This window comes from Thunnus thynnus, chromosome 2, assembly GCF_963924715.1.
Source record: "Thunnus thynnus chromosome 2, fThuThy2.1, whole genome shotgun sequence".
Classification (NCBI taxonomy): Eukaryota; Metazoa; Chordata; class Actinopteri; order Scombriformes; family Scombridae; genus Thunnus; species Thunnus thynnus.
This window is the reverse complement of record NC_089518.1, coordinates 31,736,176-31,808,264: the sequence shown is the minus strand read 5'-3', so window position 1 is coordinate 31,808,264 and position 72,089 is coordinate 31,736,176. Positions and strand designations below refer to the sequence as shown.

At 39.5% G+C, this 72,089-nt stretch overlaps 1 protein-coding gene across 1 annotated transcript; it reads left to right on the top strand.

Moving 5' to 3' along the window:
• Positions 1 to 22,397: 22,397 nt before the first annotated feature.
• On the top strand, positions 22,398 to 64,351 carry rtn4r (reticulon 4 receptor). Its single transcript, XM_067570136.1, has 2 exons — positions 22,398 to 22,937; positions 62,286 to 64,351. Exons 1-2 carry the CDS (start codon positions 22,916 to 22,918, stop codon positions 63,665 to 63,667), a joined length of 1,404 nt encoding a protein of 467 aa, XP_067426237.1. The 5' UTR covers positions 22,398 to 22,915; the 3' UTR covers positions 63,668 to 64,351.
• Positions 64,352 to 72,089: the final 7,738 nt, after the last annotated feature.

Genomic DNA, 72,089 nt, shown 5'->3' with positions numbered 1-72,089 from the left:
TGCGGGGAAGAGTGACAACAGATCGATACCTGTGATTAATTAACTTCTAATGAGTTCATCTGAGCGTTGAGAGACCCAGAAAGTTGGACATGTCCCATCTTTCTCTCTGACCTATCCCGTCCCCCGCCCTTCCTCTCCTTCTCTCCTGCATCTATTGATCTGATTTGAAGGCAAATGATGGATCATCTTTTGTTTTTATTTGTGATGTCACTCTTTCTTCTTTTGGGGTCATTTTATTGAACTGTTAAATTATAACATTTGAAATTACTATAAGCAGTGCAATAACCTGAAATGGATAATTGGTTTCCAATTTGGGGTCGATAGCTGTCTCGGGTCACAGCACAATGCAGGTACCTCATTGTTAACCATTCCTATCATTGTGCATCAATAACACATAGCACAGTGAAGATCGAATGCTATTGAGCTGACCTGATTTCCTGTAGCCACTAAAGTTAGAGCTGTGTAAGTTGTGGTAAAGTCAGTGCAGTGATGGTAGGCACACCGGTTCCCACATGTGATTACCCGAGCAGTCATTATGATCCTTCAGAGAGTGAGAGTGAAAGCTAGGAGTGCAGAAGCAATGGAGATGAATGGTCATGTGAATAGGGAAGTGGATTGGGGAGCTGAGGCTCCCCGTGTAGCTTGGTCTGCCATTTTCTCTCTCTATTTCTCAGCTCTGAGGGCCGAGCACAGAGTTATTTGTCTCGCAGTGAAATTAGTAATCGCGCCGCCATCCATCATTGGCTGACCTGCTATTGATCGCCAGTGCACCCTCTCTTTTCAACTAAATTATATTACGAAAAAAGAATAACAAATGTCTGCACACTCTTGAGTGGTCCACACTTTTGCCCGCCTCAGCAAAAGACTCAGAGAAAGGGAAAAAAAAATGCAAAGACTTTTTTTTTTCTTTGTGTAACGTTAGTGAGACATGTCAGCAATGCTATTCGCAGAGATTAGAGTTGTTGTTCTGAAAGTGTGGAACACGTTTAAACCAACACAGACTTTTAAGCGAGGGGAATTTCGGTTAGCACGGCTTGTTATACACCAGTGACACCTCAGTGACAAATGTTGTATGCTGTTCCCTTGTCCTAAACAATATCCAGAGGAGAACATGCTGATACAAGCATCAACTTGTAAATGTTTCAGAGGTGAGGTACATGCCCTCTCCTGTAGAAAGATTTTGCACAACATTCTGTATCTAAATATAAACTTTCAATTCCAACTACAGCTAACAAAATGTGCTGCACTGCACCAAAATGAGGTCAAGAGCAACATTTTTTGTCTAGACTTTTTCCATTGCACAGTCAATAACAAAGACAGGCACTGCGCTCACGATTAGCTTGCTATTGATCACTGATGCCCCGTGACTACCAAAACACGGCACACAGAGGTCACTTGTCACTGCATATTCAGTTGTGTCCCTTACAATGTAGCATGGCCACAATAGGATTTGCTGCTATGAGTTAGATTATGAGCTTAGTGGCTTCCAGTCGGTACATGATATAAATACTGACATGATACAGACAGACCGTTAGAGGTTATGTGGGAGAGAACTACACACGGCACAAAATATAGTCTGGAAAATGTCACTGTGACAGAGAAGCACATTAAAGCAGTATCAATTACATTACAGCTTTCTAATTGCAGAAAGAGAAAGGGATTGTGGGAACATATTGGTGATGGCTGGTTGCAGCTTCCAAAACCTACACAGAGGCAGATTAGAGAAACTGAGATTACTGTCGGGGGAAAAGCACTGTTTATCATGAAAGGGGTTAAAACCTAGTGGTGCATAACACACAACCTGTGCATTAAACTGTGTGTGCGTGTGTGTGTGTGTGTGTGTGTGTGTGTGTTGGTGTGTGTAAAGTGAGAGATGGGATGGTAAGGTTCATGTATTAAATCCCCTTAGGAGCAGATCAACACCAGCGGAAAGCACTGAGGTGCGCGGCCTTCTACTCAGAGCCCACTGTTTCGCATCTGACCAACAAGGCTTCACTCACATTTTCCCATTTACAAATCCCTAATCCCTAACCCCAGAAGTGGGACACTTTAGCGGGTTCTACCATATAATTACAGTACAGCAAACTATAATCCCATAGGCTCCATGTTCTCTCAAGTGTGCTCTACATGTTGTCTAAAAAACGATGTTTGTCACACAGCACAACTCATAAACCCTGATGAAAAGACAGGCTCAGCCTTTTTTTTTTTCCTTGGCTCTTGAGCCCTCTTACTGTCTGCGCTCATACAGACACATGAACCCCCCCCCCCCCCCCACACCTCCTTATCTCCTTCTCTATCCTTATCACAGTCCTTCCATTCATCCTCACTATTCCAACCCCATATCCCCCCTGGATTCTTTCACACACATTAGATAGCCTCTCAGTCATCCAATGTTGCGTTGTCTTCAAATGTCTTTGCGCTGTGGACTTTGAACTGCAGATGCCCCTGGCACCCAGCAGAGACCTGAGAAGGCCTGCGGTTTGGCCTCCAATCTATCATATCTCCCCTGCAGCCATGAAGAGACAGTCTACCCTCCATCCAGCACAATGTTGGACTCACAGCACACTAGCACACATCATGCTGTAAGTATTGATCCCATCAACAGACCGTTGAAGCCCAGTTCTTCTCAGATTGCCGTCAGATTGAGTTTATGTGTGGAAAAAAAGATAACATGACACCACTTCAAAAAAGTGTGGTTTAGCCACATGGAAAATCTGAGGTGGCATCTATCAGTGCTGGAACTTAACCATGATGCTGCTCTAATTTCTGTGCAAAGTTTATGGAGTTCCTTGAATCAGTGGCAATAAGTTGAAATAATAATTTATTTTTGAAACTATAGATACTAATTTGAGTCAATTAAGTTGTATGCATTGTTGTGAAATTATTAAGTTTTATGGGCGCTGCATACTGACTAAGAGTGTGCCTGAATACAAATATGTTATTCGGCAAAGCATAAATAGTGGGGTTTTTTATGAATATTTGTTTCATACAAATATTTTTAAAATGATTTGTTTCGGGAAGAAAAAAAAACAAAACATGTCAAATACCAGCGCGCAGGTCAGTTACATCGCTATCTCAGTCTCTGTCCTCTGCTCCGCTGTCACGTCTATCAGCAGATCTCAACGAGGGGAGTCACATCCACCCGCTACATGACGCACATTTCCTTACGAGGACATCGCTCTCGGAGTTGGGGGTGTTCCCCAGAGATAAAGTTGAGCTACTGACACATGTGAAGTGCTCCCAAGGGACTCTCCATAACCTGTTGTTCCCCTTCTCCTTTCCACAAAGCTAGGTTGTAAAACATATGCAATAAATGAAAAATGCAAAGCAATAATCACCTTTGAAGTTCTTCTCTACACATTACACAGTGTGTTGTCTCTGTGTTATGGGTGTATAAATAGGTAGAGGTCTTTCTGCAATGAGGTTATGAGTAAAGTCTTAGTTCAGTAGTCAGCGTAGTCAAACGCAAATAATTTTGCTACCTCAACAAATACAAACACAAATACTGGGCCCTTTGCACATCCCTAATACTGACTCAGTGGGGAGAAAGGCAAGACAGAGACTGTTTCACCTCAGATGCTTGAGGCAATTCCAGGTATCCCCTCAAATACTGAGGTCCTACTCCTGCACCATCAAGAGCATCCTGATGGGGAACGTTACTGCCTGGTACGGAAACAACACTGAACAGGACCGCAAGGCCCTGCAAAGAGTGGTACATTCGGCTGAACATACAGTAGGTGCTGCTTTACCCTGCCTAAAGGATATTTACACAAGGTGCTGCAAACAGAAGGCTAGGAGTATCATTAAGGATCCCAACCACCCGGATAACAGCCCTTTCTCCCTGCTGCGTTTGGGAAGAAGGTACCGGATAAACCAGGCTACCACTGAGAGGCTCAGGATGAGCTTCTACCCTCAGGTCACGAGGATCCTAAATGAGGAGAATATTTATATGGGGGGTGGGGGGAGGGGACAAATAAAAGGAAATATTTGACAAATGAAAGGAAAGAACCTTTTTGTGATTGAATCATTTCTTTTTCAAAACTTCGGTGTTGGCAGTAACCCCATTCACCCAGAGGTATGCCTAATTGAGCACTTTGCTCTCAATTGTATTAAAATCTCTTTTTTGGGGTCTGAAAACAAGTCTTGCATATTCTCCAGCAGACTCCACCCTTCCCCCTTTCCCCCCTTGCCAGAGAATGGCTTATAAATGGTCGGAAGATCTCCATTAGTATCTGCATGTGTGATTTATTGAGCCCGGCGAGACTTCCGCTGAGGTCTAATGTAACAACTGTACAGTCAAGGCTGTATTTAGCCCCAATATAATGGATAACTACACAGAACAGCAGGCAAGAATGTGCTGAAAAGCCAGAGATTAAAATGCAAAAGAAGAAGACAATGTTCCCGAGGATAAAGAGTTCTTTCATGTCACGTTGTATACTCTGTGGTCCAAGATGTACAACTTTTTTCATTCCCAGCCAATAATTGATATTGTTATGTAAAACTGTAATTGCCATGTGAACAGTGTTTTTAGGTATAAAAGTGTCACCTTGACATTTTGTGCTCTAATCTATCACATGCTAATTAACATAATGCTTCAGATTTATGCCTCTGTGAAGGTTGGCCTGCCCTCATCACAAACTCCCAAAACTATGCACCACTCCTCTGATCATCCATTCTGGCAGCAGTGCTGGGCGTTTGAACATCAACTGCCCGTAAACCTTCCTGACAGGAGAATGAAGACATATTTCCCTCGTCTGTCCATGTATCCCTGGTGATTGTCTGGGAGGATGAGAACATCATCAATAACGTAACGTTAGGAAGTAGGTGGGTGGCTGTTGCAACACACACACACACACACACACACACAGATGTAATAGTTTAATATTTACAAAGACAAAAACAGAGTTCTGCTCCACCTGCTTGTTTCAGTGTCGGGTTGTGTGTCGCAAAATGACAGAAACCAATAAGCACCCTCCAATTTGTAAATGTATCAACACAAGAGGAGAGTCCATCTGTTTCCATTCTCCATACGTGGCCAAGTGTACGCTTACCTTTTGAAGGCATCCTCCAAGTCAATGCTGGCAAATTACAAAGAAAGAAAGAGGCAGCAATTGAAGGCTCAGACCATTAATTTCCCTGGAGAAAGTGTGCACTCTGCTTGGAGGGCCAGAGTGACCTTTTGCTGACAAGACTGCAGCGGCAGAGACAGGCGCAGTGGACAAATGAGATATTAGAATACAACAGCAAGTGAGGATGGAGAAGAATACAGACAACGAGGTATGGATATGTAATCAGTGTATGCAAAGCATGTTGTTGTGACTCAGATGTATCTGAGGAAAATTATGATATACAGTAATAGTGTTGTTTTTTGTGTTGTCATTATATCAATGCCTTTTTTAAATGTATTTTTATTCATAATATTGTAATTATTTCTGATTTAATCAGCGATACCCATCCTGTGTTTTAGTTTATATAGAAAGATGAAGTTCTGAGGAAATAAAAAGCTTGCAGGCAAATTGCCTTTGGTGCTTGTTTTTCACTCAAAAGCATTTGATTCAGAACAAAGAAATCTTTCTACAGTACCTCTCTAAATCAAATAACAATCTTTTTTTTTTTTTTTTTTTTTTTTTGGATTGCATCTTAGCACATATACAGTTTGTCAATCATGAATCCACTCAGGGCGCTCAGACTGCTTTACAGCTTTGAACAGAACACTTTAAAATAGCAGCAGATTGAGCATGTGCTTGCATTTTTTTTTCTTTTTTTTCTTTTTTTTTGCTATGTACTATTTTCTGGTGCTGAGAACAAGGTTTTGTGATACTCATTTAAAAATATAACCAGCAGTACTGTACAGCTTGTCACTCAGCATGATGCAGATGAAGTTGAATTTAAGTTGTCAACACAGGTCTTATTGAATTTATCAGCTTTAATAAAACTGTATTTATTATATATCTATTGAAAGAACACTCAGCAGTTCACACCAATCTGTAAAAAAGTTGGTGAGTCTTCTTGATTTTATTCTTTCCTTAAATTGATTGTTTTCTTTGTTTTAAATGTTAGATACTGACTTGACCAAACTAGACTTTATCAAATGTGCTTGAAATATTGTATTTCTCCCAGAGTCCTAGTAGAATTCAAGTAAATCATTTTTTTTATATTGAGCAGAATACTTTTTTTTTTTAACAGTATATAGTTGCATATACTTTTAAGTGCAAATATGGGAATCAAGCTTTTCTGTGGAAGGGAATCTGTATTTCAACTTTCACTTTTGAGGAAAGACACTGACTGAGATGACTGTCTAGTGCTCCCCAAGAAATCATGATTGTTTTGTCACAGTCCTGGTCAACTGTGGTTCCAAATCTGGTTCTATACCCAGCTCTCAAGTATGCTGAGAATTGAGAATTTATTCATGTGCACATGTGGAAAAAGATAAAACAGAAAGAAAAAAAAAGAACAGATTATGCAGAAGAGATTAAAAAGAACCCAAGGGGGTTATAAAAACTCCTCACCTCAAAATAAACAAAGACACACAAGTAAAAAAAATGCAAGATGATAAATAAGAATAAAACCAAAGTTGGACTGCAACACCTATATGGCTCAAGTTAGAAAATAATAAAAGTAAAGGGGGTAGAGCTATATGACTGAAACCCGAGCCCATAACTGTCTCTTGGACCAAGAGGCAATTTTATGACTGTGTAGCATGTGTCATTTTGATGGACAAGGTCACCCTAAACTGTATACGAGTCTGTTGCAAGCTTCCTTCAATTTTCTCATGTGAAGCTCTCCTGTGAAATTTATGTGTATTGTTTGCTTTGAGACCATACTTACCTGGCAGGGCTGATGCTATGAGAAGTAATAAAGGTAAGAAGCAAAGCATTGTGAAAGTTATAACCAACCTGTGTAGTGTACAGGCGAGGCTGTAGCTCTGGTGTCTGGTGTCATTCAAAGCCACTGCAGTGATGTTTAGGAAGCCTGATTTCAAGTGGACACTACTTGATCATTATAGGGTACAGGGTCCTAGTTTTGGTTTTAAAACTTAGGTCTCATTCTCATGGTTTTGGTCATCATTACTATTGGTACAGTAAAAATATTTCTTTTCTCAATGAGTCAAATGCTAATACATGTATCTGAGAATATCAAAAATATATCTGATGGGACAAGAAACACGAGCAGTCAGACAATCATACGGATTTTAAACAAATTTTAAGGTTAGCCGAGCTTGTTTGGAAAAGAAAACACTTTCAGTTTCACTTAAAGTGGTTTAGATCCCAAAATGAATCAGAGGGGTCCCAAGATAATAAAAGGGATAAGAATGTTTATTTATTCTGACTTCTCTCTAATGTTTGTTTTTTTCAAGAAACACTGGATACTTCACCTCTTCAGGCCTTTAAACTGACTGCAAATTAAACAATCTGAGTATAAAAAAGTCATACTTTGACTGAACACTCTAAGGCTATAACATATGATGAGGGGTCATAAGTTTGCACTGCTTTGTTTATAACCAAGCCAATCAGGTAAAAAGAAAAAGATTTAGGTAATGTTGGCTTCTTTACAACCTGTCTGATCATCTGACCTGATGGCTAAAACTATGAAAATACAATAAAAGCCACCTGCATATATCTACAGTACATTCATCTTGATTTTAAAAGCAAAACTTCACGTATTTTATTCCCTATTCTTTTATCAAACCATTTTATCTTATGAATCTTATTAGTTTCTTTATGATGGTGATATTTTATGTATCTGATGCTTTAGATACTTACATGCCTACATTAAATGGATGAATGGAGGCATGTATATCTCCCACTTTACTTCTCCTTCAATGTTTGGCTCTCAGTCGTGAATTTGAATTTGAAGACATTAAATCACTTTTAAATGCCTAAAGAAGGTCTGTCTTCCTATAATAGTAACAGTATACAGAAAGCCTACCTTCTTGATACATCAAATCACAAAACTTCAGGAGGCCCATCAGACAAAGAACAAGCACAATAAAGTACCTTTTTCAAGAGTACATTGGAGAGTTTGCATGGACTAAAACCAGCAAGCTTTCAGCCAACCTGCAGTCCTGCATTAATTATAACTGTGAGGATGTGAGGATCAGTGCAGTAATCTCATAATATACATCCCCTACCCACACAGAGAGAAAATCAACAGCAACCCCAGCAGTGACTAATGACTAACACCCACTTGCTTGGTCTAAAGAACACAGTAGCCACTTCAGTTCAATGGATATGGTGCACTAATGCACATCGCTGTGTTGTGTACTAGAAATATATGACAGGTATGGACACTGGAAAATATCTGAGAGGGCACTTAGGCCAGAATGTCTAAGGCTATATAATATAGAAATCAATTGGAAAGCAAAAACATAAGGGTGTCATAACCGGAGTGGGAAATTGTGTTTTTGGTCAAACAGGAATAGTGATTGGTGCCAGCTACTCATGTTCTAATCAGATCAATGCAATTTTAACACAATGGGAGCAATTTGAGGCTCAGTGTCAAGCTCAGTGACACTTCCTGAGCAGGGGATCGAACAACTACCCTGATTATGACCAGAGTTTTTTTATTTATTTATTTATTTTAAAGAAAATTTGTAGAATTGTGTCTTGTGTGAAAATATTTCTAATAACTTTCACAGAACATTCTGGCAGCATTCCAGTTAGGTTCATTAGTTAGGATTAGGATTCAAGATTTTGTCACATGCACAAGCAATATGTGCAGAGAAATGCCTTGTGGCATGCCTTAAGGCTTTGCTAAAAGACTAGCATGAAAAATAAGAATTAAAAAATATTATATACAGTACAAAAATGAATGGATAAAAAATCTAAATAAAAATATGCATATGTCACAGTTGCAATAAATTGTTTTTCACACATTTAGTGCAAATGTGCAGGACAGTGTGCATGATTCACAGAGGACAATTAAATTAAAGACTACGGTCAAGACCTGCTGTATATGAAAAGCACAATGAGATAACTTCTGTTGTGATTTGGCACTGTATAAATAAAATTGACTTGATTTTACTTGACTTGACTACGTAATACGCCGAAGATATATACCGAGTTCACCATCGTGATGACCTAAGGAAAGAAGTTTTCTTTTCAGTCTCTGTATGTTGGAGTTACAGCTACAGAGGTGTTTGCCTTTAATAGCCTATTGCTGGGGTGGTGAAGAGCCCTCATAATTCTGCAGGTTCTGCACCGTCTCTCTTCCTTTCTGCATGGTTTTAAAAATACCTCCACAAAAGTTTCCATTAGACTCCATGCAACTTCATACTACTACTACTACTACTACTACTACTACTACTACTAGTAATAATAATAATAAAATTTATTTATATAGCACTTTTCTTAACAATGTTACCAAGTGCTTTACAAAGAGAAAATAAAACCAGACAAGGTAGATAAAAAGAAAGTAGAGACAATAAAATGAATAGGAAATAAAAGCATATATCAAACATTTCTAAAAGCTTTTACAAAGAGAAAAATTTTAAGAAGAGATTTAAAAGAAGCTAGCGAACGAGTGTGTCCGAGTTCAGTAGGCAGAGTTGCATAGTGTGGGGGCTTTAATAGCAAATGCCCGATCACTCTTAGTCATCAACCATGACCTGGGAGTAACCACCAGGGCTCCATCCGCGAATCTTAATGGCCGAGAGGGCACATACCAGGTCAATAAGTCAGAAATGTATGTAGGTGCAAGGCCATTCAAGGCCTTAAAAGTGAGCAATACGATTTTAAAATCAATGTGAAATTTTACAGGGAGCTGATACCCGAGTGAAGTGCATTTCAATAATCAAGCCGAGAACAGATAAAAGCATTTACAACTTTTTATAAATCAGCAACTGATAAAAAACTTTAGAGAGTACTTGAGCTGGAAGAAACATGACTTGACAACATTTTTGACTTGACTGTCAAAACATAGGTTAGCATCAAATATCACCCCTAGATTCCTAGCTGCCTGCTTAATATTATTTGACAGATCATCAAGATTAGCACCAAAAGAGCTGATGAAATTTCATTGTATAGTCTGCAATGCTTGGAGAACAGCAACAGTTACCGTAAAGTTCTCAAACTTGTTTAAATCAAATTTCAAGTGATTGTAAGACTGGACACACACATATGCACTTACATACAGTACATATGTTAGTTGTATGAAATACGTCTGAGAAGGCAAATAAATTACACCATTGACTGTGTTCAGGAAGGAGCCTTTAATTGGACCTGAATGTATTGACCACTGGCTGCGTTGGCTACTGAGGGTAGCGGTCAAAGGCGAGAAACTGCCCTCCTGCCTACATCCTCAGTTTCATGTTTCTGCCCTCAGGTCACGGATGAGTCTGTGTATCATGAGCAAAATTAAGTAGTAAAATTGTTTATTTTGAAGTCAACCTCAGAAACCTTATATAATACTAATTCATAAATTAGCATTCATTAATTGCAATTAATTAAAAACAAGATAAAATGTTACAATTAAAGATTATATACTGTACCTAAATTAGCTCTTGCATGTTGTTTTACATAACTGCAATCAAAGGCATATGATTCAGAATTAATTCAATTTTCTGTGACACCCTGTACAAATAGTCAAGATGCTATAGACATACCTGTGAAAAATCTAGGCATGTGTTAATATACTTGCGTCTTTGATGTCGTGGAAGTGGATCATAAAGCTAAGACTGCTGTTTACTAGCCATAACAACTACATGGAAATGCGCTTCCTCCATGTGTTCAAAGGGGACATCAATTGCCATTTTGCATATATCACAGAAAAAAAAACATGATTTACATGAATATAAACACATTATTTTACATAAAGAATGTATGCAGTCATGGGATTTTCAGCATGGCAGCTAAAATGGACCAAAACATCTCTCCCATGGAAAGAGCTTCCATGTCCTGACTTGGTGTGAGTAGTATGTTTTTTTGTTTTTGTGCAAAAGATTGCCACTAAGACATGATAGTGTTGTGTCATTTTATGTATGGGCACATTTAAGCTGTACATTTCTTTGTTCAGCTGGTGTGAATCACGCCTGAAATAACCAGTTTCATTATCACAGCCTAATTGCAGTGAACAACATAGCATGATTAATCAAAGTGTTTTTCCGAACCTGCTGGAATTGCCTCTCTCTCATTTAGAGGAGCACATCCAATCATGACATCACAGGCACATCACAACAAATTAGATGGGGCGGTTTCCATCTAATGATGTTTATCGCTTGATGTGTTGATGTAGGGACTTAATCACATTTCCTTCACTTGGTGTGAAAGTGTTTATCCTTGAGCCGGGCTAACACATTTGTGTTTAGTGATGTTATAAGTGCATCATGACTGGAAAGTTATCTACAGAGGACTCTCAATTACATCTTGACAAGAAGGGAGGTTTTTCAAACTCTACGCAAATGCTTCTCTCCTTTAAGCCAATTAAGGGCTTTGGACGAAAACACTTCTTTCATTATTCATCATAAAGCGAGTCAAGTAGGACTGCTTTCACCCTGATCTAAGTGCTGTTAAACACAACACCACCGTGAATAGTGAAACGTGTCAGAAACACGGATACTGGCTCCGGGTGCTGCCGGTCTGTTTCCACCAGCCCCTGCCAAAGATTTAGTCCTGTGAAGATGGCCTGCCGAGCTGACGGTAATTAAACTCCACATTTCCATTGATCTCCTTCATCTCTTCCTACATCCTCCCTGCCTCCCTCCTCATTCCCATTCTCATTGTAAGGAGGGATCCTGAATAAATGATGCAGGTTTCCAAGTGCGGGTGTGTTAATTGGCCTGTCTTTATGAGCCCAGAGGGTTCCTGCTGACCTTTTGCGGAGATAGCCAGTAGCCCGGGGCCAGACGCCTGCAGAGAGACAAAGTGAGAGCTGTTAGCCATGGGATTGTATGGAAGCAGCTGCCCAGATCTTCTGCACTAGCAGGGATAAAGTCCAGGCTTTGAGCTCATCATGCCAGGTCTAATGCCACCTTAACTGTGATCATCCCATGATTACCATGATTACTCCAAGACTTATTCATGGCTATCTTTATCTAAACCTTTATTTTTCTAAGTAATTTCAATGAAGCAAACATCAAACAACAAATAAAGCTTTACTTTCGTGTATGCACTGCTGCACATTCACAACAGGGGGCCTCCCAGTACAAGCTTTTTGACCACTACCCAGCAATTAATGTGCAGCACTCCATACAGAATTGAAGCCCACCCATAATCAATCATCATGTTTTTTGATTAATGCAACAGATGATCAGTACTGTTATTTCAAGTATGTGCTTGGAGTACAGAAAGTAGCATCATTCAGGGTTGGGTTGCCTTGATTTAACTTTTAACTGAATTTTCTACATGATGAGGTCTTTCTTATTAACAAACTCAGTAGAAATTTAACTCCTATAGTGCTTGTTCTGGGCAGATCTGAGGGAAATCAACAGTTGCTAGCAGCTAGCCAGAGAATTAATCAAAGTCTGAGCTGGACTAGCAATGAGGTAAGTTGCCTTGATTAATATTTTGGCAAATAGGACATTCTTCATGCTTACAGTTTCACTTCCACCCCAGACACATCTGAGCAATGAGCGAGGCAAACATTTTCATGTGTCTTTTAGTGATGCATTTTGCTTTGCTTGATCTTTTTCTGTATGACAGGTAAGAGAACCAAGGGGTAGACACAACAAATTTACCATCTCATCCACTGATTCGGACCAGAGCAAACAAACTATAAGTTTGAAAACACTCTGCTGTGGAATAATATCTACTCTTATCTATTCTTTTCAGAGATGAGATGCTACCATAAATGCCCAACAGAGACACTAAAATGTTACCCAATGGTCCATCCCCGCGTGGTGCCTGGCTTTGCAGATGGCAGGTTCAAGAGTCAAATCTGTGACTGCAGGACTCGTGAAGTGTGTCACAAGCTGACATGTGAGCAATCAATCACTTATGATTTTTTCAAAGATGTTTTGGACACGGAGAGGTGGCAATGGACTACTAGCTGACCCTAGAATATTAGGATCATTTGTCATTGTTTTTGTTGTAAACTGGCACGTGTCATGAGTCTATCCATACATACTCCCCTGGCGCCTTTTATGGGTAATGTAATGGATCTCAATCCATTGTTCATTAATTTCTGCAAAGCACTGAGCTTATAAGCGACTCATGTTCACATGAAAGAACAACATGTTCTCCTTGAGAGATCATACTAGCAAGGGTAGTCGTCATTATTTCACTTAGAGTGGATTGTCATTGGTTTTAATGTAAATAGGGGCAGCTCTGTGCATCTTTGGATACATTTGAATGTATTGAATTTGAAAGACCTTGGATTTACCATCGTCCTCTTTCTTGGATAGATAGAGGATCCTCGAGCTACATCTCCTGTGATTTTCTATTAATTTCATAGGCAAAGCTGGTAAAGTGAAAAGATGCAGCCTGCCAGGCTCAGGGCTACTCGGTTTTCTCTCTCACTTCCTGCTCAGTGCTACTTTGAAACCTCCTGTGCATGGGCCAGTTCCTTAAATCAAATGGACTGCCTCATTTGTTATTCATTTGGGCAAAGTTCTCTTTCAGCACCTGTGAAATGGATAATGAAGATTTACACAGTATTTCTTGGAAAAAGATGTATATTCATATGTTCCACTAAGAGGCTTTTAGGGTTTTTTAGGCTTAAGAGGTTTTTAGCAGTCAGAGAAGATTTCTAAAGAAAATGAATAGTTGTGCAAGCCGGACTGGCAGATTAGTGACAATCAGAGAAATATAGCATGTTTTTTGTGGTTAATCGCCATGTAGGAGTCATCTTTTAGTGTCCATGGTGATGCAATCTTGATGTTCATGTCTTATCTTCTTTTGTAAGCTTAGAGAAAAAAAAGATTTAGATTCTATGTGAGATTGATTATGCATTTTCACAGAATCTCAATATCTCACAGGAAACTATATTATTCTGAAAGATTCAACAGCAGACTACATTTAAATTCTAACATGGACATGCCATCAGACTGTATCAATCTGCGTCTATAACTGTGCAATACATGTATACCACACATTATTGATGTCGTCGTATGATACCATCTGTATATCTAGGGAGTAAGAAGATCTCATTATATGATTTCACATCATAAACTCAGTAACTGTGGCCAGGGATTGCATTTAAATTTTAACACTGAACTCCAGTGGATTCAAAGATCTTCAACTGATAAAGCTCTCTGAAATAACTTTGTGCCGTATCATGTTACATTTACTGAAAAGGAATGACTTCAGACAGTAATTGTCTGGAGGAATACAACAAATCTGATTGTGCTGGGAAAAAGCACTGCATCATTGCACTCCTTGTGATGCTTTACCCAAGACTAATACAATGAGAGAACAGCAAAAAAAAATAGCCTAAGCTCATAATCCAGTCTGATTCAGAACTACAATGAGATCTGCCTTCACTCAGCTTGTGAACAACAGAAGCTCCAAAACAGCCTGGAATTCGGTGGTAAATCCTTGACTTCCTTAATAATTTGATAGGTGGAACTGAGACACCCTTTGTGCTTTCACCATTTCTTTTATACCAGCTGTAGTATGTAGAGAGTGTGAGAAAACTAGCTTCTGTGTCTCGACTACCATAATTTGGACACGACATCCTAAACATATTTTCAGGCTCTAAATTTAATAGTAAAGGAAAAGTCAAGTGAGGGAGCAGTTGAAGTGATGTTGGCAGTAGAGATTACACTGAATGAAGTGAGGCAAATTACCTAATTCCATTTTAGAAGCGGTGTATAATCGGCTTTATCTGCTATGGAGATGGTATTAGAGCCCTAAATAATCCGGAATGAGAAGGACTTAAGAAATAGGAAACTGAGAGACTACTGTCTCAGATGGTGCTTGTCAGCTCACCTTGTAGATTTTTAATCTGACCTGCATCGACCTAGAGTCCGAGGGAGCGCAACATGGCTACTTTATATAAGGGCAAGTTGGCACGAATTGTTCTGCTGTATGGCTGTTAGTAACATACACACAAAGCAGACTACATAAAAGACATGTGTTTGATCTTAAGGGGGGTTTTGCCCGCTTTAAAAATGCAATGACCACACACTGCTAAATAAGAACCAATAAATCCTTGTCTTTTATGAATAAATAATGTTGAATTTAAAAAAGACTTTCAAAAGACAACAGGCTCAAAGAATAGCAGGCGGAGATGTGTGCAAAATAGAATATTTAAGAGCTGTGGATATGGTCCTTACAAGATGTTTAATTATTGCTTTATGTCTGCCAGTCCGCCACTTTGGTCCAGACTGAATTATCTCAGCAAGCATTGACTGGATTGCCATTAAACTGTGCAGAGACATCCATGGTTCCCAGAAGATGAATCCTACAGACTTTGGTGGTCAACTGACCTTGTATCTGGTGCCACCAGCAGTTTAAGGTTCTCACATATATCTCAATATTTAATAGATTGATTCACACAACGTTTTGTACAGACATTTGTGGTTCCCAGACTACATATCCCAGTGACTTTGGTGATCCTCTGGACTTTTTTTGTCTTATGCCACCATAAGGTTGACATTCATGGTTTCCAGTGTGATGTCTAGACAACTATTGAATGGATTGCCATGATTTGGTACAGTCATTTATGTCCCCTTCAGGATTCATTGTAATAACTTTGGTGATCTCGTAACCTTTTTTCTAGTGCCACCATCAGGTCTACATTTAAATTTGTCCAATACGTTGGTTTATGATCAAATACATGCAAAAATAATATCAGATTTTCATAATATTTGTGTTTGACAAATGTTAGCATGCTAACACACTAAATTAAGATGGTTTATATGATAAACATTATAGCTGCTACACATTATCATTGTCATTGTGAGCTTGTTTGCATGCTAACATTAGCATTTATCTCAAAGCACCACTGTGCCTCACAGAGCTGCTATCATGGCAGTAGACTCTTAATCTTGTTCAATTACGCATACTGTATCTCGTAAACCAATACTATGCAATTTGCCAAGCACATTCATGCTCAATAGTAAGAATAATAATAAGAATAAATTCTGGTGTATTTAATGGCCATTCATCCTCTGGAACCCTCAAGAGGAACTTGATATTTTTTTAGCCCTAAGGCAAGGTAAAAATATCAAGATTAACAGTATGTTAATCCAACTTTCAAACATTTTTGCATCATGAGGTGTAAACAATATTGGGGCCTCTGGGAGCTGCTAGACCTTAAGCCTTTTTTATCTAATAAAAATGTGTGTAATAAAAGTGTGTGTACTTGCCAACAGTTTTTACTCAGGTTTCAAACAACTTTGTGAACTTGTTTCAAATTCATTTTAGAAACACAAATGTTCCTCATTAAGTACTGACATACCAACTAAGATACTAAAAGACAGCAAAATGTCTGCTAGCAGTGAACTATTCTCCAATACTAGAGACTAGAGACAACTTTTGTGTGACTTTAAATTTTACATTGCTATTCTCATTGAGAATTTGGAATTAGGGGTCTGTTTTGCTTAGATATGTGAAAATTATTGATTTAAATGCTCCTGGGAGCAAGGCCTTAATTTTTACAACAATGTACACACGTTTTTAAGAGTTATTGCTGACAGATAGACCAAAAAACTTTGGATAAAATCATGATCTTGCTTAAGGTAGTGAGTTGTCATCAAATATAAACCCATATTTCCCTAAATTCATGAATTGATTCTAAAGTGAGTAGGGAATTTTGGTTTACATAATTTAAAAAAAAAAATCCAATTCATTTAATGAAGTTAATTAAAGATTGTGTGTGTGTATATTACTGTGGACTGAAAAAGGCAGCAGGAAGAAGTCATGGCTGACATCCGCTACCTGTGCCCTATCACCCAGTAGACAAGACCAAATCAAATCCACATGAGACTGATGCACAAAGCCTGTGTTCATCCAAGCATCACTCTGTCTCACTGTCTCTCTATCTTTCTTTCTCTTTTTTTCTCTCTCTGGCTCTGACTTGAAAAAAAAAAAGAGAGAAAATCAAGGTCAGGCCACTGAACATGCGAAGTTGCAGGAGAATAAATTTCCACATACTTGTCCTTTGCGACCCACTGACAGTCTCAAGGAACGTAGCCTTGTCAAGTTAGGTAATATATGACTAGTGAAGACGTATGGCATGTTTGCACTGTCTACCTTCCCCTCCCTCGCCTTTTTCTCCCCTCTCACACGACACTCAAATCCATATAGGAAGTGATGGGTGGGTAGGTGCTTAATTCATGAGTCAAAGGCACGTCCACATTGTCAGTGTTTGAGTAGAGGAGAATCTAATTAAAGTGCCAAATGGAAAGAGAAGAGAGAGAGGTAGGAACTGAGTGAATCAGCATAATTACAGCTTAATGCAAACAACTCCACATTGTCTTTATTCCAATGAGTTAATGAGGTTACAGACTGGAAAAAACAATTCCATCACTGCTATTGTCTTCTGCAGGCCACCAAGGAAAATGAGCTGTCACCCGATCTTAATGGCGACAGAGTTTTCACCCAGGCCAGAATTAATATCTGACTCCCAGGCCTAATGAGCAAGAGCTGGGAGAGCAGAGTGAACTCTTTGTCCTGCAAGTTTGGAGAAGAAAGAGAAGGAAAAGCAAAAAAATAAGACAAGTAAGAAATAGAGAAATGGAGAATAAGAAATGGATGGCGCAGAGAGTAATGGCACTTGTGAGGGAATACATTGCTGTGATTGGATTCCGCTCCCCAAGGGCAATTTGAATTCAAAGATGCCTTATCAGTGTGACGATCGGAAAATTAACAATATTCTCAAAGTGTTTCACTTTACACTGCAAAATTATATATACAAGGACTTAATTAGGTGGTAGTAGTTGTAAAGCTTACTGTTTATGTCCACCACCTGCACCTACTATCCTAAAGTCAGGTATAATGTACACATATACATACTGATCCTAAATTCTCAGTAGTTACAGTATATGCATACATATTCATACACAGGAACGCAGTACACAGGGTTGCAGGGCTATAGCCGTCGCTGAGGACACTGAGGTTATGTATTTTTTTTCTTGGGAATTAGGGGATTTTAGCAACTTACAATACAAAATTTCCATATTGTAGACATTTTACATGCTGATTCCAATATTTTGAGACTAATTATATTCCAATTTTACTACTTTTAAGCCAACTAAAATAAGTAAAAAAAATGTATCTATTTTTTTATTCCTGGCTCCAGGCTTTGAAACAACATTTTTTTTTTTAGACTTTCATGTTACGGAAAGCATAATTGTACAGTTTACTGAATAAATGATAAAATATCTCAGACCTCAGTATTTCTAAAATCCTGCCTGTGGCTCCAGTAAAATACTAGTTCAAGTTCAAGTATGGTTTATTTGCATGAATGGGTAGCCACTGTTGCAAAAAGTATATGCACACATACACTGTAAATTGGCTTCAAAGTGTAGATAGACATTTTTGCTCCGATGGCAACTGAAGTCTGCAGATAATGTATTTGTGTTTTTTCTGTATTCTCACTCACTCGGGACACAGACCTAACCTTTCACAGCTAATTCATACAACTGTGCTATTTTGCCGACACTTTTGGGAAAAAATGCTGCTCATCTTCTATGTGTCCCAATTGAAATTGAAACATGTACTTTATATACCTACTGGCATGTGCTTATATCTCTGTTTATTTATCTTACTTTATCTTACATGTACCCATCAATATCAATATGTATGTATATATATATATGTGTGTGTGTGTGTGTGTGTGTGTATGTATATATGTATATATATGTATATATCTATCTATATATATATATATATATATATATATGTGTGTGTGTGTGTGTGTGTGTGTGTGTGTGTGTGTGTGTGTGTGTGTGTGTTTGCATAATGTGACCTACAGGAACAATCCACCAATTCCTTTATTATGTGCAGCTTTATGAGACCATTAAAATAAAAATAAAAAACTCTCATTCCGATGATTAGTGTAAAAAAATATAAAACAACTAATCCTGTGACTGGTTTTACTAATCATATTTGAAAAACACATACTGAGGAACTCAGCCAGCAAGGATTCCCTCCCCAAGGAGAGTTTGCATTTTCTCTTTTTTCCTTTACACAGGTTTTTAAATTTTTTTGGTTCCTTTTATTAAATTCAAGCATTTTTATCGTAGTCACCCCATGCTGCGGGTTTGGAGGGGAAGTTGTAAAAATAGTGGTATTGCCTAAAGTGACAAATGTACTATTCCGGCTCAGTTATGGACTAGCAACGGCCAAATGCAGCAGAGAATATGCTATGAAGGCAAAAGCCAGCATCCCTTATACCATTCTTGAATATTTGCATACGTTGGAGTACTTTTGAAGAGATGAGGAATGCTCAGTCAGGAGGAAAAATGAATATGCCACAGTAACGCTTGATTTGAGTGTATGATGGATTTATGGTTCCAAACATGTACTGTATGCCCCTCAGGAAACTCTATGACCTTTAATAGTAGCACTACAGTACACATAACATGTATGTGGTCACTTGAGTACCTACACTATGTTTTACCTTTACACTAATCTAGAAAGTGAGTAAAAAGCAGCTTACATTCATATAATTAACACTCTACTGTACCGTAGCTCCTGTGGCAGTGGGACACAACTAACTTTCCCATTAACAAAGGAAGTCATTTATGCCCCTGTTCTCCTTTTGATCCGTCAGACTTGTGATGAAAAGAATAGTAGAGCCTCAGCCTGGGGACCCACGGCCTTTGAGACTCAACAGCTTGACTCATTTCATTACTGTCATGAATTAAAGATCCCCAATCTCCTTTTTTCATTCGCATGGCAATGATCCACCCTTAGTTAATTTACAGTTGCTCGTTGTGCAAGGCCTCTAGCCTCAAAGCTCCCATGACAATTTACCTGTGTCCTTTTCACTTGCTGGTGCATATCATTGTGATATGATATAATGGAATGAGCCGAGGACTCAGGAGTGAGTGGGCATGTTGTATAATGAACTGGGGGAGGTATAGTAATCAGTTACAGTATACCGTTCACTTCCTGGCACAAGGAGACATCTTAACCATGTGAGCCAAGTGTTCTTCTAGCTGGGGATATATTTAGGAAGAGTTATACTCTGGGAATGTCTTGTTGTGGCCAATTTTTGTGATCATGTCAACACTGTACTCTGTGACTTCATTAAGATCCTGTTTTATATGCGACTTGTGTTCTTGTCCGTTTAATGATGTTTCTGTTTTGAGCTTAAGAGTTACTTACCACATGCAAAAAAGTTATTTCACAGCAAGTATACAAACATGTCTCCAGAACTGGGTTAGAAATCATTTTCGATGGGCTACAGTCCTGAACAGTCTGTTGCTCTTCGCAGTGTTAGTAGTGGTGGTAATTCTCATCATAATTATCTTTTCTCTTGTGAAAAGCCTAATAAAATTGAGTTCAATAAACTGTTATAGTACAGTACTCTTCAGGGCACACAAACACACGGCTCACAAATGCATGACACGATAATGCACATGCATGTATTTGCCCACATTAATGCATTCCGATAAAGCAGGAGAGACAGAGATAACTGTGAAAGGTGACAGCATTTCCTTTTCTCACGGGGTGACCTCGTTCTCAGCAGGTCACTGCGGTGGCTTTGGACTGTGTCTCTACTGGCCATCTGGCCCTGCCGGTCTCCACTGTGAGCAAATACCAGGCAAGTGGCTCACTGACATATTTCTGATGGTGTGATTCAATATTGGTGGTAGTTGTAAGCTTGGGATTAGCCTGCTGCACATACCTCTATTTCACTCGACTACACAAACCCACCTGGCTGTGGTTTCCATTCACCTGCTCCCTATGGTAATCACTAGATTTTTTTTCCCCGTCTCAGTGTGCTCACTATACTGTAATTAACGCAAGCATTTGATCTGCCAGTGTGCCTCATAATACACACAAGCTTGTATTGTGTGTATGTGTCACCATTTAATAACTAAGCTGCTATTCCAAGTGAGAGATTAAGCATTGAATGTGCAGTTTGGAAACTTTACCATATTTAATCTTCCATGCACATACCAGCAGATGGAAATATACCAGGTTGCCTTATAGTAAATGTATTAAATATATAAAACATAGCCTCCACAGTGGATTCAATAATTTATCTGCTACAGCTTGCACACATATATGATTCCTTGCTGTCTCACAGTGAAAGCAAGGAATCATTTTTCATAGATGAGGCGTTTCTGTCTCTGTCCATGGTGCTGAAAATCCATTTTCATGTTTGCCGGTAGGGGGCGTGTGGTACCTAAAGATAATATCCTGCTGCTGTGAATCCAATCCCCCTGGGTTTCAGCAAACCCAGCATAGCTGCAGACTAGAGCGACCGTGAATTGGTCTGTGGTCCAATCGGCATTGCCAGAATGTGTATGTGCTGTGCAATAATCTAGGCTTAATCACTTTGTAAAAGCAACCATTATCACATCAAATGCATGCAAATGCATGTATAATGTTGGATTCTGTTGCTATGCTTGCAGGCATTTGATTTTCCATATGTAGAAAATGCAGAGAAATAAAATGTCTGCCTAAGTTTAAAAATATGATCATAATAATATCAATAATGATATAAAATTGTATTTTTTAGACGATTTCAAAATATAAGCAGTAAACTATAAGGGGGGACTGAAGTGGATTTTTTTTTATCAATTGATGTAAAGCTTTACATTAAAATAAAGATCAAAAACTGTCTGGAGAACATTTAGCAGTAGCCTGTAGGTCTCATGTAAGTATAAAGATTTAAATGTTATCCTTTCTGTCCAGTAAACCAAGCAGAACTGAAATCTTTGTTTTTTTTTCCCTGCCGGTTTTTAACAACTCCGCCTACGACATCAGACCAGCCAAATTGTCCAGTCCCCGGGAGGAAGCGCGGGTCCCACCAGCAGGCCTGGCTCTTCGCCTGTCTTTTGGGGGTGTTTTCGTATGCATGTGCGTGCCTGGCTGTGTCCGATCCAAATAGATTCGCCTCACGTCACCTTCCTACCCACCCACCACCCCCTGCACATAAAACATTCATTAGAGCGCAGCCCTGCGCTGCAAGAAATGTCTGTCTGAATAAGTTATTAAGTCTCAGATTAACTCTTCAAATCTTCCATCAGTTATGTAAATTACTTGTTTTTTCCATTACTCGTCTTTTTGTGTGTGGGGTTTTCTATAAATAACTTCAGGTTTCGTGAAACCAGGCAGAAAATGCAGCAGAAAAAAATTAATAAATAAATAAAATCTCTTTGCCTCGGCTTGATTGATGTGGAAATTCCACTTTTAGATTTAAGAGGATTTTTTTGCAGCGTGATACAGACCCATAAAACATTCATCTCTGAATTCTTTCTCCCTCTTTCTCTCTCTTTCCGCCAAACGCACCTCACTGCCCCGCCCTCCCTTTCCACCTCCCCGTGGTAAACGCACACTGACGCGCATCAGTGCGACCGACATCCGTGCGCATCCACTCACTTTTCTCCGTGTACTTGGGAAATATACACCGGGGCAAGTGATCGGACTGGATATGTGCTGCGATTTCAAAACATGGATCCAATACTGATTTTTCGCCTGTGTCGTTGATTCTCCACTTGTGCGTTAACACTTTGAGCTCTTCTCCGGAGCTGTTTGCGCGCCCTATATTTTGGGGAGGTGTCGACTGGTGTGTCTACTGATCCCAATTTGGATGTTTATCGCTGACTATTTTTTAATCCCTCGTCCAAATGACTGAGCTCGGGTGCAGCCGGAGACGTGGCTCCCCACTCGGGAAGACCTACGGCTAAAGTTTGAAGGGTGCAGGGGTGCTTTAGGCTGTCCGTCTCCCACCGTGCACTGGATTTGCAATTACCCATAAATTGCAATAAACAGCGGATATCCTATCTGTCTCCACACGCGCTGGGATACATTCGACTTGGATTTATACAGCTTCTATTTTCACCCCCATCTAAATCATGAAGACCGTTATTATTGATGGTGAGTAGGCTACACATTAGACAATAGGGCGTCTGTAAAGTTTTCACACAAGGCAGACAGGGAGATACTGATGGGTTACTGCGCACTGATAAAATCCACATCGGGCAATGTCACTGATCTGAAGAGAACAGGCACAACCAGTGATAAATCAGATGTCCTAATTGGAGTTTACTCTGCTGGCTCCTTCGGGGTTTGGTTAAAACGGTACATGACTGACATTATGCGCATAAACACCTCGAATTTGTACAATCACCTAATTATCGGTTTATTTTTGGAGCAGACTAACGAGCAGCGTCTCTATCAGTTATGGATATTGCGACTGTAAACGACCTTGACTCAGTGGCTCTTAATTGAGCCATAATTCAGAGCCGATTTTGTGCGCGCCCCTTCTCTTTCTCTCTTTGTGTGCGTGTTTTATTAGTGCGCGAGCAAGAGAGAGCGCGCGTGAGAGAGTGAGAGGCCATGTAGTGTTTGTGGCGGTCAATATGCTCTGCGTGATATCGCAACTTAACCCGGGCATCCGCTTCATCCCGTCTGGACGCTGTGGGCTGAGCTTTTGATGAAGTCTGCAGATGGTCCGCTTGGCGGCCCAATAATACCGCTTTACTCTCCAGCTCCTTTGGCTTATATTTGGTGTTTTAGTGGCATCGTCCCACTCGGGGTGCCGCCAAAGTGGCAGGAAATTAGGCCTTGTAGCTTTCACCGACTGGACTTGGAGCTATTCTAATGAGGGCAAGACATGCTCTCCCATTCCCGCTGGAAATAGCTAAGAATTTCATTTCTTGGCAGTAGCATGCTGTAGGCTTTGAGTGTGCGCGCGCGTGCACAGATAGGTGGAGGGGGGCAGGTGCCTGTTCTCTGTAAATATGTGTAATGCAGCGCAGTGAGGATAACACTGACATGGCGTGTGATGTTTGATATGCAGCACCACGATGAGATAAGTGCATGTATGTAACATTCAATTTGTTCCATCAAGAGCTTGTGGAAAACCCTTATCTCCACCCTGCCCCACCCCTGCACACACTGCCTTAGCACACACACATTCAAACACACACACACAAACACACACACACACACACAGACACACACAGAGTGCTTATGCAACATGCTGTACACTCCCTCTCCCTCACGTTGTTCATTACTTGGCTAAAACTGCAGGATTATGGCAAGAAAGCTGCAGATTATTGTGGGCCTACAGAGTAACTTTGCATTTCACAACTAGCAAAATCAAAGAGGCACATCTACTTGTGCATTCTCTTTGATATGTCACAGGGTGATGCAAATTCAAGTGCACACCCCTTCATTGGCACAGAATGGCTCTGGGTCCCACAGACCCTACAGCCAGGTTTTCATCATCCAACTGCTGGTGTGATTTAGCACCAGGCTCCTGACACACACCTATGTCTGATTTTTTTTTTTTTTTTTTTTTTTCCCTGCTGCAATTATAATTGGTATCCATCTCTCAGCTTCCTGATTTGGTGGAGAAAATATGGCCTGTCATGTCTTGTGTTTAAAGTGTCAGAGTGAGGAGGGACTTTAATTTACACTCTTTTTCACCCAGTCAGCATATGATCAAATGCCTCTGTGGGAAAGCTGTTGCTCGGGGGTGCTGTTGCTCCCTGTCTACTGCCAAGCAAAGCCAATAAAGCCCAAATGAATGGATAAAACCATTATGGTGGAACTGAAAGCTTTCTCTTCAGGAGTTTTAAACCACTACACAATGAGGGCATTTTTTTTCAATTAGTTAACTTTGTTATTGTTTTAGTAGTGCTTTGCCAAAAACTCTGCCCTATTTTCAAAAAATAGGCCACAAGATGCAGCATCTGAGGTGGCGAGATAATTGTTTGGAACACATCAAGCTGTAAAAAAAAGATGGCACTCACACACACACAAAAAAAAAGAATAACAATACCTCATTTGCATAGCGGCATTAGGTGGGATCAAACATCATGCCATAAACTGACAATGAGACACGGCATCTTCCGCACCCTGAAAGGGAATGTGAAATTGATCCATCTTTGTGTTTGTATGGGTGTGTATATGAGCACAGAAGGAGGGCTGGGAGGGATAATGTGTGTGGGTGTAGTGTTTATGAGTGTATGGGGAGGTCTGAGGAGAGTCTGTGAGTAAGTAAATGAAGAAAGAATGCGTGTGAAACCGAAGGTTATGTGACCTATCGTGCCTGCCGTTTTTTTCTGACTCACCTTCTATGCGTTCTTTCAGTTAAAGCGTCTTTCATCACGCGTCAGTATGTCAACTGCATGGATGCTGGGGCGAAGTGAGAGAGAAAATCATTTGTAGCTCTGCATTTTTCTTTAACAACGTCTCCATCAATAAGGAGCAGTGTTTAGATTCTTGTGAGTTCTAGCTGAGACTTTGTTTTCCCTTTTAATTGGCCAAGGTCAGCAATGAGACCAAGAAAAGCATAACTCTTCCCCTGAGGTATTAAAGGGGAAATATGTAGGATTTTTGCAACCCATAAAAGAAAATGACTGTGATTTATCTGTATCTGGGAAGGTTGTTGATCAATACAACTGACTCATTGATTACTCTGCCAGGTGCTGAGATTTCTGGCTCTCATTTCTAGCTTTTCAGCCTGAATTTCAAGTCCCTCCCAGTCTCCCCGTTCTCATTTATTCACTTTTTCCAACTCTTTAACAATTGAGGATGGTGCTATGAGCAAGACCTTTTATCTATGAAGTCTAATACACATACAAATCCATTAACTGACATGCGCCTCCTTACCTACAGGAACTGATCATACCACAAACCTCCACCCGCACCCTCAGAACTGCCGGCAGCTTGCTCCTCCGGGCCCTTAGTACTAAGCTCCAGAGGATCTGGGGATTGAGCCTTCTGCTCTGCTGCACCACGCTTGTGGAACAGCCTTCCTAACCATTTGAAGCAGCAAGACCTTAGTCTCTTTTAAAAAAGGCCGAAAAACCTTTCTATTTGGGAAGGCTTTTTCATCTTATTACTATTTTCTTTTTGTTGGGTGTTCTATGTTATTAATACTGTAGCACTTTGAGTTTCACTATGAATGAAAACTGTTGGACAAATGAAATGTATTACTATTATTATTAATAAGCCTCATTACCTGTGCTTGAGACTTGTGCAGCTCCAAGAGGAGGAGATAATAAGTCCTGTTACTGTTGTTGCAATTCCTTCTGGTCACCAATAGAGGTCGATAAAGGTCACAGAGTGGTTATTGCCCCTTTGTCATGAAGTTTTAGGGGTCAATAGGAGTCAACACAGCTCTGCTGAGTGCAACATGTGGTTTGGCTGCAACCCAAGACCAAATTACATCAAAGGAGGGAAACAATAGGTTTACCTCGGCAATTCAGTTGTTTACTGCTACAAAACAAATCCGCATTGTCTTCGGGGTCCCCATTGGACAATGAGGGTAAATACAGAAAGTAATTCAAGGGTAATTGGCTCCAAACAATGCAGACATCCAGTCATGCCTCTACTTGTCTTATCTGCACAACACTGCATTTTTTGTTCCATCACAACAGAATTTCTTTGCCTCTCCTTGACATTGACATGATATTCCCATCCAATTACTCAATTACCTGGTCATCCAGATTCATAACTAAAGTTTCTTAGCAACAGGCAGTGTAATAACAGTTTATAAATGATAAAGTTTTAATCCCTCTAAATATGCCCAAAACATAATTGTTCTCTTCATGTAATGCACTACTGAATAACATAATCATGTCTTTGGAGAGATGTTGATGAATTAGAATGAAAAGAGACACTATTTACACTTCATAATGAGAATTGTATGTAATACATGACAGCTTGTGCAGCAATATACTAATGACCCATTTAGTTGGCATTTTATTGCAATTAGTTAGTTTTTGACATTACAAGATTATAATTGTTTTATTAATGTTAATTCGTATGATTGTTTCAAATTTGATGTTTTAGTGATGATTTTATATCATATTAGGACTATTATTAATACTAATTTACCAGTATTATATAATTAATATTAAATTACTAATATTTGCATTTCAAGACACACCATACACACACAGTGCAGTAAGATACAAGTATTTGTGCAGAATTAGTGAATCATATATCAACATGTCTTGGATTCCTTATACATTTCTGATGATGTCAGCTATTGTATTCATATTTCTTATTGATTACAGACAGTCTAAAGGATGGAGATGTCAACATTTTGTGCTACAGAGCCTTGGTGGTATTAATGCCTTAGTTACAGTGACAGACTGCAGCAGGCTATCTGAGAGTGGATCTGCTAGTATGTTCACTGCATCCTGATGAGCATGTTCCTTCAGGGGCTTCTTTTAATTGGCCGCGCCTTCAAGTAGCACTGCATTTGTTTATACAGTACATGCACACACACACACACACACAGATTCCCACTGATACACACAAACACACACACATGCAGAGGCATGCTGGCCTCAGATATCCTTGGAACCATCCGCTCTAGGTTATCCCAGTCTCCCAGCCCTTCACTGCTAATCAGCAAGACAGAGAAACTAAGTGGATAAACGAGTAAAATTCTATTTGTTTATACAGAGGAAGCTAAGGGGCGAAAATATACAAAAAGCAGTAGAAATGGAATACACTATCCCCTCAGATTACCAGTCCTTAATCCTCTCTGTGCAGAAAATGCACTGTAAATGCTAACCCCCATCTCCCTACATTTCCCTTCTAAAATAAAAAGATTAAAAAAAAAAAAAGTAAGTGTTGGCTCTTGTCTTGAGGAGGGTGTGGGAGAGGAGGGGAGGACCAGATGAACAAGCGTTATGCAACTTTAGGGTGGTGGGGCGGGTGGAGTCTTTATAGGGGATTTATTTATGTCTTTTTCCAAAAATCCACTCTGACACTGTATCATAATCCTTTAAAGGTGCCTACGCATGACAGAGCAGATCAAACCTCCCAACGTGCCTAAGCCCAACCCTTTAAAAAAAAAAAAAAGACAAGTGAAATTTTCACACAGTATGTAGTTGCATCAGAACTGTGTTCACACCAGAGTCGTGATATATATCCACCAGCTGAGCCAGCGAACAAAACAAAAGCCCCCCATCCCTCAGGGGAGCAAATATGCATCTGTTGATTCCTTTGACACGTCAGTACCATATAGCTGCAGCTCCTAGCGTGCACAAACATGAGCTGGCTAATTTGTTGAACACGTTGCCCATCTCACTCCACTGCAGTGTCATCTTTCAATCTGGGATTTCATACTTGTTCTCGCTGTGTCCTTGGAACTCACTGTGCCCACTTTTCTGTCCGTGTATCCATGAAAGTTGCATGGTTGTTCTAATCCACTTGCAGATGTGAAAGTGCGCCGAGCTGCCTGAACGTCAGTGACGCTGATTATACCACAATAGGGAGGCTGACTGATGGCCTAGTAAATTGTTAATTAGACAGAGCAGAAGCCGCTCTTAAATTAGACGCATGAATGGAGCCGTTGTCAGCCTTATAAGTCAACCCTGCTCCATGCCTCTCCTTGCAGGCTGCAGTGCCACTCAGATAGATAAAGTGGCTTGCTGATCCAAGTACAATGTCATTGATCACACTGTTAGGAGGAGGTTTAGCAGAACTGATTAACACCAGATAGATAGATAGATAGATAGATAGATAGATAGATAGATAGATAGATAGATAGATAGATAGATAGATAGATAGATAGATTGATTGATTGATTGATTGAATTTGTTGGATATAAACTATACAGTATGTGTATATAAAACATCTTCTCTCATAGATCTACAGCAGAGAGCTTGATGGTGGCAAAGAGGCAGGTCCATCAATACTTGGCTTCAGTAAACTCAGAGGATATTTTGATATAATTAGCCACATTTTGCTGACATATGACCTAATCTGAAGTCAGCACTCAGTTAGTATTGGCAGAACAGTCAAATATTCAATCAGGATATCCTGAGGAAGGACCTTTTTTTTCCCCTCCATGAGCAGATAAATATTCTCGGGTATTTTTAGCTGTGTTGATCTCATTAGCGCTAGTGACGCAAAATGGACTCCCTACCAGTCCTTCTGATCATCCTGTGTGACTCTGCCTGTTTAGTGATTAGTGATTAGTTTGCAAACTCGACAGATGGGAGTTGGGTTTTTTGATGCTGTGTCTTACTCAATCCCTGGCACCACGTTGTTGAGGCGCATAAACCGAGGTGTCACCTTTCTGTATCTCATGCATTGTTGGAATCCTATTCTTCTCTTATTTATCCTTATTCAAGGCAGAGTTCTACAGGACCAGCTCAGGAAGACTCTGACTTGTGTAAAGAGTTATGTATATGGGGGTTTTTTTATGTGAAGGAGAAATTGCTGATTTCAGAGACTGCATGTTTTAGCAAGCTTTAGCAAAAGGTGATTCTATAGCATGGGGGAGAGAGGCTTAGATAGATAGATAGATAGATAGATAGATAGATAGATAGATAGATAGATATATAGATAGATAGATAGATATAATGCTGAATTTTACATTGCACCATAGTTCCATTAAAGTCTGAGTTAGAACAAAACCTTTCAGAAACTCAGACTGTGCTTTCGTACAGCCACACTGCAACACATTCACGACTGTCATGTGTCTCCCTGTGATCTTGGTAGGTAGTTCACAGCTGAAATATGTATGGGGAGCCCTTCAAAGGAAATAGGTCATCACTCCATGGCTCAGGAGAAATTGATCTGTTATAGAAGTGAAAGCCCATTCTGTAGGTGCTAAACATATATAATATATACCTGTTCTGGTGGCTTTATACAAGAATTCCACAAATTTCCGATGGCAGATATAACTTTCTTTCATACACAAATCAATGTCCTCAATGGCAGGTGGGAGTGAAAGGATTTGTCGAGCAGGAAATGCATAATCCCGCAAGTGCTGCAGGAGCACAGTAAGACTTTCTAAACATACTCAGGCATAAAAGTGGAATCAATGAGGATCCCACTCATCTGCTACAATAAGTGTGCCCTATAACCTTTGCTTTCAGAGAACAACACTATTGTTTATCTACATGTAATTGGACAGGCTTGCCCTCGCAGAGCAAAGTACAGTATGAGGGAAAGGCACCTCCCTCCAAGCTAAGGTGTAACATCTGTGTTCAGGGACGTCCGTGTGAATCCGGTTTTGCTCTTTGTCATCTCAGGGGCCCAAAGTAGGTTATTCTTATTAAAATGCAAATCTGACCAGTACGCTTCATCAGTACTCTCCTTTTGTCCCTGCGGATTGTGTGCCGAACACATATTCCTTCCGATTCTTTACAATCTTTCCCTCACTCTCGCTTTCTCTTACTCCTCTTACATTGTGATGGTCATTCTTCTCTCTCTAATTCTATTACCGTCTCACTCACATACACACTGTCGCTCATCTTTCTGTCTTCACTCTCAGGTGTAAATGCTGATTATCTTGTGTAGATATCAGGCCACGGCAAATTAAATGTGACCGCAGCTAGCCTGCCAGGACGTCCATTATAATGATATCTGTAATCTGCTGGGCTCAGGGGAAGCAGTGGGGAGGGCAGGGAAGATAGAGGGATGATGATGGAGGGGGATTCAGTGTGGATCTGGTGGCTGGCAGGAGAGAAGCGGACATGGATTTTCCTCCACTGATGAGGTTTGCGTGGACATCAGGACCATATGTCATCCGTGGGTTTAAGTCCCACAAACCCGAGTCTCATCCAAAGCTTAAACAGCATCCAGTGCTGAGGTCATGACCTATGTTTATGTTGAGCTGGTGGAAAGCTGTTTCTTTCCCCTTTTATTTTAGCCTTTTTATCTTTTTTTGGCTACATCTGTGCTATGCATTCCTTGTAGCTGTGTCCATAAATGGTGGTTTGACAACGTAATCCTTGTATTTTCTCATTTAAGTGTGTGTTGGTTTTTGTCTGTTCAACCATATGGTGGCAATCAGCGATTACCCGACATTATGTATTAAGAACAGTAAATATAGATGTCTTTTTCTTCCCGATGTGTTTCAGTCAGAGTCTCAAAATGGAAATTTATCCATCTGAAAGTATTGAGGATGATTACATCAGGACACCGTGCAGGATCGAAACAACAGCGTTTAGATCCTGCAGAGCAGCATTTTGACACGTCTCTAAACGCATTAGAGAGGGAGGTAGACCTGTGTAAAAAAATTCCCATGGAATCCCTTTGACATTCGGTATGAGAGAGCACAAAAGAAGAATTGATCTGATGAGAGAAAAGATTGTACTGGGGATATGACGATTTTGCGGGCACGTCAGCTTGGCTCAGTTTCCACAACCTCTAATCAGAAATGGTGCTTGTTTTCTCATGCCTGTACGTGTTCCCAGCAAAGCCTATCATCACAGCAATTATTCCAATGAGGGAGATGAGCACTGCCAACACTCCATCTACGAGCTGTAAACAAATTATGCGGAGGGGTCTTGATGATGTCTGTGTGAGAAACGAAATAGTTTGAAACCATTTCTGATGGTCCCGCTGTGCCATTGTGGGTCCTCAGCCAGCAGATACCCATGAGGGTTCACAAGTGAAACTGTGCCACCACTGGAAGGAAGCTGGCTGTTACAGCGGTGCCTTCCAGATGTACAGTGTATGTGTAATGTATTGTTTTTTGTCTTCGCAAGCTGCATCTATGTATTCTGCATCTCTAAACAAAAGTGCAGACCCCACTCTGCTTGTTTGGCTAATGAGTTTTGACAGATCAGCCTTTTTCTCTGTTTGCATAAATCAAAGCCCCAAATTTCCACCTGGCACTTTCAAGTAGCAATTGATCAAGATACAATTGCCATATGCTTCCTTAAATGTAATGTAATTCAACTTGATGCCATTAAGTCAGAGGAGGTTAATTTTATTGACGTGATTTTGTAATTAGTCAAACAACCGGTGGCTTATGTTTTGATATATCACATGTTTAAACTCTTTTGTCTTGTGGAAATTTCAGGTGGTTTTCAATAAATCTTTCAGTGGTTTTGCTGTGGGTAATTGACAGGTTATGTTTTCTCCCCCTCCATCGCTCCCTTGGAAGGCATTAGCATATTGAGTTTCGTGCTTGACTGTGAAGCGATTCCCACCATGCCTTTAAAAGGCATCGCATGAATAGGCGGTACATTATACCGCAGAGAAATATGAGACAGGAGAGAGGGCACACTCTTCCTCCACTTTACTCTCGGCTCATACACACTTCAGCGGGATGAGCTCGACATACGTGCATGCACACGCACACACTGGCTGCTAGAGCACCCCGCTGCTTGCTGACTCACACAAGGTTTAGGGGGCGGGCCGTATTTTCAGGAGGGGTGAGGGGTACATGTTACATTCCCATCTCCCACAGTTAACTCCAGAGAACCAGCCATGAAATAGGTACACCCTCCTCTTCAAGTCAAAGACACCTGAGACTCCCCACGTTTTTTCCTTGTTTATTTTTGCCTACTCTACCGTTTCACTGAAATTAGGGCTGGAAACTTACAGCATCTGATCGACAGAACTGCTGGACTACTGATAACCTGGTGATCAGCGTGGATGATGCTGGGTTCTTTTCCATGAAGTCTCAGAGTACTTTCAAGACCGCAAATTAAAAGTACTGGAATGGTTTTCTGTCAAGTCAAATACCAGAGTTTAGATCTACTGTCAACAGCTCAATGTACCATCAAATACATCTCTAAGACAGCTAATAAATTATCTGTAATCTCGGACAGTGTTTATTACATTAATAACATTGATTTGCAAGATTTTGACTCACATAAATTAACACCAAAATGAACAAGAGAGCTGTACTCTTACCTCCAAATGTCTTCCCTGAAAATATCTTCATCAACATAAAACCAAACTTCTTTTGAGTTATATAGGCTACTGTATAGAAAAAGACCTCCATCCTCTGACATCCATTTCTAAATTATCATTATTCTAAGGACCAGCAAATAACAAGAAAGTATAAAACATATAGATGCACATACTTTTAAATATATGTCTACAAGAGAATACAGAGAAAACATCAATTCCATGTATAAAAGTTAAGTGGTTAAAAAGCAAAAAGTGTTATAAATTGCCTTTAATAAAGATATATTACTACATGACTGTAGATACAAAGATATTTGAATGCACGCATTTAAACAGAAGTGAATTTAAATGTCAAGTGAGACTGCACACTTCATGCAGTGTCAAGATTGAGATATCTGCTGCTGAGATTTTTTTTTTTTTGGTGCTTAAAGAATCTAACAATTATCTCTCAAAAGCAAAACGTCCTTCCAGAAATAATGTCCTGGTTACTCAGGATGATCCAAAGACCTCCTGTTAACAGTTTTCATTCAGAAAACATTCAGTCAGTTGTTGGTGTTTTTGCCTTCTTCTGAAGGTAGAAAACACCAACGACTGAAACGTAGTTTACATTTTTTAATTGTTCTACATATTTGGATAATTTTGAATTGTACAACAGAATGATTTGTTGTTTTTTTTTCAATTTCATTTTTGTTTGTTTATTTCTATTTTTGTCTTTGTGGAAAACTTCTGATCTAAAGTTCGTAGGCCCTTTGCCTAAATTTTGATAGAATACCTATTAAATTACAGTTGACTTTGACTATCGGGAGCTGTTTTTTGGTGGAAAATGACTTTCATCTTTTAATAGAGTATTCTAGGGGCTTTATATAGAGGTCTGTGTATGTGTATAGATGATCAATAACACCAGTTACCAGCCATTAAGCTGTGCCTTGAAAGTTTGCCTACTTCATGAGCTCCTTCTGAAGGTAGCCAAATGTCATACAGAGGTACTCTTCCATTAAAAGCGGTTCGTTAAATAGCTCAAGACATACATTCAGAAATTCTAGGAGGTCACTTGTGGTATTACAGTATTTCCCGTCAATGGATTCTATCTGCGCATAACCCCGTAATAGAGACCTGTTATTTCAAAAGCTATAGCATCATGCATTAGAAACCATAAACAGCCATTAGCTTCATCCAGTGTGAGAGCACTGCACCTCACCACCGGCCGGGCAAAGCATTACTCAGCAAATGGAGACACTGGAGACTGGAAACTTCATCGCAGATGAGCGGATGAAAGCAAATATGGTTTACTGACATGGACTTTATGGGTCTCTCTTCCTCAAAGTAGCCCCATTTACTGAATCTGTAAGGTTTTATTGGGGAAGCATTTATCGGGCAAACATTGTCAACTACAGCTGAATTAAGGTTGATGTGTTTGGATTGGCGGTATCATTTTAGACACCTGTCAGTTCTGAAAGACGAAAAAAGGGCTTGTATTGTTATTTTTTCCCAGTTGTGATGTACCCATGTTCTTTGTCTTTCCACTCATCCCGAGGACATGTTTACTTTATCTGACAGAAAGATAACTCCCTTTTCCCTATGTTGTATAGGCCCTACTGATGTTTCATTTGCTCCAGTGGAAACTTTTTATATATTATGTAACTGACATTGAAACAGCCCCTCCATAAGGATTTCTCTGTCAATACAGCAGCAGCACTCTAATTATGTTCTTCTCATATCAGAACAGTGAGTGAGTGCTGTCTGATATGCTGTGGAGTATGTGATACCTTCTTTATTACTGAATGGGTTTATCCAGCCCGCCCTCAAACTATTCTCCTGTGCACCACCTTCCCAACTAGATAGAGTTGGACCTGTGCGTATTGGGACTGTATTACAGTATCGACTCCTCATCCACTTAACAGGAGAATCAGCTCCGTTTACGACTAATTAAAGCCATTAAAGAGGGCACACGCTAATGCATTTTTGCACAGATAACAGAAACATGGGCGGCAGTGGCAGCCTGGCTCATTTTACCGGCAGGTCAAGATGAGAGTAATTAACTGGGTATTAAAGTTGTAGCATGACGTGTTCGCCAGCTCTTAGACAAGACAAGATGGAGGTTCGGGTGCAGAGTGCTGATATGGGTGTCATCAAAACTCTGGCGGATTGCTTCTCATACTTCACACTTTTTAGTTCAAAAGCTCTGCTCGAGGATCCTCTGTTCCCTCAGCTGCTCTCAGAATCAACAGTGATGAAACAAGGAAGCACATAAAATGTTTTGCTACTGAGAGTATTAGATAAGTAGAACTCATGCACCTGCATTTATTCTATCTATCTATCTTTGAACGCCATTTACAGGATAGTGATTAAAAGAATATGTTAAGATAAAAATACAAAACTTGCAGCAGGTAAAGGTTGGGGAGGTGGGTGGTTGAGGAAATGATGAAAAAGCTGTTTCCAAAGTTATTATAGCTACAGATGTAGCTTTTACTGGTTTGTATTGCAGTATTTGCTGAAACTCTGTCTCACTGTGGAGCAATTCTCAAGAGTAACTCTTGGGAAAAATTATAGGTTACATCATCAGAATTTACATAAAATTGTCTGGCGATTAACTGAGTTTTGCACTGCGGTGTACCAAGTTATGTCTACTTTATAACATTTTCATTATCTGCAATTCTAATAGAGAATTATTCAGGTTAAATGCATGAAGGACTTGCATAATGGCTGCGACCGCACACATGTACAGTCTGTGCAGCCATTATTCAGCACTATGACAGCAACCTGCAGCCTATAAGCAGAGATAGTTTTGCTTCCACCTCCTTGATGTACAGCTATATCACATCCATTGCACATTCCCGTCATACAAATCGCAATGATAGTCGATCTATACTTATGAAAATCCAGCCAGACAGGTGCAGTCAGTGTCTCTCTGCAGGGAAGGGTGTATGTATAAGCAGAAATTACATAGATAAATATTTAGTGTCCAGATGTAGATTAAAAAGACAAAACAAAGCCTGGTTTCTGCCACAAGGAGCAAGATGAAAGCAGAGGGCTTTAAGAGTTCCTCCACCCAAGGTAAGCTGTTGCTAAGCTGAGTCTACAGTATCTCTTATCCACTGTGCTGAATACAGGAAGAGGGGAAAGGGAAGGGAAAATAAGGGCTAAGCATTCTGTTGCCAGATTGACTCCATCTTCAAAGAGATATTAACATAGTGCCAGTTTCCCTTTTATCTTCCTTTAATTTCAAGGATGCCAGCCCAAATTAAAATGCAATGTGACTGAAATAAACCTAAAATATCAGACACAAAAGAAGGAGAGAGGGAAGGAAAATAAAAAAGCCAGGTTGGAAACATTGATGTGAAAGAAAGAGAACAACATTTTTCATTAACTGGGGCATCTCAGGGCATATTTTTCTATTAGTCCATTCCTGTATTGACTGCACTTTATTGCAACAGACCAAATCATGTGTGCTGATGTTCCCCTAATAAATATATTAGGGGAACATAAATAAATAAATATCAGATATTAATGGACTGTTGTAAATCCTTACTGATTACAGAGAAAAGTACAGATATTTTCAAACCATGCAAGCCAGTCGCAGGTGTAACATTTCACTTACAGAACTGTCAAACTCATTAACATTCAGCTAGAAAAAGATCAGCTTTGCATGAAATTTCAACAATGCCAAATGGGACACTTTGAGCTTAAAGAAATTATTATTTGGTGATGGCATCATAACACTCTAATAACACTGAATTTCAATATTTACCAGGGCAAGCTGGTTTGTGTTTTCACAGGATTCCCAGGTGACAGTGCGATTCCACTGGTACGCAAAATGGGCTCCACAAACACTCCAAGTAACTGCTTTAATGACTGCTTTCCGTGTCGGCAACAAAAACTCCAGACTTGCAGCTGTTCCCCACTCAGTTTGTTAAAAAAAATTAGCTTCTGAATGCTGCCTTCCAAATGTGGTGTGGAAATTAAAACGAATGAAGCTGAGTGCAACTTGCTCTGAATACCAAAACAGAGGTTTCAAATAAAGTCCACATGAGCTAGCAAAGGTTGCCTACTGTATAGGTTGTTCAGATCAGCAGGGAAATGGAAATAGCTTATTCTGTATCGACTGGCAACACAATACAAAACACACATCTAGCAGTGTGACTGCAAGACAAAACCCCCTCTCTCTGTCACCCCATCTCCATATATATTTCACTGGCCTTGCATTTCTTTGAAAGTTTCTTTGCCTTCTGTGTTTGTATCTCAAAACTTGTAGTAAATTTTAACCATGTCCCCTCGGCAGGAGTTTACATCCTTCTTACTTCTCTGCGGAGCCGGCAGCTGGCAGCATAATGTTAGAGATTGAGTGTCACAACAGTTTCTTTAGCTTCTCAAAAGAAGATTTCAGCTTCTCTTTCCCCATGCGACATCGCTGTCACAGACATAGCATGTTTAAGATAAAACAGGGAATAAAAGATCTTGGAAGATGATGTAGCAGGGCTGGTGATGGCACAGAAGATCAGCCTGCAGTAGAGAACCATGGGAAGTGAGAAAGACAGAGAAGGAGAGGGAATCCATGCATACTAATGCCACCCTCTGCATTCTTGTCTCTCTTTCATTACTTTACATAGGGGTCTTTATTTCAGCTTTAAAATTAACTATCTTCATATAATGATGCCTCCTATACAATATTCCTGTTTCCATATAACTTATTCACTGGAGCACTCGTGAATCACCAAGCTGGGGATGTTTCTATTCTATGCCATCAATCTGTCATCCTGATTTCCATCCAACTGCTTTTACCTACATGTCAACCTGATAGTGGTGTCTGCACTGCATAGAAGTAATTTGCCTATGGTATAATGTGGGTAATAACCGACACAGCATATTGACTTGGCTAATTGACTTGGAAATGGTGGTGATAAGAAGATAAATGGTGGGGTGTCCGTAGTATATTTGTGTCATTAGCTGCACACTGTACCACAGTGAATACCTGAGGAGGTGCTCAGATGGGTTATCTGTCTGAGGAGAGGCGATGAAAACAGATTGAAGTGATTCATGCTGGTGTCCTCACAGCATGGAGGAGAGGCAGAAATATAAGGTGTATGTTTCAAAGACACATATGGTAATACATGACCCTGGTCATTTGTTGAGATACTCTTTAAAGGGACATTTCGGTTTCATGCCAACTAGATTTTATTTTTGTTTCCTCGGTCATCATTTCTGTCCTTAATTATAACATCGTGCTCTTCAAGTTAATTGCTGAGACCTTGGAACATGGCGGCATGGCTATAAGATGTCCAATGGGGAAGAAACACAGTCAGACGATCATACAGGATTTAAATAAACCCCCAATAAAATTAGCAACCAAACTGTCTGTCATGAACATCCATCCCAGTTTACAGACAAGCCTCTTTGTTCAGCTTTGACCTACAGTACTAACTGTTACTGTATGCATGTGCACATTTTTCCTGTGCAACGTGGAATTATTATGGACATTTTCGGTGCACACACTTAGGTTTTACCTCCAAATAAATTTATGGTTTGTTTACAACCTGTCTGATCTTGTGTTTCTTTCCCTGTCAAGCTTTATTGTATCAATTTGCTATGTTCCCTGATCTCAGCAATTGCTTTGATGTTATGGTTTTTTTTGTTGTTGAGTACATTCTGTAAATTGTTTCTTTTACTTTGCTGAATTTGTTATCATAACCAATAGAATTGACAGACAAAACTAGGAACTAAGACTGAATTACAAACTGTAATTTTCCTTTAAAGGGTTGCACCAGTAATTTACTTTCATTCATATACTTTTACTTTCACTTGCACACAATTGGTGAAATCATAAGAGACAGATTTAAAAATAAATAAATAATCAAAGCAACAGGGGCTGAGATATCCTGTCTTTTAGTCCCTAGCATGAATCAAGCTCCAAAAACACTGGATCCTACACTTCCCATAATGCAACCTGATGACAACTTTCACTAGACCCTTCCTACCTGGGAAATACCCATTTTTCAAACTTCACACCAACAGCTTGCATCACAGCTTTTTGTTATGAATTTGTACTCTAAGACCAAACCAAGACAACCCAGATGACATCACTATGACATCATTAGGGTTATTTTTTTTTAGACTATGGAGTGGACCCTTCAGAGCCACAAAAGACATTATACAACTGTTTTCACAGGCTTAATAGTACTCCTCATTACAAGTCAGTTCAAAGTGATGGAAAATTGGTGGAGTGCACCTTTAGATCTAGAAAGACTTTATTTTCTAAGACGGAATTTCTGTATCAACTTTTAGTTCACCTCAAAATCCTTTGGCTTTTTCAAGCTTGGAGGAATGCAGCATGCCACAGCGGGGTGGTATTTTTAAAGTAAATGTGCAATGTGAAAAGATTTGACTTGACTTGTGTGAAATACCAAATGGCAATGTTTAACTGCAGGGTTTGATGTTGGACAGAAAATGTCAAAATACGGTTCTGAAAGCAAAAGTAGGTCAGAAGTCGGCATGGGACTTCTGTGTAAATACATTCACACCACCAACACAATGCCTTCAAACGAGTAAAGGGTTCCCAGCAATATAAAAGCAGTGTGCTCCTAAGTAGCTCACAGACACATGTTCAAATTTCGGGTGACATCCGTAGTCAACAGGTGCCAGAACACAACAGCTGCTGCTGCTGTGACTCGCCTGCTCTGAAGTTGCCTTGGGGAGCCTGGTGCCAGAGCTGGTTTGGGTTCATCACGCATCTCTGTTTTGAATTTCTGCAAAGTTTGTTATGGCAGGAATGAGACGTGACAATGAAAAGGCTGAGGGGAAGTAGAAGTTCTAGTATGGAGGGGGGTGGACTTGTCTTTTAATATCTTCCATTTTATTAAGGAATAATGTGCATGGCATTAGATTTCCTGACTCTATGGGCAGATCATGTTCAAAGCAACCACTTCAGAAAAATCAGCAGGTCATAAAAAACAGAGAGAGAACTCTTTTTGGAATTCAGAAAGTGATTGGTTCTCAATCAAAACAGTATAATGACCCCTTGACCTATCTCCAAATAAGAGAGATGGAGAAGGTCTCCAGTTGGCTCCTTTGGTGCCTATTTAAAGAGCCGCCAGTCTGCGCTCCCTATTTTATCTGAGCCACAGAGCGGCTATTGGAGTCCACATGATTGATGTGGTCTCATCTCTCAGGCTGTCACGCTCTCCTGATGAGCAGATACTTTATCGACTCAGTTTTGGGAGTGTGTCTAGTCTCACCGCTCACAAGAAAGTATAAGCTCTTTTAGGGAATAGACTCCAAATGGTGACCTAAGCCCAGATCTTCAAAGTGTCGATTCAAGTGTAAGGTCCCATCAGATAAGTTCTCCTGGTAGGATAATAGTCTCGAGGAGAGGGAAGAAACCAACAGTCTGTTAGTGCTCTGCGCCAGACCCTATTGACAGAACACAAAATACTGGAGTTTGAATAATGGCATTAGCTAAGGTGACAACAGTCCATTGATGTCTGCTTTTGATCTTGAGTCTTCTTTTACAGTGAATATTGGCTCCTTTCTATAGTCAATAATGTCTAGCTGGTCAGCTTGAAGCGCACATCAATCCTGCCAGCTTTTTGAAGAATGGAAGTATGGAAATGCCAAACAAGACACTATTTTAAACACAAACCTATTAGTACATTTAAATGTACAAGCAGATTTCCTGCTGTTGTTTGCTTATCCCTGCTTTGTGTTGTGATGTTCAGTTCTGGGGGAAAAATATTAAAAGACTGTAATCCACAAAGTCTCTCTTTCCTACCAATAAGGTGATGGCTTTGCATTTTCACTCCTAAGCTCTGCCGGCTGTATCAGAGGGCAGCCTTCACAGAGGAGATTGTACAACCCCATGTAATAGGCTACTTCAGTTCTAAAAGGGCAGCTGCTTATCTTGTCCATATAGGATCCTTTGGTCAGACTGATCTGGTGTAGAGACATTAGGTCGTAACCTTCATGTCCAGTTCTGTGTCAACTGACCATCTCTAGTGGCGGAACAAGCTCTCAAGAGAAAAACCAGAAGAAATACTTTGAGAAAACCCATTCAATGAGAAGCTGTCTTTTGTGTGAAACTTGCTTTTCTTCCCATGCCCTTTCCCCCTTTTGTATCTTGCACTGTGTAAGGGAGTCGTGCTTAAGACAACCAATTTGTTCCACTAAGGGAAGCAGAAATGCTTAGATAATAGGTCTAAGTATCAGGGGGTTGTCAACGTTGTTTTTCTATGCCCTGTTAAATCATTATGAAAAGACAAGACAAGAGATGAGGCTTAAATTAAGAATAGTGAGGTGGAAATCAGTTAGCAACTTCTGATTAGGATTTACTAAGTCGTGACCTGCTGTTGCATAATGCTACTGCACCAAGACTGTGTGTTTCATAAGATTACAATGGTCATCTACCACAACCTGTCTGGCTTTTACGCCAGTGTTATGTGGACATTAAAAATGTCTTTCACTCCGGTATTTAGCCTACCAAAACTTTAAATAGTAGAATTTTTATTGTGAAATCATACAGCCAAAACAAACAACCTCTGTTTCAAATGGTGAATGGATTGCACTTACATAGCACTTTTCTAGTCTCCCGACCACTCAAAACACTTCACACAGCATGTCAACATTCACCTATTCATGCAAACATTCATACACTGATGGCAGAGGCTGCCATACAAGGTGCCAACCTGCTCATCAGGAGATCTAATGTAATATTCATTCACACACACTCATACACTCATGGCACAGCCTTCGGGAGCCATTTGGGGTTCAGTATCTTGCCCAAGGACACTTCAACATGCGGACTGGAGGACCCGGGTATTGAAGCACCGATCTTCCGATTAGTGGACGACCCGCTCTACCTCCTGAGCCACAGTCAGTCTCAACACCGGGCTCTTGTTGCATGTAGGCGTTTCCTGCCCTAACCAAGAATTGGCCTTCAACAAGCGAGAGTTTTGACTGAGAGCCAGCATCATAGACAGTCAGGATTTCCAGTGTTATGATTCCCAGACTACAAAGCCAGGGAAAAAGTGTAGTAACAGAGATAGAATCAGGCCTGAATGCACCTGGGTGTGTTTGTGTTTGCTGTCCATCATATGAGGTCTGAATTTGAATTTGTGGTGCACGTTGGTCTAGTACTGAAACAATTAGTTGATTAATTGATTAGAACTATTGAACTTTTTTGATTGTTAGTAGAATGTTTTTAATCATTTATTAAAGCAAAAATACAGATCATTCTCTGATTTCATCTCTGGTTTCATATTGTGTATGTGAATTGTATATTAAAGGGTTTTTTAGGGAGTTTTTCCTTATTCGAGGATGTTGTATTGCTGTTTAGACTGTAAAGCCCCCTAAGGCAAATTTGAAATTTGTGATATTGGGATATAGAAATAAAATTGACTTGACTTCGCCATATTGAATTTTATGGGTTTTGTACTGTACCAACAATATTTTGAAGAAATCACCTTGATCTATGGGAACTTGTGATTTTGGCATTTGGCATTTTTCACTATTTTCTGGCATTTTCTAGACTAAAACATGTATATTTGTTGATTTGCAACTATAACATTTGTTTATTATTATTACTTTATGGTTAGACTTTGGTTCAGACACCAGAAATATTTGCAATATTTCAGTGCATCCTTGACATACAGTTCACTACATTCATGCAAGATGTGAGACCTGACATTTGAAAAATGAATTTTAAAAAATCAAGTCATCGCTGAGCTTATGGCTTGGCTTGCTCTTTGTTTTTTGTTTGTTTACAAATGGAGTATTGATCAGATTGTGTCCTCTTGTCTGCTAAAATGATTACCTAACCGGAGGATAAATCCCCTCTTGACAAGATGTTGATTATAGGAATTTACCTTGATTAGGGCTATTGACACTTTTCTCTGACATTTTTAAAAACACCATTGATAACCATGTTAAGCTGATGGCAGCTAATCTGCTACAGTCACTTCACTGGGATTTGCCTTTTATACCACTGGCTACTGGGATTTGAGCTGTCAAATTGCAAAGCTTAGCTCTAAAACAAAGAAATGGAAGAGAAAAAAAACAGTTTAGCACATCCCTCCGGAGTACAGCATGGACACAAGGGCAACATTTCTCATGAATCTCCATTCTCACATACAGTATACAGACAGACATTGCATGGGTCACTGGAAAAGGTTAACATAAATGGGAATTAACTGAATGAAGACAAAGAGCACTGCAGATGTTTCTCTCCACCACTGATGATCACAGTTTATTTCGATATGTTGTATGACACTAGTTTTTGTTTGATTGAGCTTTGGTACTTTCTAATTTATTGTTGGGCTATTGCTCATGAACTTTATATTTATGGTATTGAGTCATGTTAATCTTCCAGTGTCTCCTATTAATTTCATTTTCATTAAATACATTTATGTCATTTTCTTAGTCCAAGCATGTTGACTGTAAGTGGTTTTGTGTGTTTTCTTCATTTGACTTGCCTGGTGCTGGCATTTCAGTGTTGAATCATCGCACATTATTAAATCAAATCTGCTGCTGGCAATACAAAATGGAGAATTTCCAGAGCCGAGTGGAAGAAGGTCTAGTTAATGGATTGCATTCTTTTTTATCTTTCAAATAATGAATCTTTCTATTAATGTAGCACTGACTTTGATGTTGATCCACAGGCGTATACACCATTAGTCATGAAGCTGTCTACTTTTCACTGTATTTTGTCTTTTTTTTTTCCTCCACTGTAGCACATATTTTTTCATGGCCTTTGATGCCAGACTTCTTTATTATTCATCAACATACTTGTAAACCCAGTTATGGATATTCATAAAACATATTCTTAATCTAGATTACCATTTCCACATCTATCTATCTATCTATCTATCTATCTATCTATCTATCTATCTATCTATCTATCTATCTATCTATCTATCTATCTATTTATCTATCTATCTATCTATCTATCTATCTATCTATCTATCTATCTATCTATATATCTATATATCTATATATCTTTCTATCTATTCCACCAAAAGAGTTAAAATATTAATAAAAATATTATTAGCACTGATGTCTGTAAAAAAAGATCCTTAACTATTAAATTAAGCCCAAACAAACGTTAACCCCCACTGAATAGTTCTGAGAAAAAATGAATCCTCATGACTGATTTTGAATCAAACTCTTCCTGAAGACAAGTTCTGGTCAGATGTTTCCACTTGCTCCCAATGCAGCTTTCTTTCTTTAAAGAAATTTCTTAAAATCAGCATAATTATCTTTAAAAAAGACTGGGAAAAAGCAGCTTCAATAGAATCAAGGAAATGACACTATAAAGAAAGAGTCTTGAAACATTATGATTTTTTTTTTAACATCATGTTTTTTTTGTGTGTCTGTGTTGAAAACAGGTCAAATATTAATACCACCTGACTTGCTTTTGCTTGATTTAAGACAGTAAGATTTTAGGACATAATAATAGACATAATGCTTTGTTAAGAGGTAGATTTCATCTGTTGTTTTGATGCCATCAGGGACTGGGATGAACACTAGGGGGCAAGCTTAAGCCTCTCTCACATATCCATAGCATATTTAGACAATTAGATACCTTCTCTCCTCTTCCATCCTTTAAGACTTTAGCTTGATGTGTGTATTTGCTTCACAGCGGTATACGCCTGTGACAGACTGAGAACTCATACGTTTGTTCGTATTTGTTTGGGTGTGGGCATGTGTGTGGTGAGCCACCCACATTAATCTTAATCCATAAATAACATTCATGGGGCTATTTAGCATTCTGATTGAGGCAAATAGTTTGGACTTCTGGCATCTCGGTTTTAAAAATGGATTGCATCCCCAAATCTTTCCCTCCCTTTCTTTCTTCCCCTCCCTCACTCGTTCTCTCTCTCTCTGCACACCTTACACAGACTGTCAAGTCTCTGTTGTTGGTGGCTGTCTCTTTCAATACACTAGCGTTTCCCTATTCTCTCCTGCTTTTATACTATGTGTTAATTCTCTCTCATTGTATGGTCGCCTCATTCTCTTTCTTTCTCTCTCCTCCGTCTCTTGCCCCATCCCGTTGTCTCTCTTTCTTCTGCTCCCTCGCTATCGAGAGTCTCTCTCATTGCGTGGCGGCTCCTTTGCAGTGTCTGCTTCAATTTGCATCATTCCTCAGTGTGCGGTGTCGGCTCAGGCCTCCTGATCAAATCCTTGCAGCTGATGACTGCTTTCATCCCACATTTAGCAGCCCTGCATCCATGTAGCTGCCTCCCTGTTTCCCACAATTCTTTGCTGGTGCGGGAGTGCTGCCCGCCTGTGTCTGCTGGTCTGTCTGCTGCGTTGGTCTGTCTGTTGTTTGTTGCTGGGGATCGGGGAACAGATGGTGCGCTACGTTTCCCCCTGCAGAGAGTCAGTGCTACAAAGTGCAGCATCATGCAAGATGGGTTTTACTGCAGAAACAACTACCTCAGTGGATCTCTTATACGTTATGTACTCTTTCAGTACAGATAAATACTAATATATCATGTGCTATACATAGAGTTCCCATCTCATCTCCATACTTACCTGCACACAGCAGCATTCCCTCTTGTTCTTTAAGAGGTTTATCCTTGTATGACTTTTTTTTTTGCTAAATATTTAACCAAGGATTCTCATCATGCCTTGCTAAAAGTTTTCACACCAAATTAAAGCTGTAATATTGAAAGGATTGTCCTTGACTGTTTTCAATAGATAACTGGTGAATTATTAAGGGCTTCGTTAGGGGACCTCTTTGTATAATACTCTAGTACTCTGAGATCTAAAGTAGTTTGACAGTTCTAGAGTTTGGTGGAGATTATGGACTTCAGCAAAACTCCCTGGGCAATGCTGCTGTAGCTAGAAATATATTTGTAGGAAACTAGCATCGGTTCAAGCATGTAGGCAGGACAACCCCTCGGGAGGATGAGTGGGCTTAGTGTGGATGATAACTCTCAAGAGGCCCCTCTTGCTAAAATATTAACAAGGTGGATGAATTCATTTCACTTAAAAGGCTTAATTTAATTTCCTGCCAATGAGTGTTGCCACTGATCTTGCCAAAGCACATGAATGGCAGAGATTGGTAGAGACTGGGTGACATAAACATCCATTCAGCCACCATCTTGCAGTGCTGAACTGTGCCACGGCAGAGGTGCGTTTTTAACTGCTTGTGAATCGGTTGTGTTTGGTCCATTGCCAGGCACTCAGAAGAGAAGATTAAAACTCTACACTTCCTAATCATAACAAAAGCCATTGGATTAGTCATTGGAAATAGAGTCAAGGTCCTTGCCCACACAGCTAATTGAGCTCTTATCTTGGCCCAGCCGGTAATACCATTAATCATAAATGGCATGTCATGTTCATGAAGAAGTGTGGAAGCTCCATAAGCTCCTGATGATGTCTGAAAGTGCATAGAGCTTTGTTTTCAGAAGTCCACGCAAAGTCTTGTATGATTGTATGATGATCGGCCTATCGGGGTGTTTTGTTAGTTAACTTGAAGTCATACAGAAAGGTAATACAAACATGCTGTGATTTGTTGCTCTTCTTTATGACAAAATTTGCGGCAAAAGCCACAGTCTTGCTTTTTCCTGGCTGGTGAGACTAATGATAATCTATTGGAGGATTGTTGCTGAGAGCAGACACAGAGCCTCTATTTTCTTGTTTACTCTACTTTACCGGAGGCGGTTTAACATAGATATAGCCAACAAAAGTGGAAGAGCAAACATAATTTATTGTTAACCACTGCAGTTGCTGCACAGCTGCTATTTCTAGATGCCCTGTAGAAATGCATTGGTACCTGTGAAGCTACATGTAGCTCTCCTCGCTTTCTGTATTATCTGCCTCTGAGCTATTTTCCTCCTTGGGAAACGTGTGTGTAACCACATACTGTTGTCTTATGACCTTTGATTAAACAGATTTTCCCCAGGAGAAGGCAAAATTATTTTCTTTCATGCTCCTGTTTCAAATCATGCTTAACTTTAATTGCCAGCCCATGATAGGATCTATGACAAAGCTCTGAAACATGAGTGCTCACATCAGTGTGCACTACTAAATTAGCATGACAGTGGCGGGTGGCTGCATTGGTAGTAAGGGAGAGGCAGTGGCGGAGACGAGGTTATGAGCTCAGCAGAATGATTGAAATCCCTGCTGTCAGGTGATGGCTGCTCAGGTGATGTGGCAGAACGTTTGCGCCTCTCTAAGCAGAATGCAGACAGAGAGAGAAGACTTTAGAGGTTTTAATATGAGAGAGGATCAAGGGGGATTAGCTGTCTGTTTCTCTTTTTTTTTTTTGTCAGGGCAGCGTGTCACATGCAGCCTACGAACATATGTATATAATGTGAAGAGGCATACAAACCGCCAGTTAATACAAATGCATGGCACAGACAAAAAGAGTATATATCATGCCAAATACGTTAACAAAAACAATCAATCAAAGGATGTTAAATTGAAAAGAGGATTAGCTTGAAAGACTTTATGGCTTCTTACAATCAGCTCCTTGGATGTGTCCATGCCAAGTAAGCAATAGACCAGGATTTGTGGACTGAGACCAAAAAGCTTTAATATTGTTGAAATTGATCGTGAGACCAGAAGAAAGACTAGAAAGGTTTCTTTTCAAACATGTTCTGATTCTGTTTAGGATCAAAGTCATTTTGCATTTTTTTGTACTAATCATATGATCAATTTATGTGATGATGGGGTGCAGATTTAAAATCGAGAATGCAAAAGCTGTTCCAACACTTTGTTAGTGTGGCAATTTGTCAGGGATTAATGATATTTTTTATGCATGAAAAAGAAAATATTACAAGAAAATATTACAAATCAGAACACTAGCAGGTTCGAATTAATGAAATAAATCAGGTCATCATTATTTTCCTTACAGCATTTATTGCAGCCACAATCTTGACATTTAGGTACATCTCAGGCCGTATTAAACACAGGAATCTAATAATAATGCAATGCATAATAATCCATTACACACTCAAACAAGAGGTTCTCTCAAAGAGGTTTATGTAATTTTCTGGGATTATATCACAGCGCCAGTGGAAGACCTATGCATGGACATAAAACTTTTATAATGTGGTATTGCTACTTATAGTTAACTAAAGGATCTGAATACTTCTTCTACCAATGTCATTATGTCAAGTTCTGATTTCAGTCACTGGCTACATTTAAAGAGCCAAGTGCCAAGAATTTTTTTTGGATTTTACGGGTCACATTTACTGTTTAAAATGTTGACGGGCTGTGTGATTTAGTGACAGATTTGCTCACATTTATTCCCTGAAGTGATACTCACATGCTTGTCCTGTACTTGTTTAGCTCTTGAAATCCGCAGTAGTCACTTGTATGGATGAAAATCATGCTTTCTCACACATGAGTCAAACTAATATTATTCCCTTCTTTTTTTTACAATTCCAAACACTTCAGTGCTGTTATCTAAAAACACATTAATAGTACCAGCTACTGGTTCATTTTTGAACTCACACATATATGGTATTTTGTTACATTGTGCAGAGCATTAAGTCTTAATCAGCGGGGCATGGATGGACCAGGAGTACCATTAAAAGCACTGTAATACATTTGTATTATTCAGACATATCAGGCCTATTAGTACAACCACTAGAAATTGCATTCGTATTACAAGCCACCAAGAGCTTACAAGCTGGAGCTCCAGGGAAAAAGGAACAGCTGAAGGATGCAGTTTAAAAATACCAGATTGTTTTTCTCCAGGGCTGGAATGACTCATTACCCAGGCAGCAAAGCAGGAAGTCTTGTCAGTCGGGTCGTCCCACAGTACAGTGACACGCAAATTACGCCAGCGCATCACTTACAGTGCTACAGTCGTTTTGGGACTGTGACAACAACAGCGATGCACACATACACATCTTTGCACAAACACACACACACCTGTGTTGGAGTCCAGGGAAGTGATTTTTGTTTTTTTGGGAGGTAGGGTAAAGTCTCAAGTTGCTGCCATATGCTGACGTGTTTATCCCCTCTTCTCATCTTGTGGTTCTCTTGTTCAGAAGGGAGGGGTGTTTGGAGATAGCCTGACCAACCCATTGCTCAGATAATGTGGTGGCACTGTGACGACTTGCCACTACAGGATCTTTACTCTGGTCTTATCTGATGCTTGCTCTGCTGTGAGGTGTTGTGAAACCAGTGCTCACACGTCACCAGCTCTCCTTCTATCTCTCTGGATGCAGCCCAAGGAGGTGTGAGGGGGATGTTGAAGGGGTTAGAGGGCATATTGGGGGCAGACTGGCATGACATTCAGCCTTGGATCATCCCTCACCTGGGAGATAAAGAGCAGGAATGATGACTCCCCAGCATGAACTGAGCTTGGGGCCAGTGCTCGACCTTTCCAGTAAAAAAGGTGACTGATCCGTGGAGGCCTCTGATGTAAAGAACTGCCCTTATCAGGCCAACAGGGAGGAAGAGGAGGAGATAGCAGACAGACTGGTGCATGGAAATTGAACTGATTCCGGGACTGGCTGGGTGGGGATGTTCCTGTCTCTCTTTCTTCATCCCCTCCTTTCTGTTTTCTATCTTTTCCTCCCTCTATCCTTCTTATCTGAGCTCCTCTGCAGAAAAATCCATTTTCCTGCAGTAGGCCGCATTGTCTGCACAGGGTGCGGCGGTACTGAGGCGGGTGGTAAATAATGCACAAGTCTTTCTCCTTTAATTCTTCCAAAGGAGGGAGCGCTCACTATTACACCCTCTCTGAAGTAGGCTTATTAAACCAACCAGAACGCAGCCATTTCTTTCCCTTTTTGGGGGATGAGGTGGGGAGAATGTCCCTAAAAAATATCCACTGCAAGGGCCCATTATCCCACTGCCTTAACCCTTAGGCATCAAAACTAAAAGAAGAATCCAAATGGGAGACGCATAGAGTTCCCAAAGTCACTAAGTGTGCCTTAGTTGTGGTGCACTGCAGAGATTCTGCAGTCAGGTTGTGCCTGATCCCTTGCTGAAAGATAAATTGGCTGACTTGCTTGCTCAGACAACTCAGACTTTGCCTTGTAAATTTTGGTTTATGACATTAAAAACAAGAAATATGAAAAAAGATGACCAGATGGCCATTGTCTTCTGGACAAAATTCAAAACTAAACATTGATTGGATTCAAGTTTGGAAAACTTGCTCACCTTGTCTTCCAAGCAGCTCTATAACCTTGACATGAAAGTGCTGAGACTTATTCAGGCATTTCACCTTTGTGTTATTTTTATTATTGGCTTATTTTATCTTTGATCTGCTGTTTTTGTTATTCACCTTCTATGTTCACCCTATTCTGTATTAACTCCAGTGGTGTTTCATTTTCAGTTAAGATACCGCAATGGTTGTCATTTCTCTTTAAAGCACAGCAGAGAATAGAGACCTTCTAGTGTTCTTCAAGGTCTCTATTCTCTGCTATGCTTTAATATATACAGTAAATACTGTTTGAGTCAACAGAGGCCGGCCAAATTCAGTTTCAAAGCTGCAGTTTTCACACGCTTTGGGTTTAAGTGGAAGGTCTAGAATAGAGAATGAATCAGATGTATGCGGAGGCAGGGAAGATATGAGATCCTATGCCTCACTAATGTCAAAAATCCACCTACATACACGCAGAGAGGAGTATTGCAGCCTCCACAAATATTTACCGGATTTTCAATAGTTTTCATTGCGCAACAAATCCCAATGTATCCCTTTGACAACACTATTTTGGAAAAGAGGCCTGTAAAAAAAACATTGTGATGGGAGCAAAACACTGTTGAGAACACTTTTCTTGTTACAGGGCAAAAACAGAAGAAGTAGGCCTCATGTTATCGGCCCTAATTTGCTTGCAGGAACTGACTCAAAAGATGAAAGGAAGGGAGAGGTTTGTCTTTTTCAGGTCAACATGCCTCCAGGGCTGCCTACACATCCAAAATAGATGGATCTACAGGAATGCTGGCCAGAATTAGTTAATGCTTGCACAGTGATCTACCTAATTTATTTATTTTCATTCTTTTCAGTTTCTGCTCATCGCAGGCTATCTTTCTTCCTCTGGCAATCTCTCACAGATGCTCGTGGGCACGTTGTGTCTCTGTATTCCTTCCACTGTATGTCTTAAGAATCATGTGCAGGGATCTAGAAGGAATTAAACATTGCTCAATCATTGTTAGAGATCATGGGTAACTAATGGCTACCTTGACATGGTGCTTGAGCGCATATGTGTTATATAAGATGCAGTAATTGGATATGCGGTAAATGTGAGTCGAGTGATTAAACATGCTGACATTCTGATGTGATAAAAACAGACCATGTAAATACCACCCACACAACAACAATCCGGTCAGTCACCATGAACTGCAAACTGGATGCCACTTGCCCACATCGTCCCACTTATCTGTCCCATTCATCTTCTTCCTCTTGAGATCTCATTGACTTTCCTTTCTTAGACAGCAATTCAGTCGCTTTCTGTCATTCACACGTCATTAAAATGTCCCGGTCTTTCAGAAGGCACAGGCCATATATCCCACGTGATTCCCTTTTCATCTCCTTCAAAGGAATACTCTCCCATATGTCGCAGTGTAGCTGCTTTTGTGACTAGTATCACAGATAACAGCTTGATGAGCACTGTGCCATATGACATTTCATCCCATAGTGAGATATGTCATTCTTTCTGTCTGTATTTTAAGTGTGAAAAGTAACTTTGCAACATTAACTGACTTACTGGAAGAGTCTGTACTTTATTCGACCAGTGCATTTCAGTATAGGGTGTTTAACAGAAATATATTAAAAAAAATAAAATAAACTTGACACTTAGATGTTCAGCTTCTGAAGGAGGTTGCTCGTTAAACATAGACATCTCAAAATGAAAGTAAATATCAAAAATGTATTAAATAAGAACAGAAAGTAAGTAAGTAAAGTTTATTTAATATAGCACCTTTCACAGAGCAAGTGTTTCACAAAAAATAAAATTGTTAAAGACATAAGACCATAAAAATAGTTCAATGTAAGAAACAATAAAAGAAACAAACAATAAAACATAAGCAACAACATACCTTAAAAACACACAAAATACAAACACTAGACACTATGAGGCGAGACAAAGGTCAGTTTGAATAAATGAGTCTTCAGCTGTTTATTAAAGGCATCAACAGATAGTATGTCTATAGAAAGTGTTCCACAGTGTTGGAGTCACCACTTCAAAGGCACGATCATCTTTTTTACAAACCTCTCTTCCAGGGTTCGGCACTTGACAGAAATTAATTTTAAAGGTATGTTAGATTTGCTCCTAAAATTTGAGAAACATATTAAAATGATGAACAAGGTTGCAAACATAGATATTAAAACTCATTAGAGACTGTTTAGCATTTTACGTTGCAAATAGTTTTCCATAATCTTTTCACATTTAAGTTTTTGTGTAACTTCTTGGTAATAAACAGCTTCTATAAAAACTGGGTCTTTTAAGATGATATATAATCTTTCAATTAAAAGTTTGGGCAGGAAGTTGTTTAATTAAATTTCCTAATATTAAACTCATCCATTAATGTCTAAATAACAAGACTCCTAAGGTGCTCAGTGACATGGTGGTATCACTCAGGGTTTCTGGCTCAGTAACTCAGGGTGCATTTACAGGAAACTATAAGATGCACAGGAATTCATTACTTAGAGAAATCAAAGTGGATTATGAATGGTATCATTTTCAACTCAAATTGACAAAGACAGATGAGTAATGTAGACATTAATGATACGGTGTTTGTCATTGAGTTTTATGGTAATGTTATTGTATTAATGTTTGTGTTTTGTGCTGTTTTGAATGTGTTTTCATGTTGAGTTTTGAGTATTTGAATAAATGCCCATCTAGGCACGAACATTACAAAATAGCTTATTGGTATGGTATGCTATGGTATGTAGCATTAGTCCATACTATATTCATGTCCTGAAGGAAATAAACATGAAATTTAAAAAAATAAGAGGGGTTCTCTAGTATTAACAACGTGTGTTTTGTTATGTTTCTTCTTCTTTTTCTTACTCAAATGAATTTAGAAATTCAGAAATAACATGTATGGTTAATTGTACATGTTTATATCAGGGTAGTAGATGTTATTATATTCTCAAATCTTTTGAACCATATGGATCTATGTATGAGTGTGTTTGTGTGTGTGTGTGTGTGTGTGTGTGCGTGCTTTTGTTTCCCGTGCCATATGGACATAGTATGCATTGTATCCACTTCAGTGAAGATGAGTTCAGTGATGTTTTGTGGTTCTTTACTTGCCGGTTAAAGCATGTCTTTCCGGGCTTGCCCGTTCTCAATAAGTCTGAGGTGATTGCAGATGACATATTTGCAGCCAGTCTGCATAGTCAGCTGGCCAGTCCGGCAGAGTGCAATACAGCGAAACTGGAGAAGACTGAAGAAGGTTAGATGACACATTATGGCAGTAAAAAGGGTGTCAATAATGGTTTGTCTTGTGAAGGATTTCTCAGGCTCATTTTCTCCGCCTCTTGCCTCCGGGCAGTGGATCTACCTGTGTCATTCATTGCATTTTCATACGAATGAGAAATCTGCCTACTCAAAATACCACTCTGTGCTGTACAGTACATTCACGTATGCATAACCTTGGAATGACTAATGTGTGTGCTTGCAAATGTTTCTATCCTGGGCACAAGGGCTTTGCAAGGTTAAGTTGAGCCTCCATGTCAAGAACAAAGGAGCAAAGGTGCGGTTAATTTAGAAATACTTTTCGGTTTCCCCCACAGCTACTCTTTCATACACTTTCTCCAAACCAACTAAATAGATTACTCACAGAATGACTTTGGTTTAGGCGAGACTGTTCAAAGATTAAGTGCTTGTTTGATGTATTTTTCCCCAATTGTAACTCACACACAAACAGCATTTCATCCAGAGCTAGTTTCTCCTCAAAAAGCACAACAAGTGCCAGTCTAAGAGAGCTGCTGCCAAACACAGGAATTTAATGAACCTGTCAGAAAGATGTGGAGTAGATAATGCTTACACCAGCTCCACTTTCAAATCTGGAAAACAGAACAGACCATTCTTTGAGAGCTCAACCATGCCTACAGCAAAGACAGGCTACAATGACATCAAATTAGCATTAAACTGTGTAACCAGTCATTACAGCATGTTCTCTGCTCAGACCACCTCAATGTATTTTCTCATCTTTACATGCCCATATATGTGAAGCTGCCTGTGGGTGCTGTCACTGCCCTCCCTCTCCAGTTGACACTTCACATGAGGAGGTGTTAGCATTATCTGAAATTATCATCCAATATTTACTGGGGCTGTTATCCTTTTTAGATAATAGAGCAGTGATTCATTAGGCCTCATTTGCTTTTATGCCAGTACAATGCATTAACTGTGAGGGCTCACAATCCTCAACAATTTCAAAATGTTGACACAATAGCCCCAAAACAGCATGAGAGACCATGACTCAATTTTGGGAATGGTGAGTAATGATTTTTTTTTAAACACTTGAAATGTGAGGGATGAAATTCTGGGGTTGTGGTTAACCATTACACCCCTTCCTCACAGATTCATAACATAAAGTCAAATGGGAAACATATAAACATATGCAATACTGTTGGAATCAAGAACACTTACTCTTTCCAGTGATGCCCATGTCTGTTGGTGATAGATTGGATTGATTTTTATCTCAATTTATAACACTTATTACAGCACCAATAAGAAATGATATGTTGCAGACTTTCATAAAGCAAAATTGCCAAAATGTAAACAAAATATCTGACAGGACCCAGGTGTAGTACCACTCCTTGACTCCAAGGCAATGTTTACATCACACAAAGCATGTTTTGAACTGTAATGTCAAAACTCTGAACAATTTCAAATGGAAAAAAGGCAATCAATAAAGTTTTTACAATATTTATGACAGTATTAGGTATAAAATTCCCTCATATTGGAGCACTGTATCCATTCAAATACAGTTAATTGTGGTGTGTTGAAAACCTTTGGACATACAGACAAATTCCCTGAAATAATTTCAAATTGCACAAAATGTATCCTAAAACATGTATAATCTCAACTCACATGACAAACGATGGCATGTCTGAGTAGCCCAACTCATCCTGGAAATACACATGGCACAACCACATTAGACATACCTGTATACTGATTGGGATACTTGATGTAATATGAGTTCAGGGCTCAACTGATTCTATGCTTTGTGTATTTCTGTGCAATAAAGATTTTCACACAAATCCTCTAAGGTACTTGAGGAGGATGACATGCTCTGTTTTAAATGAAAAAAAAGATGCCTCCTAAAATGTTGTTAACACCTGTGCTAAAGTCTGCCTGAGAGCTAAGAAACACCAAGACACATGGGGCATGTATTGCAGCTACCCTAATTTATTTTCTCTCCAGCCATGTGTAGATAAGATAAAGCCTTATACACTCTGTTAAGCAAAAACGCTTGGCTGCACTACAAGCAGCCCGCACACTACAAAACCCAAAGTAGGGCATTCCGAATTTTTGCTCCTCTGTGGCTTGAGGAGTGCATCTGGACACCCCCACACACTCATGCGTGGCAAACTCCTGCATTATTTTCAGCTTACATTACTTGAATTATACATTTTACATGGTTTCACATGTGAAAATTGCCCATGTCTGTGACATGTGGAGGCGGGCACAAAACTGGATTTGAGCCATTCTGCAAAACCTCACGGGTAGACTTGACTCCCAACGCCTTCTGTGGAACATTTCATAGTGAGCTGTAGCAGCACTGAGGGCAACTTGGTTTGCTGCCAACTATACAATAGAGTTATGAGGAATGTGCCATTTTTGCCCTCTAATCCAGTGGCGCCATGCCACCACACTACAATTAATCCACTTTAGTGTCATTTAAGCATACCTAACTCTATTTTAGCTATCTTTAAATGCAACTTAGAGTGTAACAAATTGCCATTTTAGCAACTAAGTTGATTGATAGTTGCAGGAGTGCTGCCCATATATACAGTCAGTGGTGGAAGATGTGTCCATCCTTTACTTTAAGGGACATTTCACCAATTGTACATGTCAAAGTCAATTTACTAGTCATGGGGAGTACTACACACTACACAGCCTGTGGAAACAGTTGGCTGTTCTTTTCTGTTACTATAGAGGAGCTAGTCTATGAAAATTACTCAGGTAACTTTTATTGAATGTCTCAGGCTGGGCTTACAGACTAAAACATTTTAATGCAAAGCCTGCATTTCAAACGGCATTGGAGTTTGAAAGACATGGGCAATTATCAAACAGTGAGGGTCCAGTGAGAGAAGCTATTGATTTGCATTGTTGTAATTTCTTTTCTTTTTTTTTAGCTTGACCTACGGACTAAAAGTCAGAATATTTCATCCTCTGCTGCATTGATTTTAACCTTTCAGACCATAGATACACAGTAGTACCCCACACAATACCACGATATAAAAATATCAATTCACATTGTGCATTCAAACACTTACTTAAGCACTTAAAATATCAAAACTAAAAGTACTCACTATGCTGGCAGCATGGGGTGCATAATAAGTACTGAATGTTTTGTTGGTATTACTAATAAATTAATGTGCAAGTTGCATTTTAGTATTGAGCTGAAACTAAATTGAACTATTTTACAAACTATTGCATAATTTAATCTATAACAACATATCAAATGAGCTGTTGATGCAGTTTTGCATGTTAAATATACTAATGAAGTGGGGTAAAAAGTATAAAATTTGCCTCTCAAATGTAAGGAAGTAGAAGTATGATGTAATGTAAGAACCTCAACATTTTACTTAAGCATAGTACTTTAGTAAATATATACACTAAGTGCTTACACTGTTTGTACATGTTGAGCACAGTCTTGATATTACTCTTAGTGAAGATCTGAGCAGTTGGGAGGTCAGTGCATCACTCAAGGGTCGATGGTAATTTGATGGCAGTTGCTGAAAGGGAGAACTCTTCACTTCCACTTTCACATCCAATTGTTTGCTAGTCGAGCGGGGATTCGATCCGACAGCCCTCTGATTGCAAGCTCATTCTCTCTCTGTCAGGATATTGCCAGCCCACTGCCTATTGTTACTGCTGTCACTTCTCAGTAGTATGACATGACAACCTATCTGCCTACCACAGCTAAGCTGAGATACAAATATTTACTGTATGTGCTTTGCTATTGATTTCATCTTTCCTTTGCACGCAGAGACCTCCATGTATGTGCAAACATGTTCACACATATATAGGTATATGTATAATGTCTTTTTACACACACACACACACACACACACACACACACTGTTGCCTGGCTCTGTTTTTCCTTCTGCCTGCCGACCTCCGGTTCTCTCAGTTATTCATGAGCCATCTGCTTGGGCAAGTGCTGTGTCAGATGTGTGTCAAACAGGACCTCATCTGTCCCCCCTGTTCGTCTTCTAATTGTGTCCTTATCTGCATGCTGAAGCCGCCACTGATGCCCCTGCAACACTCCATGGTTAGCCAAGGGACTCAAGCTCGACTCTCTGGTCCATCATGTCCTAAATAACCTGTTTGATCTGATGTGTGCATCTTTATAGCATCTGGTTCATCAATGTTGTAAGGGGGTGCACAAATCTGTCTTTGTTTGCTTTTGTGTGTTTATTTAGAGTGTGTGTGTCCATTCTTCTAGGAAGTGGGTTGGAAATGAATTATGGCCCACTGAGATATAGAAATATACCCATTATTTTCAAAAAATAAACATTAAATCAGGTGACAATTCAAGTCAAAGGCAAATAGTACACTTTTTTTATTAAAACCAGAATCCCATCATAGCAGCTACGAGACACTAATAGGAATTGAAATAAGACACTGTCAAGGTTGAAAGGAGCACTGGAATGGAAAAGTGAAATATTGCTTAACCTAGATGTAAGAATAATTGCACTGAAATCTGGGTAAACGAAGAAAAGTAGATTTTTTTTACACTATTCTCTCAGTAACAGTGTAAATATGGTGACCATAAAAGGGCCAATGCGGCCTTCTGATCACAACCTTTTCCACATGAATATACCTTGCCAACTGACCCCACTGCAATTCAGTGATGCTTTTGAAAGTGAAGACCATCTCTTTTCTATAATAAAACTTTTTCACAGCCTTATGAGGGGAAAGAGGTTCAAAGCAAACTTAAATGGAATATTCTCCTGCTCTGCCATGGCAGTGTAACTGTAGGCTACTCTCTAATTCTCACCTTTACAAAAGTATCAAAAACTCTACATGAGTGAAATTAGAATTACTGATTTTTGGAATGTATTAAAAAAAAGTTGAAATACATACTTATAATTTGTTGCTTTCCACCTTGGACAGCCTCACTCAAGCGCCATCAGAGCTAAAAGTGAAGGCTAAATTAATCTTTGACATGGGATTAAAAACATGACCTTAGGCCCATTTTTAACTATGTGGCACTTAAAGGAGTTCTGGGCTGTCTGTGTGTCCATTTCTACAACAGATGTCAATTTCATTGCAGAGTCTCTGAAGAAATGTCTAATTTGTCATAAACCAATCATAATCGTCAAGGGTGGGCCTGAACTTTGAGAAAAATGTGAGAAAGTGATTGAGGAACATTTTCACATAGCTAACTACCTGCTTTATGCCCAATTTAAAAGGATTTCATGTACTGTAGCATGATAGTCAGGTCATATTTGTTTGTCATAGAAAATGGCAATGAGCACCAGAAGGAAGGGCAGAAGGAACCATCAATATGACATAATGTAACATAACAATGTATTTGAGAGAGAAAACAAATAAACAAATTGTCACATACAAAAAAGTATACATTAAACAATAATTGATACAGTGATAGGTGCTAGAGTCCCTGCCACCTGCCTTTCTAAGAAAGGTAAGCTATACATGCCAAACTTGGCCAAAAACTGACCCCTAGAATTCTAGACCTTGAAAATAATGAAAAAAAAATGAATAAGAAGTCAAATTGTAGTTTCTTTTACTATGTAATCTTCACTATTTTTGTGTTCCTGCTCACAACAAGTTTGTTTTTGCGAGTTTGTGAGTCTGTGCTGCATTGAGTTGTTGGCCTTAAATACTCACAAAGTAATTTATAGCTGCATTGGCTGTACTAAGATTGGGCTTCATACAACTGTCATATCCAACACAGTTTCTCTAAGTAATTCATTTCATCATGATATAAAAACATTTCATTTATGCATGGACGGATTCTCACAAGATACATGACCTTACAGAGAGGGATCATGACTATATTAAATGCAGGCCCGTCTCTGAACAACACAATAATGTATGATTTCAGAAAGAGGCCAGGAGGTCCCTCTGGAGAGCTACTGTGATTCATCTCTGACAGAGACATCACTTCCACTCTGGGCCAAAGGGATAAGACTGTCATGTTAGCCGTCCCTGCCCAATCCCCAGCCCTTCAAAGTAAAGCCACCGTGATGAATCGGAGGCCCTCTGAATGTGCTGTCCCGACATGCCCTCTGTGTTCATTGCGGGTTTCAAAGTATGAGGAAGGGTTTGGGTGCTTGTCATATTTTTGCAATAAGACAAAAGAGTGCTGAGTGTTTGTTTAGAGCTCCAAACATGCCAGTGACACATGCAAATGAGCGAGGAGTCTGGCTAAGTGATGCAGTCATACAATAAGTAAACAAAGCTGTCTGCGCCCACTCATACCACTCCTGTGGGCATCTCTCTGTTTTGCTACTGAATGTAGTGTCCTCTAGCTTCACTGATATCAGTATTTTTGGACTGAAGTTGCACTTAGCTGATATTCATTACTTATCTACAGAGCTGATATTTCCACATCCAGGGTTTGAGAGTATTTTTTTTCTCTCAGGGTTTGATTTTTTTTTTTCAACCATGGGACACCAAAACACACCTGAAATCCATACTAATGAATTTCTGTTAGGTGAGTTGGCAGCACTTCAAAGAAGAACAAAGTCGGTTTCAAAGCAGGTCTTACAGATTGTCACGCCAGAAGATTGGTGACTAAAATCATATTGTCACCTTCATGACACCTGCAAGACACTAAGAGGCCAATATCCAATTTTTGGTAGAGGACCAATATCAGCCGAAATTTAATGGCCTGACCAGGGTTTTCTAGGCCACATCACATGATTATGGGGAATTTGTTTTAACAGATAGTGTAATTAAGTGAGTAAGTCAAGTATTACCAGAGAATACTGCTCGCCTGCAATTCTTTAACCTGCCATATATTGTCAGGGTCCTCTTGTAAATAGAAGTGCTTGTCTTAGAGGAGAGGAAGGGTGTGAAGTGATGTACTTTACTCAAAGCTGAAGGGGCTACAGTGTCAGTCAGGAGGAAACAAAGAGGCTTGTGTGCTCTTAAACAGAGTGATGATTGCTATTGTACAGTAATATAGCTCTCAGAAGAGAGGCCACTGGCAGGGTCTGAAACAGGAAGGGAGTGCTCGGAGCCATGTTTTGACACAGCAGATAGGGGAAGATTAAGTGTTGAAACCAAAGCTGGCAGAAGACGATAAGGGATGGCTTTTTTTATTTCCACAACCTTGATGTCGTATTTTAAGACATTCAAGTTTGTGTCAACAACTCAACATTAGCTGTGAGGACAAATAGCCAAACAATGTTACTTTTTTGTGCAATGACTGCCACCAATTAGATTGAAAGCAAAGACAAAGAAGTGATGAAAATAAAAGGGCAAAGACTGGTTTTCTTGACTGATCGATATTGTGAACACAACTCTTACATCAGCTGTTTATAGATAGAGTGGGAGGTGAGAGGTCTAACTGTGAAGTCATGCAGAGGTTATTTGGAAATGTGATTATGAAGGAGTGAAATATTACAAAGATGTCAGGATGCAGTGACACCCAGATTTATGTTTGTAACATATGGTAATGCAATCAGTGTGGTGCAGATGCAAGGATGCTGTTAGTGAGCAAAAATAATTGGGATGGAGTTGATGACATTGTGGGGCTTATGCTGTCATTCAAACAGATGCTAACAAAGACAAGACATATTATGCCAAGAGCTGAGGAAACCGGGCTTTGACATGCAACGCGTGGTTGGAAATAGCCTGTTAATGAATAGACAGCAGAGAGGGGGAAAAATGAAGACGGCAGAGGAGATACATGAAGCGTGCTGTGCGATAAAATATTGCTATTGTTAGGCAGTGCTGAGGGAAAAGTGCTGCGATGCAGAAAGAGTGGAAAGTCTTGACAGCTTTCCGGTGGCAGTCTGACGGCTGAGCAGGGAGATTGGAAGGAAAGTGCAGCAGAGGGCTGCTGTCAGGCCACACCAGAGATCCATTTAACAAGGTCCAGAGATGACCTGCACCACAACACATTGCAGAGGAATGAGAAGAGGGGGAGTGGGGCTGGAGGAGGGGCTGAGTAAGGCTCATGTATTTTTCCAGAGCCTCACTACCTGTCATGCTTGCAAGCTGGGATTCCTCACATGTGCATAGGAGCAAAGATTGGAAATCCTCTGTAAGAACAGGATCTAAAGAGGATTCAGAGATTTGGAGGAGTACCTGCCATTATATGCTGATACTTGGACATGCCTGTGACACTTTGGCATCTTCATCTCTACATGAAGTAATATATGAGCCCCAATAGATACACTTCATTTTTACCTCAGTGGTTCTTACAACTGTGTAATGTCAGAAGTGGTTATTCATGTGGTAATCCAGCCTGTGTCGCCTATCATGGTGCCGTGTAGCACACTGATCTGAACCATGGTAGAGGACAAGTAGAAATAATTAATGTGAGCAAATGCAGAATATGTCTTATTTTAAACATGGATGCCTTCAGGGCAAACACATACAAGAATCTTTACAAGCCTTCCTCTGAGCACTACCACACCTCTTGTATATCTCATCTTCATGCTGCACTTAAAAAAAATGCTTCAATCATGGCTCTACAGTGGAAATTCTAGCAGGGTCTCTGTAGTCCTCTTTCCACCTTGGCCCCAGGCATCAATCTCTTAGCCTGGCATGAAAGCTTATCTCCCAGAGTCAGGCTAAATGTCAACCTCAGGAATGCTGAAACACCATTAGTTATGTCCACCCTATTAGAGAAAGCTAATTCCACATAAAAGCCACCCACCCAATTTTAAATGAGCGTATCTTCACAGAGCTCAGCTTTTTATGTCTTCATGTCAGTAGGGGTAGCAGGGAGGTGATGTGTCCCTAGATCCAAATAACATCACTGTTGAAATGCATGTTGAGTCACTGTTATGAAGAGGATTCCCTATTCTGTAGTAATATGCGGAACGTTACACTCTATGGAAGAAAATGTTATGGATTTTGTCTGCTTTGTAATTTGGTGGTGTACAGCTAATTATTGCTCATACAGTGACATTCTTACTGCACTACAAAAATGTGTTTTTACCAACAATATAAATACCAAAACATCACAAGCTAAAGCAAAAAAAAAGATAAAATCTGATGTAACTACACATACACACACACACACACACACACACACATACACCAAGAAAAAAAAATTATATATATATATATATATTAGGCTGATTCTCCAGCAATGTTGTCTGGTTAGAATGTCAGTGTTCTTTAAAGGGTTTATGCATATTACATCCTGACCTGAATTCATCTCTTTCTGAAGATTTCTGCGACTATATTAGAACTGTGACTTTTAATATTTACATACATTATTTTACTAATCCACTGATTCACTTTTTCTCTGTTTCTTTAGGGGGGCGACTCCTGTTTCTGGTGATGTGGCTGAACCTTGTGCCTCAAACTGACAGCTGCCCTGCCAAGTGTGTGTGCTACAGTGAGCCCAGGCCCACTGTGGCCTGCCAACAACAAGGACTGTTTTCCATCCCTACTGAGATTCCTGTGCGGAGCCAGCGGATATTCCTCCAGAGCAACAAGCTAACAGTGGTGAGATCTACCAGCTTCAGTTCTTGCCACAACCTCACTGTTCTCTGGCTGTACTCTAACAACATCAGCTACATTGAGGCTGGAGCCTTCTACGGCTTGGAAAAACTGGAGGAACTGGACATTGGAGACAACAGCAACCTCCGCACCATCAGCCCCACAGCTTTCCGGGGCTTAACTAAGCTGCACACCCTCCACCTGCACAGGTGTGGCCTGTCAGAGCTACCCGTTGGGGTTTTCCGAGGAATGTTCTCCTTACAGTACCTTTACCTGCAGGACAATAACATTCTAACCCTGCATGATGACACTTTTCTGGACCTTGCCAACCTTACCTATCTCTACCTGCACAATAACAAGATCAAGATAGTAACGGACAACATGTTTCGAGGCTTAATCAATCTGGACCGGCTGCTGCTACACCAGAATAGGGTCATTTATGTCCAGCCAAGGGCTTTTAGTGATCTGGGTAAGCTGAAATCCCTGTTCTTGTTCTTCAACAATCTTACTGTCCTGACGGGGGAGACTATGGATGCGCTGGTGTCCCTCCAGTATTTGCGTTTAAACGGGAACCAGTGGATCTGTGACTGTCGGGCAAGGACCTTGTGGGACTGGTTCAAACGTTTCAAAGGTTCCAGCTCTGAGTTGGAGTGCAACATTCCCGAATTCCTGGCAGGAAAGGACCTGAAACGACTGAAAAGCGAAGACTTGGAGGGGTGTGTGGAAACGCCTCAAATCCAGACCAATCTCTTCAGCTCCAAAGGACAATCTGGGAAATTCCCTTCCACTGAAAATCCTCTGGGAGACACCATTCCCAGGTGTTGCCTTGGAGATAACGACAAGTCTTCTATCCTGTCAGGCAAAAGCCGCCAAATCACTAACAACCCCCTTAAGGAAAAGGAGAACATGTCCAAGACTAAATATAAAGAGCCGGAAAGAACGAAAAATGAGACCCAGAACAAGCAGAATGATGGACCACTGGGAACCTTGACCAACACCCTGGACAAGTCTTTGGAAAATCTTAACCCCGACCTTATAGACAATCTGGAATCATCTACAGCATCAAACAAAAAGAAAAAGAAGTGTTCCAAAAAGCCCAAATCAGACGCCCACTGCATCAAAGGCCGGGCTTCTACTTTGCAAGTGCTGCGCTTTCTCTTCATTCCCATGATCTGGATATCTCTAGCCATGTCTTAGGACTCCTGATCTCTAAATACAGGACTCAAGATTGTTGATGCTCATGACAATGATAACAGAAGATGCAGTGACATCTACAACAGGCAGTGACTGAAAAGTGAGGAGTCACATTGACCCAGTGTGGGTGACGACAAACAAAAATGAAGACGATAGAGTACATTTAACAAAATGGATGCCTTTACAGAACACTACAGATCTAATGTATATAATGAATTGGTGCCCAAAATTGTTTGTTCTCTATGTACTTAACTGTACTGTGTCTAAGCTACACTTTGGAGACTCCTCCCTTTTTCCCTCTCAAAAGCTTTTATTGCTTAGACAAACCACCGGACAACAACAACGAAAAAAAGACAAAAACAAAAAATCGAATACAGGAAATCAGAGACAGAACGCACACAAAGAATGTTGGGTCCGTTTAATGAAGATAAACAATCTCCACCCCATTATTTATTCAAAGTGATGCATTTGTTGGGTAATGTTATGTTTTTTTATGTTTATAAAAACAAATGTTTTACCTCCCCCAATTTTAGTTCTATTTTCATGACAGAAAGGGTATATGGGTAGCATTTAACAAAAGAATGCTGTCAATTTGTTTATGGAGATTGCAATGGAACCATAGATATGCATTTTATTTTACTTGTGTACAAGTATGAATATATTATGAATAAAAGTTCTTATTTCGTAGATCTTTTTGATATTTGTGTGGTATTTTCCAGGATGTCAGAACACATAGTCCAGGCAATATAGCAGAAAGCCTGTGTTATCATAGTACAACCTGAAAAAGTCTTCATCTTACAGAGACACTATATTTTATATATATTAATGAGGTAAATTGATCAGATATAATGCATTGATTAGTCATTCTACAGAAATTTCATTGACAGTAATTTTGATGATTAATGAATTCTTAAGTAATGATTCTTCTTGTTAAGTCATTTAACAAGCAAAAATGTCAAACTTTTGCTTTTTCCAGCTTCTCTAACGTGATGATTTGCTGCTTCTTCCTATATTTTTTGGTGTTTTGCACTATTGGTTGGACAAATTAAGCTATTTGAAGACATTACCACAGGCATTTAAACAGATTTATTGATCTGTTAACTGCCAAAAATAATAGTTTGATTAATTAATAATGAAAATAATAATTTTTTGCTGCCTCAAACCTCAAGAAAAATAGTGAAAAATTATTTGAAGCTCATGAAGATCTTTTCTACTCTGTATTCTGCTCTATTGCTGGTGTACTGATTTAATGAGATTAAGAAAAGTTATATTAGAGGGGACTTTATTTTAAGATTATATCAGCAAAACTGTTCTAAATGGGTACCAAAAGGCATTTGTATTTACAAAATGCATTTAAATTAGCAATAACAACAGCTCATATTATGTCTCAGTAACCATGTTGAGAGCCAAACAACATTCCTCCTTCCAAACAGATGGTGGGCCTACTGTGGCGTGCTCATTGTTATGAGGATTGTTGGGAGAGTGATGACCAACAACCTTGTCAAATCTGGCCTCAATCCAAACCTCAGGGGCCGTACTCAGAAATATTCTGAGAATACTCTCAGAGAGCTCCTAACTTAGCCTAAAAATGTCTAGTCCTAGTTTAGGAGTAATTTAGGAAAAGGCTCAGCTTTCATCAATTTCTGTTGGTCAGTCTATATAAGTAGCAGCGTTGGTTACCATGTATATCTTTTTTTTCCAGCTGCAAATATCTTAGTGTTGTGATCATTTCTGGTGTTATATCATTATTGCATTGTGTGGGAGATGTGAGCGCATCGCTAATGAGATCGACCACAAACATTATCTCTGCATGATCTAATCTGTAGCGTTTCATTAACTTACTGTCATTCAGTGTTTGGAGAATATTTCTCCTGCCTCTTTGTCTTTCTGCCATTTTCTCCTGTGCTTAAGAAACTCATAAGCCTCTTAAAACTCCCCCTCCCTGCTCCTAACAGTTTTTCACCTTAGGAGCTCTCTTAAGGGCAAAGATGCTTTGTGAATAACTTTAATCTTTACCAGGATCTAGTCTTAACAGTAAGGGGAAATTCTTAGAAAACATCATAATTCTAAGAATTTTCTTAGAATTTCGTCACTAGGAGCAACTCTTTGTACTTGGAAGCTTTATGAATACGGCCCCAGGAGTCGAGATTTTGTTTGTGTGTTTTCTTCTCAGCCTCTTCAGGATGCTGGCATCACAGTACTTAAAACATTCCAGAGAAGACCTGCAAGAGCTCAGTTACAGTGAAATAAAAAGCAAGATAGAGGGACAACATGGATAACACTTTCAACTTCGCACATTTTTAACTTTTCACCCCTGCTTTTCAAATTATGTAACCAAATCTTTAAACTTTTATCTTCTACTGGTCGAGGAACCACTGGTCTAAGAATAACTCACAGTGAATTTGTATTATCGGGCTTCTTTTTGATGTTTTTTAGTTACAACCTATGTTCCTCATACAATTTCCTAAGGCCTTCTCAAAGATCAAACAAATCAATAATTATGCTATAATATGCAATTTAAAACAAGGTCAACATCCAACGTAAACATCTATCCATGCAGCATATTTAGAAGTCTTAAGTGACTGCTTCACATACAGTGTAATGATGTTGAATGAAATGCCCCAGGCAGCTTAACAAATTCAGCATATGATTAGACCTAGTTATGTTTATTACAAACACTGCCACAGTCCTCATAATTTTGACTGAATCATTAAACAGTCTATGAAAATGCTAGGGGAATAATCAAAAACTGACTCTTCATATCATGACCTTGACTTTGAGAGCGGCTCAAGGCATCATATTAAATACTATTTTGCATTGCTGACCTGGAAAATACAGTATGAAACATTAGAATTTAAAATAATTTAATCTTTGAAATGTCACCTTGTCATACAGTTCTGTTCAGGCGAGTTGCCTGTGAGACTTATATTCTGCACCAAATTAAGTTGAGATCTTGTCAACAGGCCTCAATTTATCTCTCACAAAGTGAAAGGATTAGAAGGCAGGGTCTCCACAAATCCCTGGAGCTTTCCATTGTCGTCGATTAACCTAGGAAAGTAGGAGGACTGAAGGGGACCTGAGAAGATATTGATCTTGAGTGAGAATCAACAGGGAAAATCAACAAGACCCTTCCAACAGAGTCCCACTACCCTGCACTGATATACAGTACAAGCAGCTGCAGGCTGAGAGAGTGCCAGTAATTGTGTCTGACTAAGTCAAACCTCTCCTGTCTATCTGCTCAGGAAATGATCAAAACAGCACTCTATTTCAGTCCAATCAGTGTTAAAATGATTGTCATGTGTAAAAGGGCCTACTACTTCTCTGTTAAATAGCTCTTAATATATTTATGCCTAATCCACATAACAGCATCCTTTCTTAAAAATATTACCTTCCTAACATGACACTACGCAGAAAAATTCCAACCATTAATGCCACCACAGATTTTTGAACACTCCTCTAATCTGGGCCCATCACATGAAAACCTGCATACAAGATACAAGGGTATCTTTGTAATGTATTATGGGGAATATTAAGTGATACGTCTAGTACTGTATGTTGTAAAAAAACAAACAAAAAAAACAATTATTACCTATTTTCAAAACTTACTTCCACATATTTTACAATACTCAATTACTCAGCATTCTCCCCTTTTACTAGATTTTGGGATTCTGTCTCCAGTAAATGACAAAGATGACAGTGAATGCTGAGCCCAGTCCTAGTTTGAAAATGTCCCTTCAGAAAGTAATGGGTTAAGTCACTGATGCTGTTTCCATGTTTTTTTCAACCGCCACTGTTTATGCTACCATAGCATGCATACTCAATTCTGTTTATTCCAAACAAATCAATGTTGCTGTTTTTCATTCAAGAGAAATCACTGTTGATGCTCTTGCAATCATAAAACCTAATTCAGTGCGCATGAAGAAATCATTACTGCATTCTGTGTTAGAAGTCCTTGTCCTGGATTATTACTTGAAAGGCACTTCTCCGATAAAAATATTATGAAACACCTTGACTTTAAGAGAGCACTTTTGAATTAGCATGATCATCAGAAGCATTTCCAAGCTAGCAAGCACAAGGGCTGTGAATCTGAGACTTTGACAAAGAGACCCATACTGAGAGGAAGCGAGAGTTCTTCTGAGCATAAATAACATTTGGAAGATTTAGAAAGATACCATGATTTACCCTCATGAGTACATCACAGCTCATTCAGACACTGCAATATCTTATATCTTTTCCTTCTACATTCACAGATAGTTAATTTAATTTCATGGTGTCTTTCAACCTCTCTATATCTCTTTATACTCTCAGCAGATTCTTGCTTGTCATGTTGCTCTCTCTTGATTTTTCTGAGCATTTCTCCTAATATATATTTTTCTAGTAATATTTTGAAAACAGAAATGCATTTTTATAGTTAGACTATAGGTATGGATTTATAGAACTGAATGAATTGCGAGCACTAACTCTGGTAGGCTGAATGTTATATCTTGTTATGTGGTGATAATCCATGGCATCAAAGGTTGACGGCATAACAGAACATGTTCATGGGGATTATAAATTATGGTACTTTTAAAGGGTATCAATCATTGTTCCAAATGCACTCTCTTTTCGCACGTTTTCCCCACTTTGGAACAGCCAAATCCTCTTTACTGCATGAGGTCCTTGTCATCACTAACTCCTCAGTTGGGGGTGTAGAAAAATACCATGGTGCCATCAACCACTTCTTTTTACTTGATAGTGGAGAGCGTTACCAGTTTACAGCTATGTTCAGACCAAAATGAGCACTGTTTCAAAAGAACTGAGACCACTCACTTTGCAACAGCGAGGATTCTAACAATGAAATCTCTGGCGAAACAAAAAACAAGCAAAAAAAAAAAGGTTCATCCATTTTCAACGACTACCACAAAACAATGCAACGTCATCCAGCAACACACTGTGTTGGCCCGTCAGTTATGTGCAAGAACATGTTCTTGGTAGATTACCTGGTGTGTGATGTGAACCATGTTATACTGTTTACCTCACAGTCCTCAAGATGGAGTATAAAATGATGGCTGCCATAATAACTTTGCAAATTTGTACAATTCAGTCCCACTCTATCATAAATTGTGTGGTGCTTTGACACCTTTACGCTCATGGATATAACTCAAACTGGACTTTCTGGATTGTATTTCATCTTCTGCCCAGTTATCTGTTACAAAATACCCAAACCAACCAACACTTTTTTTTGACACAGTGTTATTTTGGGTCTGAAAATGGTATTATGCACATGGAGGTTCACACTATTCTCCTGCTACAAATTACATTTGCTTGACTGGTTGTTGTGTTCACTGAAATGTTCATTGGAATATACTGTTTGTTCCTATTTTTGGACCTTCAAAACTGTATCTTGCTGTCACATACACCTTCACAGTACATATAGTATTTGTGCACGTGCACTGATACACACCACAGGATCACCGCAATTTTCTTCCAGCTGGCCGCCCAAGGAGACTAAAAACCCATCAGCCCTGGCCTCTTTACAAGCCCCTAAATTGCCGGCGGAGGCTGTGAGGTCTGACAGCAATGCCATGCTGGGGCCACAGCTCCATTTAACAGTGCCTAAAAACAGGATGACCCGAGTCTACAGGCACCTGGTGGACATCAAGAACTTTCTCATCAGACGTTGCAACAACTGAAACGCACCCCTCAGTCATAGTGTATATCTTGGTCTCAGTAACAGTTTTACCCTCCTTTTGCACTGATGAAGGAAAATGAAGATAATTATGGGTACTCCATCTGCAGTGGTTCCGGATGCAACATGGATTAGCATCTTGGCAGGGAATGAAAATAACTACAGGCTATGGAAGAAACTCTGGTAAAGGAAAATAATCAGCATAACAAAATGTAGCATTTAGCTTGCATTCTGCAGCCAACATCATGTGAATCATGCTTTCAACATACAAACACCAATAAACATTATACGTCAATAATCTATCCATAAAATTGCAGTTGTAGCTATAATTCAACAGCTATGGGTTTTGATGTGAATATTTTTGAACAGAGGAAACCGCTGTCTAGTCTTATCCAACTAACCATGATAATTCCAGAAAACCAAAGAAAATCTGTTTTTCTCCAATCATTTCAATTGTTACACTATAATTTCTTTTAGAAAAAGCTCTCAAAGCAATAAATATCTTCAATGTTTTAAGGAAGGTGAGGCAGGTCCTAACTGCTACTTCAGATTTAGAAAGACTGACTGATTGATTCTAAACTCAAAGGTCAAGGGGACGTGAACCAGCTAGAACAGTTGTAAGCTTCTCACTGTAATTTGCTCAGACAGCATGTGGTAATACTTCCAGTGTGCACAGCCCAGCTGCTGGAATCAAAATAGCAAATATTAAATACATTAATAAAACATGATGAAATAATCATATTAATACAGAAATATATTTAAAAATGAACCCATATATTATGAAATCATTCAGACACTCATCTCAAATGTTATTTCTTCATTATCTTCACCAGTAACAAAAAGGGCAAAAGAAAGTGGTGTATCTTTCTTTTGGTTTCCTTAGTTAACACAGGCTAGCAGCTCAGACAGGCCGTGGGCAGACAGTTTGCTGAAGGGCGAGGGGGCAGATTGGTGATGACAAACTCATAAAAAGTCACATGAAGTAAATGTCCAACTGAGAAAATGCCACTAAGAAATAATGATGTACCATCTCAAACAATCTCATACTTAGATTGGTGATGTTACGTAGGTGCTTCTGGGCCAGCTCCCTCCTGTGGGCCCAGAGGACAGCCCAAATCTATACACAATATATGAATGACACAGAATATAGGAAAAATGGTTGAAGGACAAGGGGTCACATTAATGGTGATGAAGGTAAACAATACTTGATCAAGCAGGCCCAACCCAGTTTACCAACTTGAGAGCTTTCCAGTGGTGCCCCAAACCCCATTATGCTGCCTCGGCCCAGACCAGATATGCTGCCAACACCCTATGGACCTGAATGACTCTGTTTTTTTATCTTATTTTATCATTGCTATTGCTATTAACGTCAACATTTTATTTCGTTTTTTTCTTGTTTTTTTCCAGCCCCTTGCCTGTATTCCTTCTTTTCTCATGTTGTCTTCACTCTTTTACACATCTACACAGACTGGCAGACTGAAACATATCCCATCCTCCCACACACACAAACACACTCCTATCCACAAACACCATATCAAGAGAGTATCTTTTTTTTTAAACCCCAAACCAATACAACCACACAACCCATAAGCCCTCTCAATATTGCAATTTCATTTTTTTTTTAAGGAAATAAAATGAGTTTTTGAAAATAACAGTTTTTAACTAGAACTTTAATAAAATAAGAATTATTAAAAAAATCTCTTGTTATACTAATTAGGGGAGTTTTTAACAATCTATACACCACCATCATTTGTTGGTTAAATTATGTATTTCTCTATATTTTTCCATGTGATTATTTGTGTCCTTTAACTCCTTTATTTTTATAGGCCAATTTTGGAAATACAAACTTTTCCTGACAACTTAACATATTCTAAATATGTCCACCATTAATTCAACAACACAACATAAATAAGAGAGGACAAGTATCTTTCATGAGATTTATATTCATGAGCAAGTTCAAATTGTGTTATGTATTCCCACAAGGCGAGAGAGACCTGCAAAGAACACCACTGAGTGCAGCAGTCAAAGATGTAACGGAAAGCTTTGTATCTAGGAATTTACTGGAAGGATTTAAAGAAATGAAGGTCAAGCTCATTTTCTTTCTTTGCATGTTAAAGGTTCACGTGACTTCACCTAGAGAAAGAGTTTTAATTATTCATCCCTAATATTCATATTTAGATTTCATGTAGATCTGTTTACCCATGTAAACTTTCTTCAGAGGGAGTGAGCTTAAAAGCAGGGAAAACAACGAATCCCTGACTGTTTCTGGACGTCTCTTTATTCACTGAAAATGACCGGCCTTCAACTCCTAATGCAAATTCTAGCAGACGCTCCATGTCTCCTCCAGAAAACACCAACCTTTGATCATAAGTAATAAGGCATTTTTTTCCTTAGCTTCAGTGAATGTGACTGAAATATTTGAGTTCATGGCTCGAGGCGAAGGCTTATAAGAGAAAGTTTAGACCGCTCTCTGCAGAGGAGTCCCAGACTTCAACGGAGGGGCTAAGAGTGTTTGCCTTTTGTTCTGCATACTAAACGCTCCAATGCTATCACGCTCTTTTTCTACCAAATCTCACTCCAATTCCCTTTCTGTCTCTGTCTATTTATTTCCGTCACTCTGTACCTCTCCACCTCTCGCTCACCTTTCTCCACCAGCACACACATGCTGTAATTTATGCTTGGGAAATCACTTTGAATAATATCTAAAGGATCAGCCGCTCAAATAAGTGTTTGATGTGTTTTGAGGCTGTAAAACAT

What these genes read in the sequence shown, in the direction of transcription:
- rtn4r (XM_067570136.1), top strand. Translation starts at nt 22,916, where the DNA reads ATGAAGACCGTTATTATTGATG. An exon ending in GAAGACCGTTATTATTGATG is followed by an intron (nt 22,938 to 62,285) that starts GTGAGTAGGCTA and finishes CTGTTTCTTTAG; the next exon opens with GGGGGCGACTCCTGTTTCTG.